Source organism: Quercus suber, unplaced genomic scaffold, assembly GCF_002906115.3.
Source record: "Quercus suber isolate HL8 unplaced genomic scaffold, Cork oak 2.0 scaffold_195, whole genome shotgun sequence".
NCBI classification, from domain to species: domain Eukaryota; kingdom Viridiplantae; phylum Streptophyta; class Magnoliopsida; order Fagales; family Fagaceae; genus Quercus; species Quercus suber.
In genome coordinates this window covers 228,157-295,553 of record NW_027069653.1, presented here as the reverse complement: position 1 = coordinate 295,553, position 67,397 = coordinate 228,157, and the positions used below count along the sequence as shown (strand labels likewise).

Below are 67,397 nucleotides of genomic sequence, written 5' to 3'. Positions count from 1 at the left end.
ACAGAAATAACAGACTCTGACACGTGTGGCACGTGTGTACACTAAACTTTGTTTACAACTATACTAAAAACTACATGTCGTTTTGTCAAATACAAACTACAACACTATCGTTTTTCTTTTCTGTTTCTTTTTCCTTCATTTTGTGCATTCTACATTATCCTCTTGCTTATCTTGAATCACCGCTTAACTTGCGTGTCTTGTGGCAGATTTCTGACTGTGACCTTGATAAAATACATTAATATGTATATGTTGTTTGATAAGGAACAAAACAACTGGAACATTTATATTTTAGATCAGCTGTGAAGATTAAGAACTGATTAATTTGCCCCAATCTAGGTCTAGTCTTTGGTTGGATCCCAGTCATTGCGCTAAATAGAAGTTGCCTAGTTTTGTTACCCCATCTCATAGTGATTTTTCTAATTTTCTAAAAAAAAAAAAAAAAAAAAAAAAAGCTACAAACTAGATTTTTGGTAGTGTTATTGTTATTGTTATTGCTATCGTTATCGTTATTGTTATTATATTTCTTCTTATAGCTGTTATTATTATTATTTATTTATTTNATAATCTCTCTTGTCTAGAAGGTTGTTTGCAAAAATAGTGGATTGGAATGTCAAACATGTAAAAAAGACAAATTTTTGAGAATTTTTTCTGATCTTAGGGGGAAAAAAAAAACTATCAAATTTCACTTGTTGTTTCAACTTTCAACAAGTCTTTCTTGGCTATCAATTTTATCAATTTCATATAAATGGTATCTTCTTCTTCTTCTGCTTTTTTTTTTTTTTTTTTTTTTTTTTTTTTTTGTATTAGGACTATTTTCAGGTTCAAATTTTATTTTTAATAAAACTTATATTACTAATAATTTATCAATACATGCATGTGCAATGGCTAATGAAATGTCCTATTTTGTTAATAACTACAAGAGGCACATCGGCGGTTAATTTTTTGCAATCAAATCGTTAGATGTTTATCAACGATAACCCCCACTATCAACCACAGTCCTAAATTTGTGATAATTGTATTTGTATACACTATATATAATAGAGGATTCTCAAGTCCAAATTAAAGGGATGCTTGTAAGCTTGATGATATTTTATTAATTATGGATTTTTCATTTTGTATCTTGTGTTATACAAATTGATTGTTACTTATGACTACCTTATTGAAAGGGAAATCCTATCTTAATATGTCATATGACTAACTCATTCTTTTTGCTACTAAGAACCATTAAAAATTTATGTAGAAATAATGTCATATATTACTTTTTTTTTTTTTGAGAAACAATGTCATATATTACATTTTTTTTTTTTTTTTTTTTTGAGAATCATGTGATATATTACTTAGTTGTGCCACAACACTTGTTTTTAATTCATTGGAGGGTAATAGAGAGAGAGAGAGAGAGAGAGAGAGAGAGAGAGAGAGAGATATTTATAACTACACAACAATTGTTCCATCTCCTCTAGTGGTTGGCATTGAGTCTTAAACAGCCATAGCTAAATTACAATTATACCAATAAAGGAGAACAAAATGTATAAGAGAAAATTACTCGACGAACCCAATGCCTCAATAAAGGAAAAACAAATTCATATTTATCTTTAAGTTGGTAATCTAATTGGTGGTTGCTCCTAATCTAAAGCATCTATGCCTCAAACCTCATTCTATAATTTTATCCTAATTTATAAATTAGCATAAATCTAGTTATTGTTATTGTTATTGTTATTGTTATTGTTATAGACAATCTATGTCTCACTGGTACATTGATTGCTCTCTTCTATACACAACCAAACCATCTCAAACAATCATTTTTCATCTTTTCATCAATAGGATCCACTCCTATCATTAAGCAATTCTTCATTTTGAATCCTATATTTTCTTATATTTTCATTTATCCATCATAAGAGTTACAATGAACCAAAATTTGATACAACATAACCTTGTTTAATTCCAAAATAGAAATTTAAAGAATACAGTGTTTTAATATAAATACTTTTTTTTATCTTTAATTAACTTTTTTATATAAGGTCATGAGAAGTTTTATGTAGAGCTCAAAGCAACCATATATAGTGGTCATCATAAGCTGAAAAAACACTCTGATAGTTTTAGCTGAAATCGTCACTGCCGCAAACAAAGGGGGGGGGGGGGGGTGCCTTAGAGGGGGTCATGGTCCCTCCTGGATTTTCCAAAAATGCCCCCTCCCTCTCTATTTAATGTTAAAAAAATTTTAAATATTAATTAAATTTTAAGTGATGGCCCCTTTTTATTTTATAAAAAAAGTATAGGTGTTCTTTAATTTATTGTTGTCTCCTTTATTTTACTTTTAATATGGACTTTTTTGTCATATAAAAGTAATTAATTTTAGGAGCATTTAAAGTATCAGTTAATAAAAATATATAAGTAAATCTCTTTAGCAAAATATTTTTCTTGTTTTCCAAAAATAAAGTCACGTATTTATATAGAGAGTCAAAGCTACCGGAATACAATGATACATTTGGCTTGGCCCCCCTTGAGTAATTTTTTTGGCTCCGCCATTGACCGCATGGTTGGGTCTAAGCCAACTATTTTGAAAACTGCCGCTAAAGGCTTACCCTAGAGCCTGCAGGAAAGTTTTATATAAATGTGATCAATATATATGCACTATAATTAATAAAATAAATTTTCTATTATCAATAAATAAATAAATAAACAATCTTTATTAGGAACTCAAAAGGTGCCAATAGCCTTGTAGTTAGCTGCTTCATTTGATTGTATTACTAAACTCTCTCCATTATTCATGTGTAAGCTTTCTAAGAGCATGTTGTGGAATAATTTGGTGCTCTATCTTTTATCAAAAATAGAAATTTTACCTCCTTTAGCAGAAGAATGCAACATATTAGTATGAAATTCTTTGACATATTAGTACTAATATCGTTATTAAGAGGGGGAACTTGTTCTTCAGATTTTTTGTGGTCACAATACCATCTTCATTTAAAATAATACATATACAGATATTCAAATTTTTATTTGTTGTAATCATGTCGCCTTTGCCTAGTATTGTTTACAAACTGTTCATCCTCTATATGTCTTAAATGGCCTAAAGAGATAGCATATATAAGTAAATTCACTTATATTAGATAATTAAAAATTACTTAGAATAAAAGATTCAAATAGCATAAACAAAGCTTCATGTTGTTTAAGTTATTTCGTAAGAAATTACTTCTATATGCCCAATAACTCATTTTCATATGCCTATCCAACACTACTTCTATTAAATTGCAAGTAAGGAGGTAATAAAGATTATGACTTAAGATATATTAGAATGATGAAAAATAATACATGGGGCTGACTTGATTAGTTTATTAAGGATCCATGGTCAACCCCAAAATTTTAGGATTAAGATTTGGTTGTTGTTGTTGTCCAAGTTGAACTCAAAATGAAATCCTGAAGATCTAAACTTACACAACATTCACCTCAAAGGTTTAAACTTTCTTTATGACTCTGACAAGTTGCCAGATCTCAAAATATCTCCATTTTCACATGAAATTTATAAATTTGGAACAATTTTAGTAAGAATCTACATGCATGCATGCATACATATGTACACATAAATAGATAACTTATGCATACGAAGATAGGAGCCTCAAACATAAGTAACTTGTGCATATCTCCCTTTACAAACTCAAAAGCAGTTGAAGATGTTTATTTATTTGGATTATTTTATGTTCAAGAGCAACTTCTCTTTATATCTCTCAGTCACACATTAGTTTGGTCATTTCTTCATGTTGTAGGTGCCTCTCTTTTTAAATAGCCATGTGCTTTTGTTTGGTTGATTTCACAATATTCATAGCTAATGGCAGAAGATTATATGTCCCTTCTATATAGCATCTAGTTTAGGTGTCATAGAACAACTCTTTTAGTTAATATGCCTCTTTTCTACTTCAGGTGTCATTGCTATGTTTCTTTTTTTCTAGAAGAGTTGATGAGTAGGAGCATTGTTGTTACAAATACCGACTACTGAAAATTGAAAAACATTGTAGCAAAATAATTTTTAAATATGTAAATAATACTGTGAGACCTATTTTTAATAATAAAAAAAGTTGTTAAAAAGTGAAGTTTGTGGGTCCCGTAATTGAAAAGTTGCTGAAAAGTGGCTAAACAGTTGCTGCAAAAGTTACTGTGGGAGCACTGTTCACACCCCAAAGTCAACAATCATGGCTTTTGAAAAAAAAAAAAATGAAAACGCAAAACGTGGACATGGGAAGCGCGTTCCCACATAAAACGCGCTTCCCAAATGCACACTAACGTTTCATTTACTTTCAGATATTAATCCGAAAAGGATTGTGGAGGAAGGGGGTTTAGATGCCTTGCTTATGCTCTTTTGATCATCGGAAAATACAACTATTCTTAGAGGGGCTTCGGGAGCTATTGCCGATTTGGCAATGAATGGTAACTTTGCAGCCTTTTTTGGGTTTCTTGTGAATGACACTAGTTAATCTAATGTTTGGGCTTTGAGAATAAGTATTACTGTATTCGTAATTGTGAATTTACAAAATATGTTTGTTGTTGTTACTCTGCAATAAATTTATTTTTGGAGACATCTTTTTAAGAAATCTAGGAGCAACCAGAATTTCTTGCTGTACATGCTACAATTATCATTCAATAATCTGATTGTTGGAGAAATTCTAGAATATTACATATAATTTCTTATCCTAGAAAGATCCCAATTGTTGGAATTAGGGAAAAAAATTGGCCTTTGCCCTTTTTAAAAAAACAATCCAGCATTTTGCCCTCTTTCTCAAATTAATTAGGAAAATACCCCTCTTTTGAAAATCAATTTTCTCAAAATCAAGTTAAACCCTATAGCGGCGTTTTTAAGGAGCCTATAATGACGTTTTAAGGACCTATAGTGGCATTTTGTAACTCAATCTCCATGAAGTCGAGTTATAGGTAAAAAAAATGAAAAAAATTTGCATGTAACTCGATTTCATGGAAATCGAGTTACAAAACGCCACTATAGGTCCTTAAAATGTCACTATACGCTCTTTAAAAACGCCGCTATAGGGTTTCAAAAGATGGGTATTTCCCTAATTAGTTTGGAAAATAGGGCAAAATGCTGTATTTTTTTTTTTTTGAAAGGCGCATTTGCCCATTTTCTCCTTGGAATTAGTAACTATTTTTTTGTAATGTGTATTATTGTCCTAAGAGTTTCAAGGAGTCCTTAATGCTTCTAGAAGTTATCTATGTATATATATATATATATATATCTAAAATCTAAAGCTTGTTGAGCCACATTAGCGACCCCATCATCCTTTTTTTTTCTAACATTTTTTCTCTCATTTTTTATTATTTTTCTCCTTATTAATCTATCACCTTACAATTACTCTTCCTCCAACATTTTTCCTACTTTTACCTTTTTATCTCCCCACTACTCTATACCTTAACATTACAATTCTTCCATCCCTTTATATTCCTTTTTATTTTGACTCTTCTTCTCTCCATTTTTTAACTATAAATAATTGCTTTTCTCTCTTCCATTCTCTCTATATTTTGCCCACACAAACATGTGAATATTCTCTCTCTCTCTCTCTCTCTCTGAATATTTAATTCTTTGTTGCACATCTAATTTAGGTTGATGAATGTTTTTGTTGAACTCTACTTTGGGTTGATGCATTTGGTTATATTTTAATTTGTTATATTTTTTATTTGATTTGATTTGATTGTTAAATGTTATCCAATGATTTTATATAATCATGTAATATTATTCTATTATGAAGCATAATTTGGATAATTTGTTATTTACAATTATACATTTTCTTTTGAATATTCTTCTACTCATCTTATTATATATAATTTTTCCATTTCTCTCACATTCTCTCCTAGAATATGTGATTATTCTCTCTCTCTCTCTCTCTCTCTCTCTCTCACGCGCATTAATTCTTAGATATGTTGAAGCGAGAATTTGGCAATTTTATTTACTTGAATTTAAGTAAAATATTATATGTTTAATTTTTAAAAATAAAAAATGAGAGAAAATCTAAATAACTAAATGATATGGAAGATGTGACTGAATTTAAATGGTAAATAAAATAAGATGAGAAGGAAAAAAAGAAAAGAAAAAAATGAAAGATATAATAATAAACACCAAATTATCCAAATCATGTTATGTAATATAATAATATTATTTTCTTATATATTATTTTTAATTCTTTATAATAGAATAGGATAACATTTAACAATAAATGAGAACCAAAAAAAAAAAAAAATTTCTCATATACTATTTTTAATTCTTTATAATGCAATAGGATATCATTTAACAATCAAAGAGAACAATTGTAATATTTGAATGTCCCTATCAATTATTTGAGTAATATCAATGTGGGGGGTGGAAACCCAAACTTATGTATTGGGCCCAAGACCCTATTTGAAGGTTACCGTGTGTCCGAAGGGGCGAAAGTTGTTGAGAGGGAGTCCACATGAAAGAAAGATACCTGGAAGTAAAGGGGATCAGTTCGAAGAGAGCACGAGTGGTCCGAAGATATCATTCTCCTCGGATGTAAAGATTCTTAGTCAAGCAAATATCTAGAGGGTTCGAATGATCTTACTAATGACTTCAGCGATCTGGATAAGTTTTGGGCATGCCTGGAGATAAGAAGAATGGAGAAATATCTAAAAGAAAAAGCTGACACTACCACATTAAATGCACTGCATCTACTTTTCTGGCCGCATTAATATGGAGAAGACCCCTGAACAATGTCATCCCAGATACTACCACTCACAGAAAGCTAAAGAAGAGATTTGACGTGACACATACTCAAGTGGACACTTAGATGAAGAACAAGTGGACGATAAAGATGGTGAGGAAGGATGCTATATAAAGAAAAAGCCTCTGGAGGAGAGAGGGGGATTGTTTGGGGAGTTGTATTGATTTTTTATTCAATAATATTCCTCTTCGGACATCAAATTGAAAAGCCTTGAAGTGCGTTTTTTATATCAGTTCCTTCTTGAACACCATAGTTAGCTATTGTTTAGTTCACAATCAGCCTAGCTCTTTCACCCATTCTCTACAAATTCATTGTTTTGGGTTGAGTGGGCTCATAATCCAAACCTTTTGGGCTTGAGCTACAAAAATAGACCCTACAATTGGCGCTGTCTGTGGGAAGAGCTTGAGCAAAAGTGGAAGCAACAGTTGATAATGGCTGAACTAGGGCAACAACCAGCAGAATCTAAGGCGTCCCAACACGTAGAACCTTTTCTCAATTTGGAGCATAGACAAGATCGTGAAGGCAGTGTGCGTACTATGCACCCTGAGAGAAGCCAACCACATGGAGGAAGTCACGTGTCTCATGTGGAGAAGAACCACAATATGCAACTGGAAATTGAGAGGCTAAAGAGGGAGTTGCGCCGTACAAAGAGGAAACAGATTTCTTTACATTCTGATGAAGATTTGGGTGACGAGCAGGATGTCACTTACGAGCAGAGATCTTAGACACCAATTAGTGAATCCTTTTCCTATGAAGAGGAGCACTATCGCAAGAGGCAATCTCGAAGCCCATCACGTGGAGGTGTAGGGAACGATGCTATGAGCAAAGTCTTGAATCAAATCTCTAGGTCACCCTTCACACACAGGATTGAAGGAGCGAGACTTCCTCTATGTTTTAACCAGCCAACCTTCACCATTTATAATGGTAAAACAGACCCTATGGAACATGTGAGTCACTTTAATCAGAGGATGGCTGTCTATTCCAAAGATGAGGCTCTGATGTGCAAAGTTTTCCCCTCCAGTCTTGGACCGGTTGCAATGAGATGGTTTAACAGCCTAGAAGCAGACTCTATCGACTCCTTCAGAGAGCTTATTCAAGCATTTGGTTCCCATTTTGTCACATGTAGAAGAGTGGCCAGTCCCATGTCTTCACTGCTATCCTTGAGCATGTAAGAGGGTGAGACCTTGAAAACGTATTCGGATAGGTACTGGGAGATGTTTAATGATACGGAGGGCAATTTTGATGGAATGGGCCTTAGCACGTTTAAGCTCGACCTCCCCACTGACCATGGTTTGAGGAAGTCCTTAACTGGCAAACCAGTAACTAACATGCGTCAGCTCATGGACCGTATCGAAAAGTATAAAAGAGTTGAAGAAGATCAACAGTAAGGGAAGGGAAAGGATAAGGTTATCCCCAAGAGAGGAGGGATTTCAGGTCAGACCATTACAATAACAACAAACACAGAGAGATTTCACTGGGCAGTCAGGATCAACAAACCGTCAAGCAGTTAACACTGTATTCAAAGAGCTAATACACCATGTTTTGGAAAAAGTTAAGAGTGAATCATTCTTCAAGTGGCCGAACAAGATGGTGGGGAACCCTGAAAGGCGTAACCATAATCTCTATTGCCAATACCACCAAGATCATGGGCATACTACAGAGGATTACAGGAGTCTGTGGGATCATGTGGACCAACTGGTCTGCGAAGGTAAATTGAGACACCTCTTGCATCACTCTAATGGCCAAGGAAGTCAAATGAATTCTAAACCCTAAAGGGATGACCCTTTAAAGCCTCCATTGGGAACTATCAACATCATCTTCGCCGCACTAGGGAGAACAGGATCCTAGCCGTCCAAGGTTATGTCGGTAGTCCGATTACCGACAGGGGACTTTGGCCAAGATCCGAAGAGAGCTAGACCGGATATTCAACTAGTTTTAGGCTTCTCGGACGAAGACAAGATTGGAACCATCCAACCCCATGATGACCGTTAGGGGCTGTTTCCTCTACATTGCATCAAAAAGTTAAATATCTATCCGAATGGCAAGTTTGTGAAATCCGGGAAGATCAATCCTCAGCCAGATAATGCTTAGTGGCTGCCATCCAGCACAAGCCTGAAACAGATTCCTCGGCCAAGGCCGAAAGGGATTTATAGCAGTTAACAAGGTCATAGTTAATGGATTAAAAAAGAGACTAGATGATGCAAAGGGCAAATGGGTGGAAGAACTGTCACATGTACTGTGGGCATACAGAACTACACCTTGCAGGTCTACTGGAGAAACCCCTTTTTCAATGACCTACAGAGCTGAGGCTATCATACCTCTGGAAACTGGGTTCCCAACTATGAAGACTAGTTCGTTCAGTCCGACCAGCAACAATGAGCAGCTAGAAGATCTGATTGAAGAACGGAGAGAAAATGCAATGGTCCGATTAGCACATTACCAACAAAAGCTCAGGCAGGGCTATGATGCCAACGTAAAGTTATGGCCTCTAGAACCTGGCGATTTGGTACTCAGGAAAGTTGTGGGCACTGCAAAGAACCCAGCTTAGGGAAAGTTAGGACCTAACTAGGAGGGACCATATCGTATTACTTTAGGAGCTGGCATTGGAGCGTATTTTTTGGAAGATTTGGATAGTCATGTAATACCACGCCTTTGGAATGTAAACAACCTTAAAATGTATTATTATTAATCAAGTCTTTACTTTAATCATTGTGCCAATTTATTATGTAAAATCTTTGGACCTCTCCTAAGTGTTTAAACTTAAATCCAATCATGCCTAAAGTCCTCGGACCAGATGATTTAGGTTACTTAATACTCGTTTGCAAGTCTCTTAAGTGTTTAAATTTAAATCTAATCATGCCTGAAGTCCTCGGACCAGATGATTTGGGTTAGTTAACACTCATTTGCAAGTCTCCTAAGTGTTTAAACTTAAATCCAATCATACCTGAAGTCCTCGGACCAGATAATTTGGGTTAGTTAGCACTCATTTGCAAGTCTCATAAGTGTTTAAACTTAAATCCAATCATGCCTGAAGTCCTCAGACCAGATGATTTGGGTTAGTTAACACTCGTTTGAAAGTCTCCTAAGTGTTTAAACTTAAGTCTAATCATGCCTAAAGTCCTCGGATCAAATGATATGGGTTAGTTAACATTGTCTTATAATCATTATCAAAGTTCAAATTTAACAAATCATGCTTAAATAACTTCGTCTTGTAGTCTTAAATATTGAAATAATCTGAAAATCCAAGAAAATCTGTAATATCTTCACATCATTCATTGCATTTTATGTTCGTTAATAACTCTTGTATGACCTACTTCTTCCAGTATTTGAATAAGATGTTTACATCACTGGTCTGATATTGTTGTTAAGTCTGTCTGTATTACAATAGTAAATTTCATAACATGTACGACGAAAATAGAAAATAGAAGAATAATTTCATTAATTAAAAAGAAAGTACATTGCAATCCCTTACATCAAAAAAAAAAAAAAAAACTTATACAAGTACGAAATAGAAATTCCTAGGTATCTAAGTCTTCGTTTGAGAAGCCAAAGGGTCAGCAGCATGGCTGGGCTGGTTGGCAGCATCCGTAATCTAATGCTCAGCCTGCTTGCTCTGGCCTCCAATCTGACCAGACTCTTGGGGTGCTTCAGTAGGATCAGGAAGGGTTTGGTCGACTAAAGACTGCTCCGGAGCTTCTGTCAGTTCGCTGATGTATGGGTGGTAGAAAATGCTCTTAGGCTGCCTCAAGTCAGCCTCTGGAAGGACTCCAGCAGCTTCAAGGGTTTTATCCCAAGTTACATCACAATATTCCCTGCAAACCTTCGCGAACTCCTTAGCAAGTCTGAGTTGGGTCTCATCCACCCCAAGAGTATATGTTGCCTGTCTCTCAGCCTCCACTACCTCTTTGGCCAGCTGAACAGCTTTCTCAGCCAACTGAGCAGCTTCCCTAGCTTTCTTTTGTTCAGCACGAAGACCTTTGACTGACTCTCTCTCTATCTCCAGATTGATCTCAGTCATACACAACTATTTGCATTGGTCTTCGGCCTGCTTTTCAGCGATCCTTAAGCTAGCATCAAAATTGTCCCTTTGGCTTATCATATCTCTTAGCTGCACGGACAGCCGAGAGTAATCTTCCTTTAGACTACCCAGGGATTTTTCAACCTTAGACCGAGTGTTAGCCTCGGCCTGGGCTTCATTAAAGGTTCTTTTATTCCACTCTTCGGCCACGTAAACCTGCTGGGTAACTTGTATAGTAGAAGAAAGAATTTCAATAAAAAAAAAATTATATAAAAAAAAAAACTAATTAAATTAACAATCAACATTTTAATAAAAAAAAATGGACTAGTTCACTTACCATGGCCAAATCCCTTTTGAGGGATAAGAAGAGTTCATACTGGCTGAAGCGCCTGTAAGACTCCATATCCTTCGGAAGGAGGAGTGGCTGCTCCAGGGCTTCAGCAACCAAACTTGCCTTCCCCCTGTGGTAATTCCTGAGGGAGGTATCCCAAGGGATGGGAGCACCGTCCAACTCCAGCTTAGGGGACCAGGTGCGCGGCCCTCGGCGCACCTCAGCGGTAAGAGCTTCGTCTCGGCTCTCGGTGGACAAAGCCTTTTTGTTCCGCTGGCCCTTATCTACTTTCTGTTGCTCTACCCCTTTTGTAGGCACCACCTCCCTCTCTTCGTCGATCGTAATGGGCCTCTTCTTCTTCATATCTGGCAATGGTTTTAGACCAAAATCAGAGGGAATTTGAGGAGGTGGTGGAGGAAAACTAACAACTGGCTGAGACGTCCCAGTCTCCTTGGGCTCTGCCTTCTTGTTCCTATTCTTCATCAAATCTTTCAAGCTTACCATGTCGTCTTCTTCATCCAAAGAGACTTCTAGAAGAGCTGTTATCAAGACTGGAGGGCGGACACTAGATTGCCTGTCAACTTCCTCCTCAGCGTCCGAAACGTGTATCACTCGATCCTCTTCTGAGGCCTCTCCGAAAGTAAATTTATCAATTTTCTTTTCGAGTGATGAAGTTGAGGAAGCAACACCCTTGCCATCTGCTGCTGGTTCGAGAGGAATTTGCTGAACTGGCTAGGTGAGCAGCGGTACACCCTACAGGTTTGGATGTGGCACAGGGGGAAGATTGAACGAAGCCAAAAAATCTTTCCGAGCAATGTCGATGTGGTTGATGTGATAGTCTCCTTGTCTTATTGTGTTGCCGACCGGCTGAAAATTGGACGGTTTGGGCGTGTAACCAAGAATGAGGGGAACCGACCAGAGTTGCCCATCTTCACTTACAAAGATTTTCGATCATAGTAGATAGTTAAGTGCGGCAGTGTTTGTGAGGCTCAGCCGAGGAGAAATGTGGTTTTTATCTATCAACATTACAACAGAACTTAGTCAGAAACTTGAAAACAATAAGACAGAGAGGACAAAATTGTTAAGAAACGTCGATCCTAAATCTACTGTTAGCAAACCTAAATCTAGGATGCCTCCACCTGGCTTTCCTGGTCAGGTTGGGCAGTGAAGACCGTCATACCACGTGCTTGAGATGATTAGATAGTCGTCTTTCATCCCTTTGTTAGATTTGGGAAGGCAAGAGACAAGCCTAACAGCGTCAAATCGGGATTTCAGATAATATCCCGCTCCTTTCTGACTGTGGTACTCATACATGTGTACCACGTCCGGCCAGGTGAGTCTCAATCCTAGATGACGGTTCAAATCGTCAATGGCTTTTAAGACTCTAAAGACGTTAGGCGCACATTGGTCAGGGCTAAACCTATGGTTTCGAAGGTAATTAGTGGTGATGGGGCCCATAGGGATAGTCATTCCTCCTTCCAGGAAGGCGATGATGGGGATTATTACTTCACCCGACTTCTGATCTGTTAGTATTTTTTCTGGAGGGCAATATCTCAAACCCACATCTTCAGGTATACGGTATGTGGCCCTAAACTCCTCCATCTGAGCGGGGCTATCCACCAGATACGGAAATCTACCCATCTTAGATAAACAAGAAAGAGGAGACTCTAAACGCAGTGACTAGGGAGCGACTACTCGAAGGCTAAGGAAGGTGTCCGAGGAGAAGATGAAAGATTTGAGTATATGAGAACTTACACGAACTAGATCGGAGAATGATCTTTAAACTCGTAGAGATTCTTGCAGATTCTGGATTTGATGATTGAAGAGCTCGGTGGATTTGAATGCTTTAGTTCGCTGGAAAGTCTGAGAATCTGTAAAGTAAAAGAGGAAAAGCCTCTTCTGGGGCTTTATATAGAGACAAACGAAGGGGTAGGAGTCATCTCGCCCAAATTACGAGGAAAAACCACGTCTGTTGGATCAGTAGTCCACCGTTGGATAACAGAGACAAAACACCGCCTGGAGTAATTAATAGCGCTTTGGGAATATTGAAACGGCAGAAGCAGTTATAAAGCGCCTAAATCATGCTCCTACACATTGAACTCAGATATTTTTTACTTTTATTTCGTAACAAATCAAAATCCTATTTTTTCTCCTCGGATGCGAAGGAAAAATTAAAATTTTAAGGGGCTATTGTAGGGAGTGGAAACCCAAACTTATGTATTGGGCCCAAGGCCCTATTTGAAGGTTATTGTGTGTCCGAAGAGGCAAAAGTTGTTGAGAGGGAGTCCGCATGAAAGAAAGATACCTGGAAGTGAAGGGAATCAGTCTGAAGAGAGCACGAGTGGTCCGAAGATATCATTCTCCTCGGATGTAAAGATTCTTGGTCAAGCAAATATCTGGAGGGTTCGAATGATCTTACTAATGACTTCAGCGATCTGGATAAGTTTTTGGCATGCCTGGAGATAAGAAGAATGGAAAAATATCTAAAAAGAAAAGCTGTCACAACCACATTAAATGCACTGCATCTGCTTTTCTGACCACATTAATGTGGAGAATACCCCTGAACAGTGTCATCCCAACTACTACCACTCACAGAAAGCTAAAGAAAAGATCTGACGTGACACATACTCAAGTGGACACTTAGATGAAGAACAAGTGGACGATGAAGATGGTGAGGAAGGATGCTATATAAAGAAAAAGCCTCTGGAGGAGAGAGGGGGATTGTTTGGGGAGTTGTATTGATTTTTCATTCAATAATATTCTTCTTTGGACATCAAATTGAAAAGCCTTGAAGTGTGTTTTTTATATCAGTTCCTTCTTGAACACCATAGTTAACTATTGTTTAGTTCACAATCAGCCTAGCTCTTTTACCCATTCTCTACAAATTCATTGTTTTTAGTTGAGTGGGCTCATAATCCAAACCTTTTGGGCTTGGGCTACAAAAATAGACCCTACAATCAATTTTAAATTTGTGATGAGATTTGATTAACATGACAATTTCCTTAAGAGAATGAGAAATCTAAATAATTAATTTGAAACTTAAAAATATTTAGTTGTAAAAATAAAAAAGGAAAACATAACACACTATAATAAAAGTTTGAAGAATATAGATCACTTGAAAAAAGAATAATAGCTCTTCTCAATAAATTAAAAAAAAAAAAAGAAAAAAAGAAAAGAAAAAAAGAATGATATATGTGTATAGTAGAGATAGAGAGATTGAAAATAGTTGTAAAAATAGTTCAATTTTTATGGAGAACAAATTATCTTCAATAAATTTTAGAAAATTAATCATACATTATACCACATTACAAAGTAATTATATATTTCCAAGCATGACGTGGGTCTGTGACTAGTTACGGTAAAAACCATGTCATTCTCATGCCTAAATTGACATTGAGATACATATAGGAAAAAAAATATTGAGATTCCTTCATGTTCTTCCATGTAGATACAAAAGTGTTTCTAGAATTTCAGTTTATGAAATCATAGAGGTACTCAAAAGGCCTTTGAACCCAAAAACTCTGTACAGGATCCCCCTTTGTCCTTGTTTCTTGAACTTAGAATGTAACGATGAATTCAGGCTATTTGGCGAGTTTAAGAAGGATTTCAAGATAAATTTAAAACATTATTGGCTCAAAAAAGTCACACTCAAAATTAATGTAGAGTTTCTTAACTATTTTTTATTTTTATAGGTAATCAAAGTTTTAGTGAATAAAAAGTACATTGTGTTATTGACTGATGGAATCAGTTGCCTTGACTTACACTCTATTAATGTAACGCTCTTGTATCTTATTAACGGGTTGCAATCGACTTTGTGGCAAGTAGCTTCTTGGTTCTCAGGATGATGCTCCACGAACAGCTCCTTCATCACAATTGGAGTATGCTGTTCTCACTTTAAATATAACTAGTAAAGGACCTGTGCGATTCGTTGATATCGTGGTAAGCTACCATATGAAAATGCTAAGTAGAATGTTAAACATATGTTAAAAGTAATAACATTAAGTAACACCATTTTATCAATTCATAAAAATATTGCAGTTAAATTTTCAATAAAAATTTCTCAATATACCATAGACATATCGTAATAAGCTGTGTTAAATCAATTCAATTTTTCATTAACATAACATTTATTCTTGGGGTGAGCGAATGGCTGAGCTAACCACGGGGCTGAGCTGGAAAAGGTTCATGGCTTTCTGGGATTAGAGTCTATGTGGGTTGTGGTGAATAATGCAAGAGAACATGAGAAAATGAGAGACATAAAGAGAAAGAATAGAGAAGTATCGGAGGATGGGTTTTGAAAATAAAGGTTAAAAACTTAATTAAAAAATAAAAGCATTTAGTACATATTGAACTTTTTTATGCACTTACCAATTACCAGCATCACCATGGAGTGTCTATGGATGGAACTATTTTGAGGCAAAACTTCTCTTCTTCTTTATAGCCTATTTCATTTTGCTTACCACCTACAAACTCCTTGATAAATTTCAACTTAACCATTTTTTTTTTTTTTTTTTTTTTGGCCAAGATTTTGTTGAAGCCTTTGACATAAGGAAAATGAGATGTATTAAAATTCCAATTTCTCAAGAGAAAAATACAATATATATACAAAATAAAACAATGAGGGGAAACAAAATGATTTCACTAAAATAAAAGTCAAAGGAGAAAAGCTCTCGTCTTCCCTCTCAATCTAAAGCAACAACACATTTTTTAACCCATAGATTTTAGGAATATCTGGCATAGAGCTTCCAAATTGTTAATTTTCCTTGAACATAAATAAAGGGAAATCTTAAATGTTTGGTTTTGCTAAATATCTGGAAGTAATATAGACTTCTTAATATATTGCAAATGGAGCAACATTTATATCATGTCAACTGGGCAAAGCAGGGTGTATTCATCTCTTGAAAACATTTTTAACAAACAATATAAGCATTAACATACTAAAAATCTAATGAATCTCACTCTAATATAGAACAACATAACATTAAGCAAGTTAGCAAGTAACTAACAATACCTGACCGGACTCTTATATGCATCCATATCATAATTCTCATGTAGAACCAAATCGAGCCTATCAATTTGCACAACTATTGGATCTACTTATACATTATTCACCAATGGCAACCACAAAAGCACCGCAAATCAAAACCAATTTAAAAAAAGAAAAAAAATAACCACCATTAAAAAAATTTAAATAAAATCAAAATTGTTGGGTTTTTTTTTGAAGAGTGAAAATTCAAGTGGATCAAACCTTATGCTCTAATGATATTCAAATACTATCAATCTTCATGATAATGCACAGTGAACAATGAGAAATGTCTTGTAATGGAAGACTATTAACAGGATGAAGGTTTACATTAATTATTTACCAACTTCAAGTTTATAAATCAAAGACCAACAAAAGCATAGTATTCCCACTATTAAATTAACAAAAAAAAAAAGAAGCCAAAAATCAATATTTATAATCTCTCTTCGTAACCAATTGCTAACTATACAATGAATTAATTAAAAAGATGAACCTTACCTTAAACACTGGTTAAATTAAGAAAACAATAAAAACCCACTGCTTTCCTGATTGCTCCTAAGAGTTGATTCTTAGATATGACATATGAGGACTACCATAAAGAAGAATTGTACTAATAGACAAAAGTTGATGCTAGTAATGTATAGATCATTTCGTTCATGTGTCCTTGATTGGTTTAGAAAACTGAAGGTTAGCTGTGAAAATTCCAAGGGACAACTGAAGATTAAGAAGAGAATAAAGTGGGGAAGATAGTAGTTGTAGGGTTACAATTTGTAGCCCAAGCCCAAAAGATGTGGTATTTGAGCCCAATGAGCCCAATACAATGAATTTGTAGAGAGTGGGTGAAAGAGTTAAGCTATTTGTGAATTAAACAACAGCTAATAAGGATTTAAAAGATGAATAAGCACAAAAACACACTTAAAACTTGATTAAACTGGTGTCCAAGGAGATGAACTATGAACTAAACTACTATTCCAGAAAGCTAATCAATCTTTAGTGCTATAGTAAATCTTTTTCTCTCTTCCTTTCCTATTTCTTCCGATCTCCCTCTTATAGGAGATTTTTTACATTATATAGTTTCCCTTTAGACCATATTGATCGTACACTTGTTAATCACCTAAGTTTTCACTTGAGTACATGTCTCATCGAACATCTTCTCTGGTTCTCTATGAGTGGTGGTAACTGAGACTGCACTGTTCAGGGGTCTTCTTCCAATAAATGCAGCCAAAAAAGTTGCTGCATTGCATTTAATGCGGTGGTGGCAGCTTTTACTTGTAGATATTTCTGTATTCTTATCACTTTTGTATGTGCCTAAAGTTCATCCTTAATGTTGGAACTTCCTAAAAGATCACCTAAATTGCCCAAGTACATGCTTGATCAATATTCATCGTATCTGAGAAGGATACACTCCTCGGACTATGTTCCTCCATCTTTCCTTACGTGATTCTCCACTCTGGGGCCTCCCCCAATCATTTACTCCTTCTCGGACATACTCACATCCTCAAATAGGCCCAAGGCCCAATATACGAACTTGGGCTTTTATCCCCACAGTAGTAAATTCAATAATAGTGAAATGAATTAACTTGGAAAGTTCAAAGCATTGAGAAGAAGCATTGAACGTGAGTAATTGGTTATTAACTCTAAGCAAGTGACAATTTAATGTTAGCCAATTGGATTTGATGGGGGAGATGAAAAGTTGGGAGAAGGTGGGAGGAAAGTCAATAGAAAGACTATTGCAAAGGATGTGCCACTTGGTAGAACTTCATGTACTGTCGCATGAGGTCTCTACTTTTATATATACTAGTTATAGGCTCATGCGTTGCACGGTTTTATGAAAAAGCTTATAAAATAAATATATAAATAATTATATATTTTAATATATTCAATAAAGATAAAAGAAAAAATTATCAAGTGTAAATAATTATCTCACTAAAATAAGGGGTAAGATTTCTTCCTAAAACTAAATTAAATTGATAATTCCAAATTGAATTTTAAATTGATAATTATTTTAAAAAATATATATACTAAACAATTGAAAATCTAAAATTAATATAATCTTGATAATATTATAAATTAAAATTAAAGTCGATAATTCAAGAATACACGTGTAGAACATCTTGATAATTTGATGTAACATAAAAAACAAATAAGAAAATTGTTAAAATTAATCTATTAATTCTAACCATATTTAATCATTAATTCTAAGACCCTAACCCTAAGCATATAAATTAGGTCAAAGCTAAGAAAGTTAGTTTAAACAAATGGCAACCAATACGCAAAACCTAATCAATTTAATAAAAACAAAATACAAAAACAAAGGAGGAGCATTTAGAAACTTAACAATGTTTTTGAATGTTTTGAATTCATTAATTAAAATCACATGAAGACAAAAAAAAAAAAAAAAAAAAAAAAAAAAAAAAAAAAAAAAAAAAAAAAAAAAAAAACCAATATAACACCAAGAAAATAAACAAAATGAAAATAATAATAATAATGATAATAATAAAAGAAGAAATAATGTATACCTACATTGTCATGAGATTTAGGCATTCACATATTGAAATAAGCTTCAATCTAAAAATGATATATAGGGTTATATATATTGGTAGAGTTCCATTTGAAATATAATTCATTTAAATCTTATTGAAATTAAGAATGTCTAATCAATATGTTTGTTTTTATCCCATAAAAATTGGAATTAAAAAAATGTCATATGAAAAAAAAAAAATTGATTCAACTTAACGTAACATATAAAAAATTAAAAATTTAAAAAAAAAAAAAAAGAGAGAAAGAAAATGTGGTTGATAGCTATAAAGAATTTTGATATATATATATATATATATATATTTTTAAATGTCATCAACATAGAAATTATTAAATTAATGGAGATATATATTGTTTTTTGGAATAAATAGAGATTATCAGATTATTGGAGATATATATTGTTTCTTGGGATAGATTTTGTAAGGGCACGATTTACAGCCTAAACCCAATACGTATGAGATTATGGATTAATGAGCCCAATACAATAAGTTTGTAAAGAGTGGGTCAAAGAACTGAGTCCTAGTGAATCTAACAACGGCTAGGATGGATTTGAAGGACAATCATACAAGAACAAAACATGTAAGGTTGGATGAATGTATTGTCTGAGGAGGCAAATATTTGCATAGATTAATGGAACTGATTACAAGTGCAATTCTAGTTGCTACAGTGTTCTTTCTTTATTTTTTCCAATCCCCCTTCTCATAAAGGTTCTATTACATTATATAGCCCCCTCCGGACTATCTTGATCTTACACTTGTCGATCATCTAAGTCTTCACTTGATTGTCTGTCCCATCAGACACCTCTTTTGCCCCTCTGTGAGTTGTGGTAGCCAAGGCAGCACTGTTCAGGAGTCTTCTTCACATAAATGCGGTAAGAAAAGTAGTTGCAGTGCATTTAATACTGTGGTAACAGCTTTTCATTAGATATTTTGGAGTTCCCATCAATCTTATACTTGTATGATGAACATTCTTATCGTTGGAGGCTCATGAAAGATCACCTAGATTATCAGAATACAGATTTGAAGTGTCTTCATCACATCCGAGGGAGATTTTCCTCCTTGGATTGCCCTTCGTTCGTTCGTTCCTTGTGAAACTTTAATTAGAACCCCTCACAATCATCTGCTCCTCCTCAGACACAACCATGTCTCCGGATTAGGCCCAATGTCTAATTCCAAGCCCTTATCCCTATAGATTTATATTAATTACCTCTTGAAGAATTTGGATTGTGTTTATCCCTTAATAATCAAGTTTGTAGCTTGATATTCTGGTAAAATAATATTAATTTAATAATATTAAAATTTTGAAAATTTAAATGATAAATATTATCTAAATTAAATTTTTGTATGTTAAATATTATCCCCTAATTTAAGAAATATATCCTAACAAATAAAAAAATAATATTAATTAAATGATAAATATTATCTAAATTAAATTTTTTTTATGTTAAATATTATTCCTTAATTTAAGAAATATATCCTAACAAATAAAATAATAATGTTAATCTAATTTTATTTAATGATAAGAATGAATTAGAGTCGTAGTAGTATACTATTTATTTTTAGTTCTTTAAAAATCGAAAATTTTAATAAAATTTCTGCAATTTGGTGAAGTCACATGGCGTCTAAGCCCAACTTTTATTATATATAATATAATAATATGATATCGATTGATTGATGGGAAATGATTGCATCCTCATTGTTCCTCAATTGTAGACTCAAACTGAATCTTGTAATAGCAAATGTTTTTCTAACCGTGATCTCACTGCAAACCTTGTAAGAAAATGCTTACTTACTGGATAGTTGTTTTCAAATCAATTTGGTTTTGAATCTCCTCAAACCCAGTTGTGTGAAGATACATAATACCATCCATCTTAATATATTTGAAGCCAAATTTTATTTTATTTTTCCAAAGTATCATCAAACTCCAATCATCAATTATTTGATATTGTTAATCATCTGTCAAAGAACCAAATTAATTTTTCCATGAACAAAATTATGAATTGCATTTCTTTCTTAGTTTCCTGCAATTCCTGCCTGTAGCTCTCTCAAAAAAAAAAAAAAAAAAAAAAATTCCTGCCTGTAGCCCAATCCTTAGAAATTAGTGAGCACTTAGTCTAGGATTTTATTATGATAGGGCTCAAGCTAGAATTATGAAAGACAATGGAAATCCGACACAACTGAGTTTTAGGATCAAATGAACGACCATTTTCACATTGTTCTTTTAGAAACAACTTATTTTGCTGAAAGCACGGTAGATAAAGATAAAAGCTAGTTGAAATAGTACAGTGAAAGCCATAAATAGTATCAAAAAGTGCAATAGAACTCATAAATAATAGTAAAAATAAGCTGGCTTTATAGTCTGTTCCCAAACGCAACCATAGTAAACGAGAAGCTATTTCTTTTTTAGCAGCCTGCCATTTTCCACCTTTAAACCACATAATTCTCCCGTCAGTTAAGCCACCCATTTGAATGGAACATAGAATTTATATTTATATTTTGCTATTTATTACCTGAATAATAGAACATGAGTTTGGCCCAAAAAACGCACAAAGAAAATTATGAAACCAATACCACCACCAAAAAATAAACATACAACTGCGGTTTTGGAATTATCCACAATCAAGATCACAAGCAGTAGAATAGCAGGTAAAAACCTGCCAGAAATAATAAAGTAAGAATTATCTTCCAGGGAAAGAAAGGAGTTTTAAGTCTTGAGAGAGTGTAAGTTTTTGTGAAAATTTATACTTGAATGATTTACAAATAATAAACATCGGAAATATACATGGGATTTTCTTTTTGTTCTCAAGATTTGCTAAACCGAAGCTTCATAAAGCCCAAAGGAAAACACAAGCGCCAAAATTGATACTACACAAGAAAGAATTATAATAAGAAATGCAACAAAATCACCCTCACCAGAATAATGTCACAAACTAAACCACGGTATGACTCGTGCTAAGTGGTGACTTCCTAAGAAGTTGCGTCTTCATCCAATCCAGCATCCACCTTCTCTTGAGAAAAAAAAAAAAAAAATCAAATCTCTTGCATGACAATGACACGCCACACCTAGAACAGAGAACTCTTACAACTAGATACAAAACAATTAGATCAATGTCCAGAACTAGGAAAGCTAATGGGATAAAATCTCTGATATGCGATCTTGTGCATCTGCAGGAATCTCTCGTCCTGGAACCTGGACCTTTAGAAGATAAGCATACCTGTCAAAGACAACAAGATATGTTATTCACCAACTTCACACGGTACTCCAACTAAGAGAAAACAGTTAGACAGTCCTATCAACTCACTCTGCAGCTGTAAACAGGTGTTCGTGCTCCATGATGAAGGCTAGCAATGCCTATAAACAAGAACAGAGACACTAATTACTGGTGCCTAGTGGCAACACAATAACTTATAGCAAGAAAATGCAAGGTAAGATAACTTGCCTCAAATGGCATGTTTAGAAGTTCATAGTAAGTACGGACATGATCCAGCCTCTGCTGTACAGCTTCACTGTTAATTGATGGGATAGCTGCCAGGGCCTGTAGTGCCATAAAAATGGAAAATAAATAAATGAAAAAGTGAAGAAGCTAGTATTGTATCATAAAATAAAAGCAAAAGCAGCAGTCTTATTTACACGAATTGGGTTTGGCTTTATGGTTTTAAGGGTTAGTAATATATAATCACCCTAGTTCTAAAGTTAGTGTACCATCAGCGCTCTGCCTAATGTCAACTTATATCAAATGGAAAATGTTTACCTCCAAACCAGTTTGGAGAAAATCTCCAACCCACTGGCAATTGAGAAAATTACTCACGTGAACTATACTTTGTCATATGACCAATTTAATGAGTCATGTGACTTGTTAAAAAAATACACATGGATGGTATTATGAAGCAACATGTAATGGGTTGGAGGAGATTCCTCCACAAAACTTTGTCCAATGGAAAATATATATTTTCTCCCAGATATAATTTCATTTCATTCAAATCAGTTTTCAAGAACAGAAGACAATTTACATGGAACAAAAGTTACCTGTTCTAGTGCAATTGAATTTCGGCATATCTGCTGGACCCCAAAAAGGTTGATGGATTTCATATCAGCCAATGCCTAATGAGACATTGCCTTTTCTCATTAGCAGTGAACAAGAAACTGAAATTTTTCTTGGAACTACAATTTGAAACAAACATTTTGAAGCCCAAAAACAAAATTCTAAAACCCAAAATAAGAGTGTAGGCGAACCTTGACAGATGCATTCGCGGCAATGCTACAAATTCCACCAAATATGTAATTGCGCTTTAGACTTGCAACAAAAGGTGCCATTTCCTCATCCCTGCGTGTTATCTATGAGCACAAAACAGGAAAGACTTGTAAGATTTGCTTCCAAGAGGATATTCTCAGTAAAAAAATGTAACAGTATTCAAGAATGCATATTTCACCAATATTCATTATAGATTATATTTTCTTTTAATGCTATCTTTTCTCATGAAGAAAGAAGAAAATTATATAAACTCAGACGCAATTTAATCAAACCCCAATCAGATAGGATTAAGGCTTAGTTCATTCTATGCAATTAAATCCACTAGGGAAGAGAAAATATGGGACCTTAGATATGGGACATTAGGGAAGAGAAAATATGGGACGTTAGATATATTGACCATGCTTTCTTTTCCACGTTAGAACTTAAATTTAAATAATAATAATAATAATTATAAAATAAAATAAAATAAAATAAAAAGAGGGGGTCAAATGTATTAGGGTTCTTGTCAACTTTTCTCCTTAAAAAATAGTTAACAATGACATAGCATATTATACCAAGTACGGTTCTGTGCCTGAAAAGCTAAAATCATATTTTTCCACCTGAAGTAGCAATATTTATTCTTTTACTTTTGGGCAGAACTTCATGTCTCTACAATCAAAAGCACTTGATCGTTAGCAAAAGTATTGCCATGCTTGTGGCCCTCAGATGCCATTATTTTATGTACCTAAATCCTCTATAATATTTCCCTTCCTATTTTACTTGATCGTTGTAATTTTGGTTCCTGATTTGTGCCCCCATTCGCCCCCAACGAACTCGGGTTAGCTTTATTTTTAATAAAATTTTTACGTTACCTATCCAAAAAAAAAAAAAAAATCCTCTATAATATTCTTATAAAAAATATATAAAAAGTTCTCTAATATTGATTTTTTTTTTTTTTAATGAAATACAGTTGTAAGTAAAAACACAGAAAAGATTTATGACCACGTATTTCCTACTAAAGAATTATTGATGCTTCCAGGGTTATATATATAAGCAGGAACCTTAGCAAATATGGTCTAAGGTTCAGCCAAGTGGCGCATTCCTTGAGAATGAATGGGAATATTCTCTTCATTTAGCCTTATGCCTCAGCAAAATCAAAAAAAATTATTTATGTCGATGTATTAATTAATCAATTGCCATGTGCTAATGGGGTAAACGCATTGGTTTTTATGTATTAATTATCTCTAGATGGTACACTAGTTATTTATATAAAATGAATTTATATAGTTATTTCTATAAAATTAATTTTATAATAATTACTATAAATAATAAATAATAATAATTAATTAATTAATTTGGAATATGACATTCTTCCTCATGTTTAGTTGTTTTGGCAACAATTGAAACAAAAACCATGAAAAAGAAAAAGAAAATTTAATAACACGTGCAATAAAAAATATATATAATAATAAAAAAATTGTATGCTTCCACTTAGTTGAAATAATTAAAAATTAGTGAATTCACTAAAGTAATATGTTCATATTTTTAATTATATTAATTTTAACAATTTACACTTACTAAATCCTTTTAATGACATGTACTATATATATATATATACACACACTCATACATGGAACCAACATTGTAGTAATTTAAATTTGTGCTATGTAATCTAACTTTTTTTTTTTGAAAGGTCTATGTAATCTAACTCAGTATCAATAGTGTAAATGCATTTGTTTTGATGTATTAATTATTAATAAGTGTTTACTAATTATTTATGTAAACTGAATTTTTATGATTTTTTTTTTTTTTTTTTGGATAGATAACGAAAAATTTTATTAAGAAAAAAATAGCCAACCCGAGTGCATTGGAGATTTACTGTGGGGCAACTGAATTTTTATGATTATTTTTATAATATTTATATAAAAATTAAAATATTACATTCTTGCTCAAATTGAGTTGCTTTGGCAACTGTTGAAACAAAGTACAGAAAAATATAAAAGAAAATTTATTTGCTTACAATCAAAATTATAAAAGATAGTTGTACGCTTAAATTAGTGGAAATATTCAAATATTTGTCAATTCACTCAAGCAATTGATTCATATTCTTGATTATCTTTTCTTTCCAATGACGTAATATAATTGCAGTTGATTCCCCAAATATTATATCATATAATTTTTTTTTTTTTTTTGAGAAGATATTATATCATATAATAAGTATTATACATGAGACATAGTATAATTTCTTACAAAATGTTTCAAAATTCCCGTGTTGCAGGACATCGGCCTAGTTATTATAATTGACAACTATTGGAAAAAATTATCAGTTCAAGATTGTGTAGACATGAAATATAATGGGGGTGTTCTTCAGATTGTAATCTTAAACAGTATTTTGTTCTGCCTCCTGAGGTTGAACCTCTGCTAGCGCATGATGTGGCTGACTTGCATTATTATCGTTCTGTTGTTGGTTAAATCTTATCCATTTATTTACCAAAAAATAAATTCAGTTCAATAAAAAGTTGTAAACATATATTTACTTAAATGTACCCCTATTGGATTTTATCCTAGAATATAAAAATTTAGGTATTGGCATGTGCACATGGTATCTCTTTTGAAGGTCATTTTCCCCCTCCGATAGATGAGGTCAAAAACTTTTAAATAAACATCTTTCCAGAAGGCCAACGGCATTATTACTGTACACATACAAAAAAGCAAGAGATGAAAATACCAACCTGAGCAGTGAGTGAAATAATGAAGTCATCAGGCTCCTCAGCATCTTGGTCCTCCAAATATTCCCGATTTGTCATTTCCTGTTTAAAAAATAATTCTTAGTGCGCAGAGGATAATTTCAATCATTCTATGTCTCACTTATAACACCTTCATAGTCCCTATTCCAATTGAGACAAAGTATATATATATTACAAGATTTTTACTAACCTGCATATGGAAAATTGTCTCCAACTGCATCTCTACCCGTAAAACCTTAAGACAATCAATTGCCAGTTTCCTGTACTCATCAGCAAATGATGCCAGATCCCTAGTAGGAGCACTGCTTGTTCGAGTATGACGGTGCTTTGGATTTTCCTCTGCTTGAGATGCTCTTGAGGTTGTTTGCCCAAGCCTGTATATAGCATGAGAATTGTTATTCATTCAAGCTATTGAAAAACCAAAAATAAAAAAAAAAAATAAAAAAATAAAACTCCTGGAAGTTTCAGAAAGCAACGTATGTTAAGTATATGCATAGTTACTTATCACCTATGTGTATATATGTACATAATTACATAAAATTAAATCCACCAAGAATATTATTAGCAAAATGCAGACCCTTTGTGACTAAGTGACCAGTATGATGGCATAAAATATGCCAGAGTGTAATTTGATAAAGACACAACAGGGAACAGTCATAGTTCTCTCAGTGATGCTTATAACTGTAGTCCTTATTTTTGTCCTTCCCAATACATTCTCTCTTTCCCCATCACAAAGAGAAAAATTATGACTATGATTATCATGGAGACATTTCTTAAAATAATAGGATGTATATCTTCTGCACACTTTGCAGAAGAGAGATTCTTAAAGACATAAATCAAAGATGTGTGTGTGACACTTCCAGACAGACTTTCAAGAGAAACATTGGTAGAAGTAATACTTTATTTTCCCAATTTTATTAAAACCAGTTGACCGCCAGTCACCTCTCCCAAACGCTACAGAAGTGGGAGCTTTGTAAAATGGGTACAACCTTTTATTAAAACCAGCTGTCTGGAAGGTAATCATCTAATAAAAACTTAGAAAGAAGAAGTAATAATCTAATAAAAGCACGATGCCACATTGATTCTCATAATGTATGGCATGACATGAATTCACATATCAGGACAAGATGCTTCTCTGCTCAAAATAAATATAAGTCACAGCAGTGCAGTAAAAGTGATCATGGGTAGAATATGTCTGAGGCGGAGATACAGTATATACAAACATGTGCAAAGCATATCACACAATTAATAAGCAAAATAGGACAGGAACATATCACATTTGAGGTGGTTGTACTAAGCAAAAGCTGAGGAAATGGAATCACCCCAAAGCTTTACAATGAATTAGCACTCATTTTGGATTGTATATACTCTAGATATCAAAGTGATGATAAGATGGGCAGGTAACTTAAAACCTGGATCATTAGATTGCTAAGAAGAGGGTAGAGATACCTTCACTGGATTCTTGTATCAAATATAAAGAGCATTTCCGCTCATATACAAACTAATACCATGGGATGAAAGCAATACTAAAACTTTCCAACTTTAGAGGAAAGAAATTTAAATCACACACAAATAGATAAGGTAAATATTTTGGGGTATTGCAAACATATAAAAATCAGGCAAATCTTAGAAAGGAAAACGCTGTGTAGTTTTTGAAACCTGGTATATCCATCAAAAGAAATATCATATGCACAGCTCATTAGCATGAAGCTTTCATAACCCACATGTGCCAAAAGCAGAACATTTGCATTCATGAAAGCAACTTATCATATCAGTTTTTGTTTTCTCAGGTAAGAGTCAAAGTCTCAAACAACTGCATTAGCACAAATTGGAAATAATGTCTGCCCTATGTTTCATGATTGCTTTTGTAATCACTATGATTAGGATATTAAAAGATGAATCGAAACCATAATGGAAAAGACAAAAAAATTTGGCGCTTGCAAAATTTAATCAACAGACAAGAAGTAAAAAGTAATTTGATGCTGCATGGAGATAAACATAAGGACACATTCTGGGTGTGGGAATCAACACCTTCAAGTTTCTGTTCACACTAGCATGACTTCCCTGTTTTCCCAAACATAATCATTTTTATCTCACCTCCCAACCAGATAAGAGAACTTGCCTTTCAATCGAGTCCGCAACATACTCCAATGAATCACTAAGGGATGCCAGCAAAATGAGTTTGTTATCATCACGAATTAGATTCTCCTGCACAAGAGAAAAGAAAAGAAAGAGTGTCAACACATAATCCTCAAATCTATGTTGTATGTTCATTAGCACTTCAACACAGTGAGGACTAATTTCAGCAAGATTTTACATACTAAAATATAGAAGTTGAAATCTAACAGCCCTTTATTAGAGGAAAATTAACAGCCCCTAAAACAAGAACAAAAATTAAGTTCAGGAAGAATAAAAAACGGAATTACAAATGGCAAAAGAAGGACCTGCTTAATGGGCCGCAGAGCCAACAATAAATTGCTCAGTTCTAGTTCAACATCAACACTTTCAGCATTAGAGGCATTATCATCCATGTTTGACTGACCAAGTGGACTTGGTAAATAAGAACTTGCTGGATCAACTCGCATCAATTTCTCAATATCATTCCTCCCAATTAGCATATAACTCTGCTTCTCAAGCACTGCCTGAAACATTATGAGAAAATAATTTGTTTGGTAATATAAGTTCTATGTAAATGTTGATAAAAAGTACACAGTGGATTTACTTAGTATCCTCTTAGAAGTTAAAAAGTAAATGATTGGTAAAGTGACTCCAAGACAAGTATTCATGACCAACATATGCTGTGCACTAGTTATGGGGTAATTTTTTTTTTTTTTTTTTGGATAAGTAACATAAGAAATTTTATTAGAAAAAACCAACCAAGTACATTGGAAGTGTACTAGAGTGGCACAAATCAAGAGCCCAGATTACAATGATCAATAAGATCGGAGAGAGAAAAACAAGTATAAAAAGGCAAAACTACACTCCAATCAAGGAGAGTACAAAAAAAGAAAGATTTAATGTCAAGAATAGACTGTTCACAATCCTCAAAGCATCTAGCATTCCGCTCTTGCCATAAGCACCAAAACAAACAATGCGGCACAAACCTCCATAAATTTGTATTTCGATGCCCACCAAACTTGCCCTGCCAAGAAGCCAGCAACTTGCTAACTTTATATGGCATAACCCAATGAATACCAAACAAACAAAAAACCATGGACCACAACTCATAAGATATAGGACAAAAAATTGGTTGTGATTATTTTTGGCAGGAATAGAACCTCTCGCTTGAGAAGGTTAAGTCAAGTATCAACCACTTGGCTACGCTAAGCTTTGTTTGAGCTAACTTTTTTTAACAGGTTTACTAATTTTAGATCAAGGATTATTTCAACTTCTACCATAATATAGCATAAGGATTGAAGTTGAGCATTGTTTATGGTTGCTTCCCTATAATAGAGGCAATAGAATGTGTATTATTTTCTTGAGTGATATTGTAGATGCATCACCAGTGAGTAGTCCAGCTTTTTCTTATTACACCAATTTACAAATGCAATTATATCCACTTACTTAAATGTGCACCAGATGTCAAAGCATTAATCTAGGAGTGATCATACAGAAAAAAAAAATTTCACAGTGTCATAACTTCAATAGAATTTTGATCGATCTTATCCTATACCAATTTACCATCAATATCTTCAAAATTATCATACATTCACAACATTTTTTTTCTCTTTGATAATTTGTAATGTACTGAGAAAATCATGAATACATCTACTAGTATCAATGACTGAAGATACTGAAAAATATTGAAGAGATTTAAAAGAAAATATGTGAAGATTTAGGCAAAGGAAAAATACTCCAAAGCAATATGGAATATATCCAAGAACCAAGAGTATAATTAATAATACTAGAAGGAAATTAGAGGATTTATAGTATCAATGGGCCGTGGAATTCAAAATACACATGTAGCTCGGTTTCTTTCAGGATTGCCTACAACTTTCAATGGAGTGAAGTCACAGATTTTGGGAAGTAAGGATCTCCTCTCTACGAGTAAAGTCTTTGGTCGACTTAGGTAGTCATCCTTATCTGATTCTGGTACGGTTACATCAACTCATAATGATAAATCTGCCTTCATCAAGTCCAAGGGGGTGGTAGATTTTTTGGAGGTTGAGGTCATGGAGATTGTGATCAAGGCGCAGGTCAGTGTAGAGGGCGTGATCCTTGGAAATGGAATTATTGTCAAGTGAGAATCATACAGTAAGACTTCTGTTGGGATGCTTCACAGTCTCTTATGCCAACTCCTGCTACCAAAGCAGTTTCTATCCCTACGGAAGAGTATCGTCACCTTTTGTCCCTGCAGCCTCAGTTTTCTGCCTCTTCTTCCACTGCTACTCTGGCTTAGATAGGTACTCCCACTGCATATCTTGCCACTCTAGCACCTTGGGTCATTGACTCAGGCACACTTTAATACCATGTTAAGTTTGGGAAGTGTGTAGGGTTCAAAATTAATTACCCTAACAAAACACGTATTTATATAATGTTTTGTAATACATTATGACTAATTTGCCCATCACATAAATATTACTCTTAACAAGGACCTTTGAAGGGCTAGAGACGAATATTCAGAGGTTGAAATCCCAATTTGCGTGGCTTCTTTTTTATTGGATGTCCTCAGATAGGAGTCAACCTTTGAATACTTTTTTTCAAGTATTAAAGAATTTCATTAAAAAAATGAAGACTCAATAGCAAGAGCTTCCTAAAGATTACAAATGAAGATTTATGTGGTCCATGAAATCAACTATGGAATTACAAGAAACCCCCATGACATTTGGGAAAAAAAATGTAAGAAGATAGATTTGAGTTCAAGGATAGATCTCTCCACAACTTCAAAAGTATGGGTGTTCCACTCCCTCCAAACTACCCACATAAGACAATGAAGAGTTACAGACCATACAACCTGGAAAGCACAGGTGCGCTGATTGAATCGGCGCACCCGAGTCCGACACGCATGGATGTGCTGTGCGGCCGTTGACGTGGCTGCAAACGCGTCCATGATGTTTTTTTTTCCTGTTTCCCGATTCAGCCCAATTTGGGCCAATACGGTCCAATTTGGTTTGAAACAGGCCCTGAATCGGTCTGATTCAGGCCGAAATAAGTGTTAAAAAAAAAAAAAAAAAAAAAGTAAAAGGGTAAAAAATTTTGTCAAAACAAACCGTTTTGACATCTAGTTTAAAGAAGAAGAAGAAAAAAAAAAAACACCCTAAAATCTCTCTCTCTCTCTCTCTCTCTCTCTCTAATTGTCTTGAACACTCAACTTTTATTTAGTTTTAGTTTCAAACTTTCGATCTTGTATTCTAATTTCTGAACATCATGGAATGGTTATATATTCAATATTCACTTTATTATCTACTATTGCTCTTAAATTGGTATTTGTTTACCATTACATGAAAAAATATGCTTAGCTATATATAGAAAATATATTTATTAATTTATTAATAAACATATCCCCGCACCCTACTTTTTCAAAAATTGCCAAGTCGCCACACTGCACCTGCACCCGAACCCGAATCCGCACCCGTACTTCCTAGCATACAACATTATGTCACCCGTACATCCCTTTCCAACAAGAGTATACATCCATCACCCTACTTGGCATCAGCCAATGCACCCATGAAAGCAAAAAATATGAAAGACCACAATTTATGAGCAACTGAGTAAAGAAGCAAAAGATGGTCCACAGATTCACTAGTAGCCTTAGACAAACAGCACCAGTTAACCAGTACCACATTTATCATTCTCTTAATAAGATTTCTATTGTCCATATTTTATCCAAAGCTGATGTACACACAAAGAAGGCCACTTTCTAAGGCACCTGGCTACTCCAAACACTCTTCCACAGGAAAGAACACCTATTTGTAACCCAAAGCCCTCATAGTATGAGTAAATACTAAACTTACCTCTATTAAGGCTCCACCTCATACAATCCATGCCTCTAACAATAGTAACAATCCACCCACTCCAACTCCCAATCTTGAAAATTATGAATAAATCTCAAGTTCCAATCATGAGGCCCACCCTCCTCACTAGAGCTGAGCAAAGAGCTTAGGCATCCTTCACTTTGACAATTGAATACAGAACCAGGAACATCTCTCAATCTCAAGAACCACACCACAAATCATGCCCAAATCTAATCCTCCCACCAAGTAGAGAGCATAAAGGGGGAAATTTTGAGAGTATTGAAAAAGGATGGTGAAATTACGGAAATGAAATAATCTTTCAGCTAACAATTTAATAATCTTTCTACCCTTACGGATTTTCTTTCATCTATTAGAATGTTTAGGGGCTGCTTCTTTCTTTTTGTTCCTTATTTTCCTTTGTTCACTACTGTGAACTCTATGTATTTTTTTTGCTATCCTTTTATTAATAATATTCTCTTCTTACTTATATAAAAAAAAAAAAAAAAATACATGAACTCCTAAGAGGAAAAGAAATGTAGGTAAGCTCAAGAAAAATTGTTGAAGGAGCAGATATCTTGGACATAATGCTTCTAAGGCATGAAAATAAATGTTTGGTGATGTGAAACAAAGACTGCAATAAGACAAAAACTAAGGAAGTTCCACATGAATGTACAGAAACATTTTGCGAGCTTAAGTAATTACAAAAGGATTAAATGCCCCATCAACTATAATTTTTTCAAACTGATTCATCATACAATTTTTTATATAAGTTCATGCAAGATTAAGAGTATTATTCTGGTTAAGATCATGCAGAATAAGAGTAATGAACAAAAATTACAAAGCACAAACCATTCAACTAGCTATGAGCAAAAAGCAAAATACAAAGATGCACCAGGAAACAGAAAATAACAAGGGGGTGGGGAAGATAACTGAAAATAATAATCACAATGATAAGCTGAGTGAAATGCAGAGAAAATAGAGAAAAATGTAGGGGTGGGGAAGATAGTTGAAAATAATAACTGCAATGATGTGCTAAGTGCAATGTAGAGAAAATAGAGAAAACCATACCTCCATGTATGAAGTACGACATCTTTCATATGTGCGCTCAAGGAAAGTCTGCACATACTTTGCAAGGTCCCCAGCAAATTTAGGCATTGAATGAGCCCAACCAAGTACCTAGATTATGTAATAATTTTAAATTAGATAGTCAAATACCATATATCCATACACTAAAATAATTAATAAAAGTGTTAAACATATATTCAAAATAAATACAGAAATTTTAGCAGCTACACTGCACAAATCTAGTTAATCCCACCAACTTGTGCAGAGTATTAGGGAGGAAAGGTCCTTTCTCTTAAGATGAGAAACGTAAGTTAACTTGCCTCCTTTGCTAAGAAATCTATAGCCAGAAGCCCCTGTAAGACTGGTCTTCCCTTCTCAACCAATGGAGTATACGTAGCAGCAGTATGTGCCCTTGGCCGAAATGCAGCAGGACCTATAAGATAATTACAGAAATAAGATTTTTTTTTTTTTTTTTTTTTTGGTGCAAGGGGAAAAACAAAAGAGAGAGAGATGACCACATGACGAATACAAACATGGCTCACAGGGACACAGGCATCATTCAACATTCTCTCAGTGAGCCATCCAACTAGGATATACAGAGTCCTAATTCTTCATGCAGCGAGTTTTAAAACTAAGGAAATATATTATCTTCTCTGTATGGTTAAATAGTGTAAAGGAGTTTAATTCTTTCCGCAACTTCTGTAGCCTCAAATGTCAAAAATAAAATGAACATGCTGGGTCGCACTATGTCCTTTTCCTATCATAGACTAGTATTACTAGATGCTGATGATGCAAAAATGACATCCCAAATTTTGACTTTTCTTCTGGTTTGATGACATTGGTTTCATAAAATATATCAGTTTTCAACATTCCTCAGAAGAGTATTTGACAGGCAAGTGTGCTTTCTAAAGTGGTTAAATTTGGTTAGAAATTATATTCAGGGAGAATATTAACAGTGCAAAATTAGATGAGGAGTCTATAGATCACTTGAGTCGGATAAATTAGAGAGCAGTGGCAGGGAAAGGTCAGAGAGGGTAGCTTGGACAGTAGGGAAGTGCGTACAGAATTATGAAGCACAATGGTAGAGCTTTGCAGAGTGTTCAGATCACTCAACATAAGCACGATGTGGGGCCTATTCAATTAGTTTGTTTTTGACATTTGGTTCAAACTAGACTAGTTCCATTTTTGAAATAATTTTTTAAAACGTCATTTATTCCTTAGATGCTAGAAGCAGATTTATTATATCTGGGTTACTGCTTTTGCATACTTATCAAAAATAATTGTTTAGGGGGGTAAAAGTGCCAGATATCTATGACTCTATTAGGCACTTGCACAGTAGTGCAGGTCAGACAAGAGTTAACAGAAATTAGATGAGCCACGAGAATCAATCCCTTAACCACTTAAAGCATTTTGAATTGATAAAGTTAGTGTCATGATATACATTGAGTTAAACAGTTTGAAGCATAGTTTCTGGCTACTCAAGTTGACCCCTAAAAAAGAAGAAGGCCTAATGCAAGTTATCTGTTCTCATCAAAATTGCTAATTAAAGAACAAGTTTAAATAATTTAGAGAACTTGCTTGATATAGCTTGCTGAACACTTTTTCGGTAGTCTACAAACATAGTTGGCAAAAAGTGGTCCTTCACGAAGTTTTCCACAAAAGTAAGCAATCCATCATTCCTGCAGTTTTAGAGGTGAAGAATTCAAATGGACATCAGTATGGAATCAGAAAACAAAGGGAGATTGCAACAATGAATTTACAACTTTTCCTTGGCATTTTTAATCGATTAAAACATAACTAATACACTACAATGACAGATCGAAAATTTCGCCCCAAAAAAAAAAAAAAAAAAAAAGTAAATTGTCAAGACACATTCTACCACCTCACTACAATGACAGATCGAAAATTTCGCCCCAAAAAAAAAAAAAAAAAAAAAGTAAATTGTCAAGACACATTCTACCACCTCCACATTCAATTCTAATGCATAGCAATATTTCAATTAAGCGAAAAATGAGAGAAGCATGCGGAAGATACAAAGAATAAGAAGATAGGTTATAGGCTTCATAATTACTCTTAACTGTCCACTGTATATTTCATGCAAAGTTGTGATGCTATTATAAGCAGATCACTGAACTAGGAAAGTGAACAAGAGTTTTGAACGTACCCAAGCTGGGCATACTTTTTCGGCAGCATTGAAGCAACCTTATCTGTAAACTGCAGAGAACATCATGTCAGAAAAGGCCAACTACAGAACCTGTTATGCAAAGATATTTCACATCGATAGCATAAATATGACATTCCAAAACCTGAAGCACAGGTCGGTATGTGGATGCTGCTAGATATATGCCTTGCTCAGGCAAGACAGCTGCAGATCCATAACCTTCTTGTGAAACATTTGGACCCCTCCTACTCCATCCTTGCCGAATGAGGTCAACTCCTGGTTAGGAATCAAGGAATAAAACTTTGTATTGTAATTTGAGCATCCCATCAAAATTGATATGATCAACTAAAACTAGAGACTAAATCCAACTTATATTATGAGAATCTAACCAGGAAATTTAAGTAATTAATAGTACAATCTTCAACTTACCCTGGTTAGGAATGGATACAGTAGCATCTGTGAAACGAAAAGCAAAAGTAAGACCATCGTCCGAACCGTCCCTGTAACCCATCAGCACCAACAGTACAGATTGCATAACAATAAAGAGAGAATCAATCAGTCATCTATTTTTTTTTTAAAGCAAGGATTAAATTATATGTAATAACTTTAATTATGTCTAACAAGAAGAATTTAGATGTAGTAAACCACTATGATTCCATGTGTAATATAATACCCCAATATAAACAAATTTCCTTGCCATCTCCAGCAAAAAAAAAAAAAATCAGGAATCGGCTTCAAAATTAATATTACCCAAGGAAAACAATAGAATCTGGTAAATATTTGAAAATGAAGAAATCAGGTTATTTTGATACATTAATTAAAATGAAGATGCCAAGAGCCTTGAAACTCAATGGCATTACCTAGTTCCCCCTATGAGGAGAACCTGTGTTCCAATCGCCCCTCCCCACTTGTAAGCAGACTTCCCAATTATAAGTTTGGAAGTATCCACTTGCACATTATTCAGATCAGCCTTTCTTGCATTCTATTCCATGAAAAGTGCATGACATAAGGTTATTAGTCTTGGTTGCATGGTAAGTCGAACATGCAGGTTTCATGAGTTTCAAGTCTCAAGTTGTTCCTTTTCTTGACTCTGCAGCAATTGAAGATGTTTTGCGGGAAAACTGCACAGAGGTAGAGCTATAAATCCAAGAAGAAAAAAGCAAATGGGACGGGGTCCAATTTCTTTAGAGGATATAGATGACAGCAATGAGTGGTTAACTGGAAGAATAGAAGAAGAAGAACCCAATGAATGTGCTGAAGAAAATAGCGTTTCATGATGATTGCTTGACATGGGATAATGCTACTAGAGTTGCTAGAGCTGAAGAAATATTCAAGATGAGATCAAGAGTAAGGTCACTGCAAGGGCAACAGGTTCAAGTTCTAGTTAACAACATACTCCTAATGAGGGAGAGGCTACTTATTAAGATGGAATAGATGAGTAAGATGATGAGGATTACAAATCTTGTGATTTCAATGATGATGGACTTGTTTTTGATGAAGATGATGATTATATACTTTTGGACTGCATCTCATTGCATTCGTTAAGCATAGAAGTCACAACTTACCAATATAGTGCTTTTTGGTATTTGCCTTTTGGTATATATTTTGATTCAACCATGTACTTCATTTTGATCGTGACTATCAAATACCATAATTGTAGATATTTTGTACAGCATAAGAGAATCATAATATAATGTTATGATTATTTGATCTCTTGATTGTCATATTGTCCATTAATAGTTGTTTTCAAATTATATAAAAAAAATTATAAAATGTGTGCTTTACTTCAATCAAGAGTGCGAAAGTCTCTAGTTCAACTCTTAGCTGAGGCATTTTGCGATTTACCAGATGCCTACTTTGCGAACACCATGACCTGCTCCTCCACCTATGACATGATGCTGCCGCAGTAGCGGCTCCCACTACACACTAGAGCAAATCCTCTCCCTGGCACCTTCACCTCTTCCTCTTAAAACTTTACAGTTTACACCACCCCTAACTCTGACCACAATTTCCATCACGTAACTATCACAACCAGCAGCATTTTGTCTAGTGATGCATACTACCACAGTGTTACTCTCCTTCCATAGGTCTCATAATTGATGAAGTCTAACACTTAGCAACTCATTCCAGCAAGCAGAGAACTATCACCTCCATCATCATATCTGTATTGTAGGCATCACATCAATCACTAAGTCAACTCATTCAAATCTAACTGTCACCATCACCATTTACAGCTCCATCCTCGCCTCAAAAACCGTGCCAATGCCATAACCAGGCCTAAGTCTCGTGTACCTTGAACTATATATCATGTCTTATTGAACTTGTAACTCTTGGTTCCTCCCAGCCATCTCTTCAACCAATATAAGCATGAATACTAGATACATTTTGGTTTTTTCAGAAACTTTGTGACACATCTTCGGTACGACAAAAACATTTTCCAGAATTTAAATACAAATATTAGAATAAAGGTTAGGTGATTGAATTTGTCATCTCCTATCAACTTAAGCTTCTGGGACAAGTTGTAATTTATCAATAAAATTCTTAAACTTGGAACATATTTGATACTTAGTGGATGGCTCCTAGATACATAATCAATTGCACCTTGAACACAGGGATTTGAGCTCTCCTTTATACCATTAGTTCTAAGTTATCATAATAAGCAAGAATATAAGGAAAAAAATTAATATGAAGGGGCAACTGGTGCCAACAAATTAACTCCAAAGAAGGTTGAAAAAGTGATTTGAGGAACATCACATAGCAGAGATTTGAATATGAAATTAAAGGCACTTGCCTCTTTTCCTTGGAAGGGGCCTTGCTTGCAAGTCTAGCCGTTTGTACGGCAGCATCTGCAGATGCAGCTTCAGGAGTTGCTCGCAGAATCTCACAAATGAGTTGTTGGCATTCACTCTATGGTACATATTGAAGAAATAGGAGTTAAAAGAAAAGATTGGGAAGGGAGCAAACTTGTCCATTAATACATTTTTTTTTTTTAAAGAAAATGTTAAATTTACCATCAGGCATTAAGATTGCCAATAAATTAATGCAGATAGTTAACCTGAAAAACTGTCAAGGAAAAGCCAATGTTATATCCCCCAGTAACTTGAGATGCTTCAGAATCAGGGTTCCAATCTGTTGGCAATGACCTTGAAGTGTTCATTTCACTTTGATGAGTGGATTTTGATTCCAGAATCTCTCCAACAACAACATGATTCTCTGAAATGTAAAATTGAGAAATTTAGTTTTAACATTGAAAGAGAGAGTAAAACATAGAAAATAGGTACCGCACCAAATATGCGAACAATTGTGTCCAAAATTGAATCAAGCAGCTCCATTGCGGCAGACTGTGCTTTTCCTGTGGGACCCATCACAGACGAGACAGGGCTCACCGCCGAAAGAGTCCCAACCAGAGATATCCCATTCTGATGCTTCTGTTTCTGCAACTGGAAGCTTTGAAACTGTCCTTTCAACAAATGAAGACCAGCAGTAACAGTTCGGTCACCCTGACCAATGCCAGACCTTGAACAGTTAAGAAGTTCAGCATGAGCTTTTATCTTGGATGTGATAATCTCATGAATTGTTGGTCTCAATCTTTGGCTGTTACAAAACAAAATCAGCAAAGTTTAATGTCATTATAAAGTACGTATTGAACAAAAAACAAGCAAATGATAATGAACTGCCATAAGTTCAAAAAGACAAAAACAAATTTCAACGGAACTCAGTCTTGAATTTGATCACAAACTAGATGAGGTTGGCTACTTGGAAAAGATACATATTAGAAACTGTATACACTACACAATCAATTCATGAAATGAGATGCAGTTCAACAGGACTATGATTGTAAGCCAATTTAATCACTATACAAATTCAATTCACATCAACCACGAGAGTGTTTTGGCATCACTAAATCCAATTTCCAGACATGAAAAGAAGTAATAGGTTTGTCTACTTTTCTATTAGACTGTGCAGAAAAAGGCCACCTTATAATTATGAACCAGAGGATCTAAAAGTGTTTCCATGCACATTGGTCTAAAGACTACAATTTGCAACAGCTTTTTCCACATTTTAGGCTTTTTAATTAGAGTCTTTACCCCTTCTTTGGCTTTAGGGCATCAATCAATATTAGGAAATATCTTTAAATTTCCACAACATAGAGGAGACTGAATTCCACACCAATCAACTAGATGGTTTGAATTCCTTGCCCACCCCTAATAACTCTTTCTGAAGCTACTCTAAACAATGTGTGACTATAATCAGAATGTAATTGACATAAAGTTGGAAGGCTAGATAGGAACTGTCCATTGATGTCCATCCCACCACTCTTCTGCAAGGAATCCATTACTTGTTTTCAATGAATCCAGGACAAGTAGGAATTTGAAATTTCTTACCATCATTAAATGAATCTGATCCTACATACGACAGATATTAATAAGAAGGGGGTCACAAAGACATGGGTATTGACATTATTAACATGGCAACCACTATATTCATAAGATTACTCAGATGGCAATTGAGGGTGATTTACGGATTCAAATGTATTAAAGATTTATACAACAGAATAAAAAATTCCAAAATAACAATATAGTCTAAGTGTGGATAGAATATGAGATATAAATATAATGAACATGAAATATTTTGGCCAGGACCGGATCCAGTATTAATAGAAGAGGAAAAAAAAAAAAAAAGGGATGCCAAACGCAAGCCAGGAAAATCCAATATTCTAGAAGTGAGAAGTGAACTATAACAAAATTAATTAGGTCTATTATGTTCAAGACATCTCTGGAAGTAAATAAATTTCTTCAAAACCATGCTTCAAACAGAATGAAAAAGTATGTCAGCCAGCCAGACAACAAACCATATTATAGCACCAGCAGCTGCAACTTTGCCAAGCATGCAGAGGCACTCAACCATGGTTTGCAAATACTTCACGTGAAGTGGAGCATCGCTCTTTTTTATTGCTTCCTACATCCAATTATAACACCCAAAACTTCAGCCTAAAAGATGAGAATTCAAACACATAAGATAACAGGAGATGCAATTCTGAGATAATTCTTACAAGAAATTCATCTGGAGTGGAATTTGAAAGCCATATTGGCATTTGACGAGAAACAATTTTGACATCCTTCGGAATGCCATCACCACCATTGACTCTTATTGATGCCATATGCCCATCTGAGGTAGCATCATCAGGTAGTTCCAGAGCACCCTCCTCATCACGGCCATCATAAGATGAACTGAAAGCATATTCTGATTTATATTTAGAGGGGGGAAAGGGAGCAGTTCAAATAAAGGGGAAAAAAGGCAGTTCTAAAAAAGGAAGTTGCACAAGCACCGTTAAAATAAAAATCTCGAATCTTACCCTCCATCAACAGAACCTGGCCTATATGATCCATCCACATGGATGCCAATCTGGCTGTCACCTTTCATTAACCTGGTTCTTCTAGATAGAGGTTGTGAATTATTCACAAAAAATGCAACAGCTGTGGTTGTTGGCACTTCATCATCCCTTTCATGCACACTTGAGGCAGCTGAGCTGCAGAATATAGTCAGCTTAAGGGCAATAAACTTCATTAAAGCAATAGCTTTTAAGAAATAGCTTAAATTGTAACTCGTAAAATCTGTGGTCCTAGTGATAAATATTCACAATACAAAACCTGCAATCTCCTTCCCAAGAACAAGCCCCCAACCCAACTACCAACAAGTAAAAAAGGACAAGAAAATATTAAATAACTAGAGCTTAGGTAAAATCTTCATACTAAAAAGTATGCCAGAAAGTAGCATGCCAACACAACAGGGAAAACTGTGTAGCTTATATCAACATCAAATATAGTGTACATAAGGACTTTCCTTTTTCTATTATTATCTCCACCCCACCCCCACCCCGCCAAAAAAAAACCCTAACATCATCATCAATTAGACTAACTTCAGAAAACTGTAAAAGCTAATGCTAAGAAGGAAAGTAAATACCTGTATTCACCTTTATTGTATAGGTGCGCATGCAAATCCTCCAAAACTTTATAAAAAAGAACCCCGCGCAACTTTGTCAGCTCTGACCGAACATCTTGAAGGGCACCAACCTAAAGGGCACATAAAAAAGAACAATTATAATGCAGTCATGAGACTTAAAAAGCCCAACCCTTATATTTTCTTCACTCAGTACTAGATTAGCTTCAGCATAATCAAAAAAGAAGTATTTGGAAGAAAGAAATTTCTAAAGAGTCCCTATATGATTCTCTAAATGATTGTCTATAATGACATCGGACTAAGGCAATACTTTCCAGTAGATGTGTGTGTCAATGAGAGACAATGCAATCATTCAAGATAGTCTGGCCAGATCTAGTAAACATCAAAGCAGCTTACACACCCAAATAATAATAATCCTAAAGGTAGAGTGTGATATAACAGATTATTGGAGTACTGGATGATAAATACAGTATTGTGCTTACTATAAAATATAAATAAATAAAATAAAGGGTATTGTGCTTTAACTCCATTAGTGAATTGATTGCCTAAGGTTTTTATGAAAGTTGGTAAATACAATGGATTATAAAGTTTTACTTATCAAAAAAACAGAAAACAGAAAACAAAACAATAGATTATAAAGTTTTAGACCACCAATCATGAATGAGGGATTTGGATATAACTTGACTAAAATATAAGTTTCACAAAACCAAAAAAAAAAAAAAAATCAGAAATAAGAAGAGAAATACAAAAATCTTCTTGTAACATTACAGACGTGGAATGATAGCAGAAGTTTAGTAAACCTACGGTTTGAAGTCCCTCTCGCTCAAGCATCAGTGTTGATTGAACATGCACCTGAACTGCAGCATAAAACTGCTTCTCGGCAATGAGCTTCTCAATACGAGATGGAACCTAGGCCAAATTTCAAATACACAAAATGAAAATTTTCAGCTTTGCCAGAACCATGGCATGCAGATGATTCAAACGGAATAAGTGTAGTGCAGGTTTATATGCGGCAAGGTCAGGATACAAGTTCTTTTATCTTTTCTTTTCTTTTTTTATGTAATGATCAGAACAAGTCATTAAGGACATATCATAGCATGCATAAATGTGTGCATATTAATGCATGCACTTATGCATCCACGCTCACATGCATATAACTTACTTTAAAAAAGTCTGCATGTTTGTGTGGATAGATATGCAACTGCAACTCTAGTACAAAAAGATCCATGCATAGCGGCATAGATGTAGCATTAAAGGGTGGGGCAGGAATCAGGTAATTGAAATGTAACATTGACCAAAAGTATGCAATACTATTGGATCTGATACTATCTTAAAGCTGGAAATAGGTGGACAAACCTTAGCTATGCCCTCAATTTGATCTAACAGGGAAATTATGTGACGCAGCGTTACTGACCGATACCACAACTGATGCAATTGTTTATTGCGGGCACTAAGACGCTTCTTTGCATCAGCCAAATCAACCTTTAAGACAGCTATACTTTCAGTGGATTCGCTGAATAACCGCAAGATCTGAATGAAGTAAATAAATAAACAAACAAACAATTAACAACTTAGAATGTAACTACAACTCTAACTTCATCGCCCAAGGGTGCCAGGAGGGTTTTAGAGGTGGGGGACCAATATATGAAAGGAGCTTGGCAAAACAGCGGGCAGCCAAGATTACAAATAAATATATAAAAATTGTAATGCTCCAGTATTCTATTTGTTTGTAGAATATAGTCCATCATATGAACAGCAACTTCCCCCCCCCCCCCACCCCCCCCCCCCCCACCCCCCGCGGGCGGACACCCCACACACATAGGCGCACACATGCGCGCATATGAAGAAGAAACTTCAGAAAAACAAGTGTAATTATAACAATCAAGGAGAAAATCTTCAGAAACCTGGGAATAATTTTGAATTGCTTTGTTAAAGCCACTGTGATAAGCATGCACTACTTCATCAACGACCTCCTCAATAATATCACTTTGCTCCTTCAAAAATTGAACTTCACCTTCACGATCTTTTGATGTCAAAATATGGACAACATGAGGTAACGAATCAAAGCGTGCTGCGGCCCAACTCTCATCTATTCTTGAAATCTCTTCCCTCAGATACTGCATTTACCATAAGAGCAACACTTATACATATATGGTTGAAAAAAACAGTGACCAGCGAATTGACCCACAGGTTAAAAGAGGATTACCATGCCAGTTGCAAAATTACTACAGCTGGTGAAACAGGACTACTGCTACTACTATACACCAGAACATTGGACACGCTGCTTAAGTTCAATAATCATTGAAATTATTGTCGATGAAACATTTCACACTATAATAGTTTTCCCTAAAAATTTTACAGGATTAATTCCTTGCTAAGTAAAAGCATAGTTCATTGAGCACTAGCTCAAGTAACACTTCCTCCTTAAATAATGGGATGGAGAGTGAAGTTGTGGATTCAAAACCCACAGGGGTGCGTGTGTAACTTACTAATCAAAAAAGATAACTAAAAAAGTATTAATAATTTATGTTTCCAACAAAAGCATTAAACAATGTAAATTGAACTTAACAAAAGCATTAAACAATGTAAATTGAACTTACTGCTTTATCAGAAGACACAGGTAAACCATCAAAAATCCCCATATTGAGCCTTACACCTCACTAGATGCTGTAGAAAACGGAAGTTCAACTCAATTCATCCCAACATAAGAATGCTCGACTTAGAAACCTTTAAAACAACAACCACGCGATTAGTCCCAACAGGTACGTAGAATATTCATATCGGCAAGGAACACGATCAGCATTGTACTAGTAAAAACTATAAATATTTTACTTCCGAACCACGTTGTAATACAAATAGGACCATGAAAGAACAACATAATCATCAAATTTAATCCGCAATCTTCACTATTCACAGATAAACACACATTTTCCGAGCCAATAAATGTTCATTAAAGCTACAATTGCTCGAAAAATGAAATTCCGTGTGTGCGCTTGAATGAGCGAAAATGTGTGCCTCTATAAGTAAAATTTTGCGTCAATTGAGCTTAACGCTACTGTTTGAAAAAAAAAAATTTGGAGTTGAATTTGTCAACAATATAGAAACAAAAAGCTACACAGTACAGAATCAAACAAACAAAAATATTTAGAGAAAAGTACCTTCAGATCCAGTACATAAAGCGCCGAAGATAGACCAATTCCACGCAATCTCGACCGCTAACACTTCAAACAATTTGATAAATGGTTTTCAGAATACGAATAGCTTTGAAATCATCGATAATTAGTGGAAAGTTTTCAGAGAAACTGAATGAGATTAATTTATTAGTTACTTAGATTTTTTACATTGAGTTCGTGTATAAATGAAATGAGAGATTTGAGAATTGAATCATGATTCAGGAAAATCATAGAGATACGAAGCTTGAAAACGGGTCGGGTTTCGGAGTACCTGAATTGAATTCAGAGGTTGAGCTCGAGGGAATGGATCTCTGTGATTGTTGAAGAAGAAGAAGAAAATTGAAATCTTAGCACTGAAGAAAATGAAAAAAAGGCCGTACTTAGACTCGTCGCTCTCGGTTAATGTGTTTTTTTTTTTTTTTTTATAATAATAATATACTAGAATATAATGGTACATTTCAAGGTGGATCATCCGAAATTCTTGAATTTAACGGGTCGGAGCATTCCAAAATTAAAAAAGTAGTATATAAAACAATTAAAATATTATTAAAACCTTTTTTTTTTGTAAGGAACAAAATATTAGTAAAACTATAAAGCTAATTTGCAAATTACTCGGAATCGGTTAACCATATTTTAGTTTTTTAGAAAATATTTTTAAAATCTTTTTATGAAATATTTTTTAATTTTTTTAAGTTTTTTTAGATTTTCTTTGAAAATAATGTCAAAATTTCTTAAAATAGTTTATTAACAATTATATTAAAAACACTACAACAAGATCCTTACATTATATATCCTTCACACACACAAATAAATAAATAAACATATATATATATATAAGTCATGTTAACTAGTGCTCTTAGGATATTAGTTAACAATCTACTTAAAAAAAATTTACGAAAAAAAATAATTAATATTTTGACAGTTTTTTTTTTTATTTTTCATAAAAGTTATATCAAAACTTTCATAAAATGAATTGTTAACCAATTCTCTAAATGCACTTATTAGCATTTTCTTTTTTAGTTATCTTAAAAAAAAAAGATTTCTTAGTTTTTTTTTTTTTTTTTAGAATAAAAAAAAACTTTTATTTTTGATAATTTGATAATTACAATAACAAATTGCTAATTTGAATTTTATACGTCTCCTTAAAAATATCAAGAGCTAGACACGATTTAATTTACAAAACTTTTGACTAGGTAAAATGAATCTAAATACTTGCAAATATCCAAATTTTTAAAGGAGCCCACGTTTATATAAATGTAATTTTTTCCCAAAATCGTGGGTATCATAACTTTGCCTTTAATATGATGGTTTTTTTTTTTTTTTTTTGAAGCCTTTAATACGATAATGTTATCCTCATGTAAGGAAAGAATTTTGCCTTTAATGTGATAGAAAAATACTAAGTAACAAAGTTTTTTTTTATTCTAAAAAAAAAAAAAAAAACTAAGAAATCTTTTTTTTTTAAGATAACTAAAAAAGAAAATGCTAATAAGTGCATTTAGAGAATTGGTTAACAATTCATTTTATGAAAGTTTTGATATAACTTTTATGAAAAATAAAAAAAAAAACTGTCAAAATATTAATTATTTTTTTTCGTAAATTTTTTTTAAGTAAATTGTTAACTAATATCCTAAGAGCACTAGTTAACATGACTTATATATATATATATATATATGTTTATTTATTTATTTGTGTGTGTGAAGGATATATAATGTAAGGATCTTGTTGTAGTGTTTTTAATATAATTGTTAATAAACTATTTTAAGAAATTTTGACATTATTTTCAAAGAAAATCTAAAAAAACTTAAAAAAATTAAAAAATATTTCATAAAAAGATTTTAAAAATATTTTCTAAAAAACTAAAATATGGTTAACCGATTCCGAGTAATTTGCAAATTAGCTTTATAGTTTTACTAATATTTTGTTCCTTACAAAAAAAAAAGGTTTTAATAATATTTTAATTGTTTTATATACTACTTTTTTAATTTTGGAATGCTCCGACCCGTTAAATTCAAGAATTTCGGATGATCCACCTTGAAATGTACCATTATATTCTAGTATATTATTATTATAAAAAAAAAAAAAAAAACACATTAACCGAGAGCGACGAGTCTAAGTACGGCCTTTTTTTCATTTTCTTCAGTGCTAAGATTTCAATTTTCTTCTTCTTCTTCAACAATCACAGAGATCCATTCCCTCGAGCTCAACCTCTGAATTCAATTCAGGTACTCCGAAACCCGACCCGTTTTCAAGCTTCGTATCTCTATGATTTTCCTGAATCATGATTCAATTCTCAAATCTCTCATTTCATTTATACACGAACTCAATGTAAAAAATCTAAGTAACTAATAAATTAATCTCATTCAGTTTCTCTGAAAACTTTCCACTAATTATCGATGATTTCAAAGCTATTCGTATTCTGAAAACCATTTATCAAATTGTTTGAAGTGTTAGCGGTCGAGATTGCGTGGAATTGGTCTATCTTCGGCGCTTTATGTACTGGATCTGAAGGTACTTTTCTCTAAATATTTTTGTTTGTTTGATTCTGTACTGTGTAGCTTTTTGTTTCTATATTGTTGACAAATTCAACTCCAAATTTTTTTTTTNACTGTTGCTGCTGATTAAAATGTGACTGAAGCTGCTGAAATAGTAACTTATTTGAATGTTGTTGATCTTGTTTTGAACCTTCATGACTCTTTTTTCGAGGCTCACTAAATGTCACCCTCAAAATTGCTGATGACTTGGGATCAGCATTCTTCCGAGCAAAAATAACAGAAAAGCTCCCAAATTCTAGATCAGGCTCCCTAAATAAATCTGCAAGAAGGGAAGCACAAGAATGGGCATTCTTCGATGGGCTCCTGTCAACCTTCGTTCTCAAGGCCCGAGCGTTAGAATAGTTAGCCATATTTGCAGCTTCTCTTAATCCGCTAAGAAAAGCCCCATGCATCGTTGCAGGGTATCGCCTAGTGGTGGCCTCCCCTGCAAAAAAGAGTCTTCCATCTCCCACACTTTCTGCTAAAATATCATAATCATCTCCTGATGCCCCAACTGCAACATTAGAATAAGAACCTAGACTGAAGGGATCACCACCCCATCTGGTACAAACTGTTTGGATAGGCTCTGGAACATTGATTCCTTGGGGTTCATAGATACCTGCACGCATTTGTGCCCAATTTTGAACAAAAATTTAAAAAAAATAAAAATTTAGGACAGAAACTGTAACATTTTCAATGGTTTATAGACAAAAGATGAACTTTCTTAAGTTTAGTGACAAAAAATGAAAATTTTAAAGTTTAGGGACAAATAAGATAGTTTAAACACAGAAAAATGAATAGATTACCTTTGAGAATTTGGATAACTCGGGTCACTGCATCCGTTGGGGGCATGCTCTCAAACTTGTGAGCAGCTTCTCCAGCTACCAAAGCAATCAAGAGAGGACCACCAGCAACTGTTCCATAGCTGTAAAAGAGAAAGAACTCCCCTCGACGGCTCGGTTCATCACAAAGATGCCCAAAAGTATCAAGATCTGTGCCCCAGAATACATGAGGAAACAGCATAGCAACCTTATTCAATAACCCAAATCCTAACCTCTTTATGCCATCAAGCTTTCTCTGAGGCAACTCTGGAATAAACTTTATGGATCCACTCTTTAGAACCCCAAGTGGAACTGTGCACAGTGCCATGTCAGCCTCAAAGACCTGACTCCCTGCAATGACCTGCACACCATCACTACCATACCTAATGGTGTGTACAGTTTTCTCGTATGAAATTGGCACATTCTCAGCCAAAGCCTGAACCAGCCTTCCATTCCCTCCAGGCAAGAAGCAATGGTCCCCTCCCATATCATACGGGTCGTCTTGGTCCCAAAATGCAAGAGAAAGCTTTGAAAGCAATTCAGCATTCGCATATTCCAAATTTGCAAGATGCCAATTAAACAAGTTCATCTCCTCCGCATTCACTGCATCCCCATACACCTGCCGGAATGTTTCCAATGCTGCACCAAGAGAGACATCCACTGAGACCTCCCCCATTAACTGCCTAAGCTTACTTGCCTTGTCCAAAAGACGGTTAAAAGCAGTTTCCACCTTCATATCCATATCATGGTCAACCGGACTACCATCCAAACTATAAAGGGGGCACTTATCCCTCACTTTATGAAGCTGATAACCCAATTGTCGGGCCATAATACCAAGTGGATTCCCTAAAGTACCCGTCAGAACACTACCCCCTAAATCCGCTGCTGCACACACCCTATTCCCTCCCTCCATTTTCTTCGTATAGACTCGTCCACCTGCTCGCTTCCTACCTTCCAAAATGGTCACCTTATACCCAAATCTCATTAATTGCCTTGCTGCAGCCAGCCCTGCAAGCCCAGCACCAATCACAATCACATTTGCCTTACTAGGTTCAGCCGGACTCTTCTCCTTGATTGCTGGTGCAACCCCAAAATTAATATACCCGTGTGAAACCAAATAATTATAAGCAGAATCCAAAAGGGTATGGCCATGTTTAGGTATCTCGTCAATAAACATCTCTTTAGTGATCCAATTCGACACATTCTCGCGCCATTTCGCGATAATGTGGTTCCGAATAAGAATGTAGTTGACCTGCTCTATCCCCCCAACTACAGGTACAACCCCGGCATCGATTTCCTCCTCAGTGAGGGAATCGGCAGGAAACCCAGACGAGAGCGCAATCAAGGCCTCGGCTGTGGATTCTTTATTTATCACAATAATCTCATCGGAGATATTGGGTACAGTTCGTGTTGACGAATTAGGGTTTTCTACGATATGTCTAATTGAAGGAACCGAAATTGGAGTAATAGTAGCAGAAGAATATGAAGAAGAGGAAGGGACAAGACCGTTATTACCGTTGAGAATAACGTTGGGGAGTGGAGGAACATGAAACGACGCCGCTTTCCGCTGAGGCCGACCTCGCCTTCGCTTCTTGGGGACTGTGAACGAGAGAAGGTGATTCGTTGAAGTAGGGCTAGGGTTTTGGATTTGGAATTGGGTTTCGATTGGATCATCAGGGCTCGGATTAGAATCAAGATTGGGATTATGATTATAATTGGGGCTAGGGCTAGGGTTAGGGTTTGGTGGAGGTGGAAAAGGAATGAATTGGAGGGGAGGGAATGAAGAGAATTGATCTGGGGATTGGTCTAATGGATTCATGTTTTGGGGTTTTGGAGAGAGGTAAGTAGTACAGGTAGTGATGCAGAAGAAAGAAAGCGACTGTTTGGTTCCCGAGAAAATTTGAACGGCAATGGTTTAAGTACTTGGCAACGTCAACGTTTTGATTGGTTATAGTAACGGCTATGATTATCACCATGTCAGCATCTACTTGGAGTCATGGACTACCTGGAGCTCACCGCTACGGCGGAACTCTTACGTTGAGGAGTTGGGAGCACATAAGGTGTCACACAAAACACTGAAAAAAACAAAGCTCCCACGTCACATGTTTCAAAGTAAGCGTTAGAAATTTCTAATATTGTTGTTTAAGTATTGTGAAAATATGTACAGATTAAAAAACGTGCTTTATGCTATTTGGTTAATCTGTCAAGTTTTTGTTGAGTTTTAACTTTTTAACTTGCCACTCGATCCACTCACATCGGTTGCTAATATCAAAAGACCCACCATCAACTACCTCTTTGCTAGGTTAAGTTGGTTCCAATTCAAGTGGCGTCGAGTCGAACGGTTTTGTCATGTCCTTGCTAGGTTTGGACAACCCTAAAGGTGATTCATCAAGAAACCAAAGTTTAGAGTAGTAAATGAGTCAAGTTTTGTCGAGTATTAAATGTTCGAAATCAGCTTAAAAAAAAAAAGTAAAATGTTTAAATCTTGAACCAAACTTATAAATAAGATCTTTCTCAAAAAAAAAAAAAAAAAAAAAACTTATAAATAAGACAAAAATTCAAAACTAACTCTCTAATTTTCAGCTTTTTTTCATTTCAGTCCTCTAATTTTCAATTTTGTCATTTCAATTCTCTAACTTTCAATTGATATCAATTTGGTACTTTGTTAAATCTTAGTTATTTGCTGCCATTAAGTGAGCAAAAACGACATTGTTTAGGCTTTTTTTTAATAAATTTCAAAATTAAAAGAAAATAAAAAACTGTTATTAAAAAAAAGAAAAAAGAAGAAAACATTTAGGGGAACGACTTCGTTACCCTAAAATCAAAACCAAAGAATATGACACCGAATTTGCAGAGATTGATAGATTGAGACCGAGATTGTTGAGATTGTTGCTGCTGGTATATCACATTTTGCAGCTCTGTGCTTCCAGTGGAACTGGTATGGAAGTATAGAAAAGTGGCACACGCAAAATAAAAGAAAGTATTTTACAAAATGCTCTATCAAACATCAAGAGGATTGATATCCCAGTATCCCTCACCTTGCCTGCTTTAAAGGTGTAAAAAGGATAAGTATGAATGACTGGCTGATCTGACATGTTTTTTGTGTTTGTGTGTGCGCACATCTGTGTGTGTTGATAATGCATAATATTGACAATCCATATAAAATCTTATGCAGAAATGCCCCTAAGAACAGTTTTTGGATCTTAAATTTATGCATATCAGGGTCATATTTCATTTTTCTCATGACATCACTCCTTTAGTTTTTACTCCTCTTCTAGTTGGTGAATGGTTCAAATTTATTTTATTGTTGCTTTAAGTCAATGTGAGAAACTAGTCCTTTTATAAATTTATGTTTGGGTACGATTCTAAACCATTCCTTTGATGCATAAAATGGTCCAAATTGGCTTGCATTTTTAATTTCAGTAAGACATTGCTGGTTTATCATATCCTTTTTACTTCTGAGAAATTTCGTTTAGACCGTCTAGGTTGCTGCAAAACGTGAAATTTTTGTCTTATTTATAAGTTTTTTTTTTTTTTTTTTTTTTGAGAAAGATCTTATTTATAAGTTTGGTTCAAGATTTAAACATTTTACTTTTTTTTTTTAAGCTGATTTCGAACATTTAATACTCGACAAAACTTGACTCATTTACTACTCTAAACTTTGGTTTCTTGATGAATCACCTTTAGGGTTGTCCAAACCTAGCAAGGACATGACAAAACCGTTCGACTCGACGCCACTTGAATTGGAACCAACTTAACCTAGCAAAGAGGTAGTTGATGGTGGGTCTTTTGATATTAGCAACCGATGTGAGTGGATCGAGTGGCAAGTTAAAAAGTTAAAACTCAACAAAAACTTGACAGATTAACCAAATAGCATAAAGCACGTTTTTTAATCTGTACATATTTTCACAATACTTAAACAACAATATTAGAAATTTCTAACGCTTACTTTGAAACATGTGACGTGGGAGCTTTGTTTTTTTCAGTGTTTTGTGTGACACCTTATGTGCTCCCAACTCCTCAACGTAAGAGTTCCGCCGTAGCGGTGAGCTCCAGGTAGTCCATGACTCCAAGTAGATGCTGACATGGTGATAATCATAGCCGTTACTATAACCAATCAAAACGTTGACGTTGCCAAGTACTTAAACCATTGCCGTTCAAATTTTCTCGGGAACCAAACAGTCGCTTTCTTTCTTCTGCATCACTACCTGTACTACTTACCTCTCTCCAAAACCCCAAAACATGAATCCATTAGACCAATCCCCAGATCAATTCTCTTCATTCCCTCCCCTCCAATTCATTCCTTTTCCACCTCCACCAAACCCTAACCCTAGCCCTAGCCCCAATTATAATCATAATCCCAATCTTGATTCTAATCCGAGCCCTGATGATCCAATCGAAACCCAATTCCAAATCCAAAACCCTAGCCCTACTTCAACGAATCACCTTCTCTCGTTCACAGTCCCCAAGAAGCGAAGGCGAGGTCGGCCTCAGCGGAAAGCGGCGTCGTTTCATGTTCCTCCACTCCCCAACGTTATTCTCAACGGTAATAACGGTCTTGTCCCTTCCTCTTCTTCATATTCTTCTGCTACTATTACTCCAATTTCGGTTCCTTCAATTAGACATATCGTAGAAAACCCTAATTCGTCAACACGAACTGTACCCAATATCTCCGATGAGATTATTGTGATAAATAAAGAATCCACAGCCGAGGCCTTGATTGCGCTCTCGTCTGGGTTTCCTGCCGATTCCCTCACTGAGGAGGAAATCGATGCCGGGGTTGTACCTGTAGTTGGGGGGATAGAGCAGGTCAACTACATTCTTATTCGGAACCACATTATCGCGAAATGGCGCGAGAATGTGTCGAATTGGATCACTAAAGAGATGTTTATTGACGAGATACCTAAACATGGCCATACCCTTTTGGATTCTGCTTATAATTATTTGGTTTCACACGGGTATATTAATTTTGGGGTTGCACCAGCAATCAAGGAGAAGAGTCCGGCTGAACCTAGTAAGGCAAATGTGATTGTGATTGGTGCTGGGCTTGCAGGGCTGGCTGCAGCAAGGCAATTAATGAGATTTGGGTATAAGGTGACCATTTTGGAAGGTAGGAAGCGAGCAGGTGGACGAGTCTATACGAAGAAAATGGAGGGAGGGAATAGGGTGTGTGCAGCAGCGGATTTAGGGGGTAGTGTTCTGACGGGTACTTTAGGGAATCCACTTGGTATTATGGCCCGACAATTGGGTTATCAGCTTCATAAAGTGAGGGATAAGTGCCCCCTTTATAGTTTGGATGGTAGTCCGGTTGACCATGATATGGATATGAAGGTGGAAACTGCTTTTAACCGTCTTTTGGACAAGGCAAGTAAGCTTAGGCAGTTAATGGGGGAGGTCTCAGTGGATGTCTCTCTTGGTGCAGCATTGGAAACATTCCGGCAGGTGTATGGGGATGCAGTGAATGCGGAGGAGATGAACTTGTTTAATTGGCATCTTGCAAATTTGGAATATGCGAATGCTGAATTGCTTTCAAAGCTTTCTCTTGCATTTTGGGACCAAGACGACCCGTATGATATGGGAGGGGACCATTGCTTCTTGCCTGGAGGGAATGGAAGGCTGGTTCAGGCTTTGGCTGAGAATGTGCCAATTTCATACGAGAAAACTGTACACACCATTAGGTATGGTAGTGATGGTGTGCAGGTCATTGCAGGGAGTCAGGTCTTTGAGGCTGACATGGCACTGTGCACAGTTCCACTTGGGGTTCTAAAGAGTGGATCCATAAAGTTTATTCCAGAGTTGCCTCAGAGAAAGCTTGATGGCATAAAGAGGTTAGGATTTGGGTTATTGAATAAGGTTGCTATGCTGTTTCCTCATGTATTCTGGGGCACAGATCTTGATACTTTTGGGCATCTTTGTGATGAACCGAGCCGTCGAGGGGAGTTCTTTCTCTTTTACAGCTATGGAACAGTTGCTGGTGGTCCTCTCTTGATTGCTTTGGTAGCTGGAGAAGCTGCTCACAAGTTTGAGAGCATGCCCCCAACGGATGCAGTGACCCGAGTTATCCAAATTCTCAAAGGTAATCTATTCATTTTTCTGTGTTTAAACTATCTTATTTGTCCCTAAACTTTAAAATTTTCATTTTTTGTCACTAAACTTAAGAAAGTTCATCTTTTGTCTATAAACCATTGAAAATGTTACAGTTTCTGTCCTAAATTTTTATTTTTTTTAAATTTTTGTTCAAAATTGGGCACAAATGCGTGCAGGTATCTATGAACCCCAAGGAATCAATGTTCCAGAGCCTATCCAAACAGTTTGTACCAGATGGGGTGGTGATCCCTTCAGTCTAGGTTCTTATTCTAATGTTGCAGTTGGGGCATCAGGAGATGATTATGATATTTTAGCAGAAAGTGTGGGAGATGGAAGACTCTTTTTTGCAGGGGAGGCCACCACTAGGCGATACCCTGCAACGATGCATGGGGCTTTTCTTAGCGGATTAAGAGAAGCTGCAAATATGGCTAACTATTCTAACGCTCGGGCCTTGAGAACGAAGGTTGACAGGAGCCCATCGAAGAATGCCCATTCTTGTGCTTCCCTTCTTGCAGATTTATTTAGGGAGCCTGATCTAGAATTTGGGAGCTTTTCTGTTATTTTTGCTCGGAAGAATGCTGATCCCAAGTCATCAGCAATTTTGAGGGTGACATTTAGTGAGCCTCGAAAAAAGAGTCATGAAGGTTCAAAACAAGATCAACAACATTCAAATAAGTTACTATTTCAGCAGCTTCAGTCACATTTTAATCAGCAGCAACAGTTTCAGGTTTACACTTTATTATCTAGGCAACAGGCACTGGATCTAAGAGAGGTGAGAGGGGGTGATGAAATGAGGTTGAATTACCTCTGTGAAAAGTTGGGAGTGAAGCTGGTGGGAAGAAAAGGTCTGGGGTCTACTGCTGATTCTGTTATTGCTTCCATTAAGGCTGAGAGGGGCAATCGCAAACCTGCTTCAACTGCTTTGGCTCTCAAATCAGGTGTGCAGTTAGATATTAGCTTTTGTAATCTACACTGCTTTATTTAGCTGTTTTAGAACTTAAAGTATTTATTTCATGGTTTTGGAAAAAGGGACATTGAAGCTGAAAACAGGCATTTTGAAGCGAAAAGTGGTGAGGTAGGAGCTGAAGATCTTGCAAACTTTTAATTTCTTGAATATCTCAAATATTTTTATACTAATTGATGTGAAAGTAACATTTTATCCTTATTTATTTCCCAGAAAGGCTAAAATAGTGCGTAATAGCAATGGACTGGCAGCTGCTGCTAATTCAAATGTAGTAAATGGTAAAGTGTCAGAGGAAACTAAGATGTCAGAGGAAATAGGGACCACAGATCAATTACTTCTTGACACACTTGGTTCAGGTAAAAATTGGTGTCTTTTGGTAGTTTTTCTGTTCTAAATATACTTTCATTGCTTTATGAATTGTGGTTCATTGCAATACCCAGTGGAATCAGAATTTTCCCTGTATGTTTTACACCATCATGAAAATAAATCTTAATTTTTCTTTTTCTTTTTAAACCTTAAGAGTATTATCTACTTATAAAAAAAGAGTATTTAGTTCTCTCCCTCTCTTTGTGTGTGTGTTTGTTCATGTAATCTACTATTTCATAACATGTATATCATCCACTGTGGTGGTGACTTCATTTTCATTACATTATAGAGGACACACTGATCAAACTAAGTTTTCACTCTTTATTTTCCCTTTTTCTTAAGCATTTAGTTTCTCTGTCTCTATCTATTTTCCTGTGATTACTGTGTGGTGGTCCCTGCCCTTTTGAAGGGGCCATCCATAAAATTAAAGTATGATAAGTTTTTCTTCCATAGTACATTGTGATTACAAGTGTATGTCATCCATTTTGCCAATGGCTTTATAATCCGTCCATTTCAGAGGAGACACTATTCCAAGTAAAAACCTTGGCAACAAAACAGAATGTGTTTTCTTAAATAATTGAATGTGCCTGTTCAGTAATTTTGTTTTTGGGTAAATAATTAAATAATTAAGATGAAGTTTTCCAATGGAAAATCTAATATGACTTTTCATATTTCATTAGGGCAAAATCAAGGTGACCTGTTGAAGCAATGAGTAGACCTTGAGAGGTGAGATGTCATCAACTATGTTGATTTTTTATGAATGTTAGTCATTATATGTAGTGGTTCAAAATTTTGCTTTGTATTGGTGGAAAATTATTTGTTGCATCCTTAACCTGCTTTTCTTTTCTAGATGTTATCTTTGGAGGGCCTAGGTAGTCAAATATGCATTCTTGCACAGATTGATTTCCATTTTAATCTAACCTGATGCGGCATTGTCTTCTGTTTGAGGATCTGACCAAAGTATGCCATTCCATACTGTTTTTATGAGGGTCAATGTAATTGTGTAATATGTCTTGTATTTCAGTTGAAGACATTTTATTAGTAAAGAAGTTACATTATCAAATACTAGGGACTAGGATCTGAATGGTGGCTATAGCAGTTATTTAGCAGGTTTTTGTGTGGTTGAAAATCAAGTAAGGGACATGTGCATTATGTGAAAATAATCTTTTCAAGATCAATTTAATGGTGTGGGCCTTGTGGTTGGGTGTTCCGCATAATTTTTTTTTCTTTTGCTTACGACACTCCAATACATCATCTTAGCATGGAGGAGCATTATGTATTTCGTTATATGTAGATTTGAGCTCTCTGCGCTTGTATGATTGAGAACTAACCTTTTTTCCTGTGAATGTTTTGTCATTGATGGAAGGATTTGCTCTTCACCTCTGAATCTATCAAAAGGGCTGCTTTGCAAGCTATCAGCAATGACCAAGTTTCTGTTCCCAGCCTTGTAGTAGCTGTATTTACTCATGATCTTTGGCTGGATCACTATGAGTGCTATTGTCAGCTGTTTGAAGATGTCTATGCCACCTGCAGAAGGACACAACTCTGCTGTTGGTTGGCTTCTCTGCTGGTAGGTGACAAATGCAATTTCAAAGTGAACATTGAGCTGGAGCTTGGATTTGGCCAGAGTCTGCGCATCATCAAGATGCCTGAATTGATGGAGTGCTTGTTGATCAATACCACTGTTTGGCTAGGCCACTGGTGAACTCATGAGAACGAGGCTGCCCCAGAACTCTCAACTGGTTAAGCTTGTTTGCTGCCATACTGATTTGTGGGGTGGATAGAAGAGTCCTGACGATCACTGAGCCTCTACTATGAAACTCAATATTTTGTGAATAGCAAATTAAATCTTCAAAATTTTGTCAATATTCTCACCTTACAATTAACAAAAAAAGAAGAAAAAAAAATCTATATAATTTCAAGATCGCAATTGAATATATAATATAGTTTTTTTTTTTTTTCCAATTTCTTTTTCACGGTGAATAATGATTCAAGTCATTTGACTAAATTTGGTTAGCTTTGTCAATTAAGAGCCAGGGTAAAGGTGTGGGTCTCCAATCCAACTGCTCCTGCCATCTACAATGCTTGGCATATTTTGGATGGATTTGTCTTTCGCAGTATCCTGATTTCCTTGATTTGAGGTCTAATAAGTGAATTAGTGTACGCCACATATGCTTTTAATGCTTCATTTGCTTTCAATTTTGGCCATGTCTCTCGACTCTCATCAATTTAAGATTCACAGGAAATCTATAAGCCAAATGTTATAAAAAGAGCTCAATATTGGAATGAGCGTGCATCAGAAACGTGTGTTGATGCAGTAAATCTTTTAGGGATATTAAAAGATGAACATTTCTGGTGTGATAAAAAGTTAGAAGGTTGCAAAATCTTATCAGTCAATAAACATATATCGACTGACTGCTAAGAAGTTTCAAAATTTTGGACACTAGGAATCAAATGGACGCCTAAGCCGAACATCTATCTTCTTTTCTTTTTCCTTTTTGGGTTGGTGAAGCCAACCGAACATCTATTTACTTAAAATAAAAAAGCCATGACCAAAATGTCATATAGTCTGCCAAGCAGATTGTCCAAACTCAACATCTCCAAACAATTGATAGCGCCGAATGCATGTACTATAGCTATTATCTCATCATTCAGCATTACTTCACATAACAAATACAGTGCTGGAAACTTTTTTTTTTGGGTAAAGCAGCACAAGTACTGAAACTAGTTGGTTGGTAGGGGCAGAAGCATCAAATACATGTTAAAATGCACAATTTTGTGTTCATGACAAGAAGATTCCCGATTCAATTTTCCAAGCAGTGATTGCAGATTCCTGGTATTGACAATACACATTGTCTTTCAATAGTACACTTGTGGAGATCACCATTCCAAGGTGTAATAAAACCAGGACGAAAATATGAGAACAAATTTTTATTCTTACCCCAAAAATGAATCTCATAGCACCACAAATATCTTGTATATAATCGTTATCCAGAGATAATTATATAATAAACAACAGTATTTACAGGTAATGCTTTTTCAGAAGCTGAGTATTGTCATGTAAAAGCCCTTTCGGCATCACTTGCGTCTCTATGATTATGCGGGTTGTCAGTCACCCCCAACCATTCCTCCAGTTGAGCTTCTTTATCAGCTTTGAAATCATCAAAGTTTTCTGAAACTATAACTAAATTTTTACTCGGTAAGCTGACATCATTCTGTTCTTCTTGCAGTGGATCATCTTCAATTTGACTTGACAAGGGTAGTTCATCTGCTTCCACATCTGGCAAAGATGAGCCAGTGCTAGCTGATGTTACTGACACTGATGGAGTAGGGAACAAAAGTAGCTTCTCATCCTTGGTTTGTGTCGATTCTTTGGGATCAAGCTGTGGCCACTTGAAATTGCTGGCCTTCTGTTTTGCTGACTTAAGTACGGATGACAAATAATTACCACTTCTTCTGTTCTCCTCTTGGTCAAAAACTGCACTACGACCCCAAGTGGCTGGTCCCCAAGAGCTAGCTCTTCCCATCTGAAAACCTGAAATTGGGTTCCGGATTAACCCTCTTCTTGGTTGTTTTGTAGACATGGTCACTAGAGATTTCTTGATGTCTCTTATCATCTCATCAGCAATGGGGAATCCACATTCTTTCATTGACCTGACCATGTTAATAGAATCCTCTGAATCTTCAGTGTGCAAAGTTGTCTCTCGAGACTTCTCCACAACATTATTCTTGAGAGAAACGACATTGGGCACTGCATTTTGAGTATGATGCTGGACATAGAAAAGTCCTACTGAGGGTTCATTTGCCACATATTTAATCATGTCTGCTAAGCATTCAGTTATCTCCATGAAGCCATCAACAGTGGAGAACCCATGCATCCTTTCAAAGGCAAATGTCAGTTCATCACTGGCTTTGTCAAAAATTACAAAGCAAATGCATCTTAAGGAGAGAAAACAAGAGATTGAAATGAAAAGAACAATAAGAATTGATATTAATTTAGTAGCTTTATCAATCTTTTATCAATCTTACTGATTATTAGGGGAAAAAATTTATATAATATATTATTAATCAGTAATACAACTTTATTAAAATAGAGGAGATACCTCATGTACACAGGATGTACAGAAAGCTCTTGAAAACATTTACAAGATTGAAAAATTATGATCAACAAGAAAGGGAGTCAATGAAGTCTACAACAAAATTAATTAGCCCATGCAAAGCATAAATTTTATTTTTTTGATAAATATGTAAAGTATAAAATTTCCATGCAAAGAACTTGTAATCATATCCAATATGATGAAAGGTGACTGTTTCAGGGTGCTTACATGTTTCACCAAATGTAGGATTCAAATACTTGATCCAAACTTTAAATTATAAAGAAGAAATGTGGCTTCGTTTGAACATTTGAGTTTTACTTTAAAGAAACAATTCTGCATCTGGAAGCATTAACTGGTGTTATTTAGAGGCATTATCATCAATCCAAGTAGCATGACAGTATGACAGGCCCCCATTTTGGATGGGGACTCATTACACTCCTGTCCCTAGGTTTTAAGTAGCCTTATTTCATGGAAAATTATTAGATCCTCCCGGAGTACCATAAATGCGTACTCTCTCCTCTCACATGAATGGTGGGTCCCACCATGAATTTAATTAGTGAGGCCCACCATTTATAAGAGAGAAGGGATTACATATTTATGGTACTTCAGAAGTACACAATAATGTACTTCCTCCTCTCACATGAATGATGGGTCCTACTATGAATTTAATTAGTGGGACCTACTATTTATGAGAGAGAAAGGAGTACGCATTTATAATACTTCAAGAGTACACAATAATTTCCCTTATTTCATATAGAGCTCGTTCACCATCTAATAGCCTAGAGATATGATCATTGTATACACATATATTTTACCACTTTTACATTGAAATTTCAGGAAGAGAGCAAGCCTATACATGATCACTAGAAGAGTGTAAGCTTATACATGATCATTTCAACTATGTAGGCTGAAATATATAGAATATCTATTAACCTCATCAAACTAAGTGGGTCACATGTCCCATCTTATGGGTGCTAACTGCTAAGTAGCCATGCTAGCACTAACTACCAACAAAATAAGATGCTTTAATTAGTTAGTTTTGGCACCATTGAGAATTTGAGGCGGGAACTTCAAGTTTGGAAAATGTCTTTATTTCTTTTTGATAACTGATAAGTAGAAACATCTTCATTTTCTTTGCATTTGGTTTATAGAAAGGTCCTGATTTGGAATCATTGAATGCTTCAAAGTTGATTGGAACTGTAAACATATAATGCATGCTTGTTAAAATTATGATAAACCTATGCTCAAGGGTGGCACATCAATTCAATTTAAGGAAAATTAATTTTTTTCCCCACTATTATGTGTGAAAATTTCAAAAAAATAAAAATCACATAATATGAAAGACCTCCTAATAAGAATAAGACATGCAACTAGACTAGGAAGTAGGAAGACCCTTTTTTCCCCTCTCATACACAATTTAGATCTTAGCATTGTAGGTCTAGTTTTGAATCCCACCAATGATCTAGCTAACATGGCATGATGTCATTTCCTCCTCTTGTAAGAACAAGGTGGAGAATGGGGTTGTGGGTTTAAGACTCACCTTGTGTAACTTACCAACAAAAAAAGAAGAAGAAAGGTCTAGTTCTGTGCAACCACACATTGAATCAATTGGAGAACCTAAGGTACAACACCTAAGAAACTGTACCTTAATTCAATCCTTACAAATTTTCCTTTTTCTTTTTCTTTTGAATTGATCGTTTAAATTTGTGTTTCCCACAACCATCAACACAAATTCAAGACCGGAAATTCTCAAATATCAATAGTGTCAACAATTTGATCCAATGTGGTCATCTACCATGCCAATCTTCTTACCCTTCAAACATCAAACAGCTTGAGTTGCATCTCTTTCCTACAAATACTCCACTCATCCCAAAAAATATATTGCCATAACATTCAAGGAAAATATACTATGCTTATAAGTTAAAAAGTTCAACATAACAAAATCTTTTGCTTGAAGCATTTTCCATTGAAATAAAAAGACAAAACCGCCTATAACTAACCATTAAGATTATGCATTTAAATCAATACCCACATGAAGATTTCACATAATACTAAAAACCCAGCTCTCAAAATTCTTTTTTTTTTTTTTTTTGGTTGATTCATCTAAAAGCTGAGACATTTTAGAGCCAAAAAAGAAATTTTTTTTTTTTGAACGGCAATGCGAAAGAGAGGGAAATATTGACTTACAGGAAACCCTAGAAGGCACTGCAGAAGAATCGTCAAGTATTTGATCGTCTATGACACTTTTTCTTGAGCTTTCCTGAAGGACAAGCAGGCTTGCAATTTGGAGAATCTTCGTTGTTCTTTCTCGTATATATCCAGGTTTCTGTGTCCCTCTGTCTTTCTGACAAGCAATTGCATCAAGCTCAACTACCGTCATATAAAGACAATTTCAAGGTTCCTTTTCAAAAGGATAAGATAAAAAACAGTTTAAATTGCAATCTATCTATTAAAAATTAAATTAAATTATATTACAATATACACTCTTAAAATTTAAAAAATTTTGATTTTGCCCCTTAAAATTTCAAGTTTGGATATGCACCCTTACATGTTTAGGTTTTAAGCCCTTCCATCCATGTGTTGTAATGAGGTGTCCATCAAGTGTTATCTCAATTCAAAACGGTGCAGTTTTATAAATCTAAAAATTTAATAAGTAAATGACAAAAAATTTCCCAAAATTTTAAAGATATAAATTACAAAATTTTCAGAATAATATCTATCAACCTTTTAATAAGGTTCAAAACAACATACTTTTAATGAAAAACATCGTTTTTGAGCTTAGTTAGCACTTAATGGATTCTTCATCATGATGCATTGACGACAAACTTAAATTCAAACGATACGAAATGTTAGGGGTATGAATTCAGTTTTTAAAATTTTAGAAGAAAAAAATTCAAAATTACCTCAAGCTTTAAAGGTATGTTTTATAATACTAAATGGAGATTATGTTAGGAATATTAATATTTATTACTAATAATTAAATATTTTGTAATGAAATAATCATTCATATTTTTAAGTTTGGTTATTACATATGGAAAGTTTGTGAAAAATAATGCATACGAAAAGTTTATATTTCTTAAAAATATTTTAAATTATTAATTTAAAAAGATGTTACATATATTAAGGAATAACTATTATATCAATTTAAGAAATGGGATTAGGATTGGGTACCTAGAGTATTGCACTTGGTGCATTTACCCCCTCCTTGCTCACAATTTTTTTTTTTTTTACTACTTTTACTTTTTAATTTTCATTCTTTTACTTTTTCTCCCTTTATTTATTCAATGGATAACATTGAAAAATATTGTTTTTTTCAACTCTCAATCCCATCTATTAAGAGCTATTGCATTAGGTGCATTATCCTATTGCACCTAATTTCAATCTTATGAAAGGAATAGTTAGCAAGAGCCTTATAGCTCAACTTGTTAGTATCTCCTGATATAATTCATAAGTAACATATAAAGTACAAATCTCTCATTTCATGTTGTAACTATTGAATTAAAAAAAAAAAAGAAAAAAAAAAAGGAAGAGTTATTCCTTAATTTAAGGAATAATTACTCATTATAATAATAATGCAACCAAATAATTTAATAATTATTACACATGAATAACCATTTCATTGCAAGATTTATTACAACATACCAAACATGCTTTAATTTAGTCTTTAGTTCTTTAATTATTAGCTAATGTTTTTTATTTATTTTGAATAAGATGATGTTTAATTTGATTCCTCAATTATTGCTATTAAAATTGCTTTCATTTTCATCTTTATTTAAATTATAATAAAAGGTGTGGTTATTGGTGCACAAGTTAAAAGATTAACAAGAAAAGTGTTAAATTTTTTAAATCAAGTTAATTTCAACTATTGATTTAGTTAAATTTTAAATGGTAAGAATATTTAATAAGCATAACAATAGTGAGATTGATATTATTTTCACAGCAATTCAATTCACATAGGTGCCGCAAAATCAACAATTATAAGGAAATAAACATTTTATAACTTAAGAGAAAATTTGTTCATTTATTAATAAAAAAGATAATAAGGAGGGCAGGTAGTTTGAATATCTACTTGGGTCAGATCATAGTACTTTCTTATCCATTTGGGATTTTTAAAGGAAAACATGCAATTTTAATTAGTAGTGCCCACAAATTAGCGTAGAACTTTGTATTTTTAAGAAAAAAATGCATGTTTTAAAATAAGGCAAAGAAAGTTTTGAAATTGCTGTTCATAAGGTGCTTTGGGGAAAAACAAATTGCTTGGTTTTTAAGCAAAATTGCTTTTTTGCACCTCAATAATACACTTTCACGTATTTTATCTATTGATGACAACAAAGCATGGTAGATTGGGTTGAAAGACTTTTTTTTCATCCTTAATATAGTGGCTATGGTACTAATGACAGAGATAAGTGAGAGAAATGAAAGGGGGGTGTTAGGAACCTACAAATTCCTAATGGGGATGAGTATGAATTGTAGGGAAATTGATGAGAATCGTAAGGAAATTGATTTAATTCGAGGTAGTCACCCTCTATAGAGAAAGAGAGAGATTAAAAGAGATAAAGATGCACTGATGCACTAGGAAATTGGTTTATTCTTCAGTGATAAAAATGTGATTACAAGTAGGTATTTATAGAACCATAAAACTATTCTATTGCCCCACATGGCGTTATCCTAATGGTTCTATTATTCCCCATGTGTATTAATAATTCCAACATATGTTAAATGTTGTTAACATACTTGGAATTATAACTAACTAACCAACTAACTAAATGCAATATCACAACAATTCTTATCTATATACTGATAGGGATTCCTAAAAGGGGGGTTAAGAGTACAGAGAGAGTTGTTTTGGGGAGTAACAATAAAAATAGAGACTTCGTTTTGGAAATGTTAATAGGAAATTTATATATATATAAAATTATCATAATTATAATATGTAAAAAAAAAAGAAAAAAAAGAAGAAGAAGTTAAATTCTATCTACACACTTGTGTGTGGCATAGTAAGTGTGTGTTTGGCAAAAAATTTTTGTACTACCTTATTTTACTATTCAACTTATTTTTGCTACTATTCATGGGGCCCACTGCACTTTTTGGTATTATTCATTAGTCTCATTGTACTATTTCAGCTAATTTTTACCTTTAACTACAATACTTTCAGTAAAAAAATGTTAGTTTTAGCAAAATAAGCGGATTCTAGACAGAGCCTAAGTAGGAAATGTCAAGGCATTTGGTCATCCCTAATTTTTACCAAATGCTCAATTTCATTTTAAAAGTCATGTTTTCAAAACATACTTTTTCAATTGATTAACCTAAATGGACTTTGAGAAATACAATTCATTAGTTTAATCAAGATATTAATTTCCTAAGATAAGGAAATGGTGGAAGGGTTGAGTTGTTATTAGTAAGGCAAAAGCCTTTTAGCAATATTTTCTCTTCCACTTTGGGTTTTCACTTTTCAATAAGAGAAAGGAGAAGACTTATGATAGATTTGTAGAATAATAATATACCATAAATAGAGAAGGCGCATAGATGTCACGTCACCAAATAAGATGGATCGACCAAGTTAAGAGCCCAACCAAGAAATGACTTAAGGAGATCGCCTTTAGCTTATGATCGAGCACAAACGGCCCAAGCATAATGTTTGAAAATTCATTATTCCCATCATATAAATCTATAACTACTTGTGGAAATCTTTATAATATGAAAGTAGTTACTTACTCCTCTCATTATAGACCCATTGCTTCATTAACTTAAGCATTACAATCATTAAGTCGGTGCCACATTAATAACTCTCCTAACTTTTTATTTTTAGTTATTTGACTGATTGATCTACCATTTTAATATATCTACAAGCTAAAGTGTATCGTTTATTACTGCTTTTAGATTTAATTTATAATAATTTTCCCATGCATCGCATAGGTTTGCCACTAGTACATCTAAAAGCTGAAGCGTAACATTTATTATTGCTAAGCTATTGTAGCGCCACCTCATCGCCACATCATTGACCACATAATTATTATTTTTCTTATTTTTTTTTATTCCTATTTTTATTAAAATAATAAATAGATTATTGACTTTACACATTCATCTTGGATAGTTATAACATTATATATAATTTTGTCTTTACATATTCATCTACTTTAATTTAGAATTTATTTTTTATTCTTTTTTTTTTTTTTACAAAAAAATATAAATAGATTTTTGACTTTACATATTCATTTTGGGTGGTGTACGTACAAGTTAGATTTGTAAACTTGTATAAAAAAAGTGTATGAGCTATGTAACAGTACGTTTTGATGAAAAAGCTCGAAAGTGATAAAAATGAAAGCTCTAACACCATAAAGTTGAGAGAAAAAAGAAAAAAAAAAATGCAAGGAAAACAAAGAAAACAGTGGAATGTATGTGTAAAACCCTTAAAAATGGGTGAAAAACCACGGGTGAGCAAGGGTGAATGTCCCTTACTCCTTCAAGCTCTCTATTATGTAAAAAATGGAAGTTTTCCTTATACAATGATGATGTTCTTACTAAAAGAAAGGTTTTTTCTCTACCTCACTTCCTTATAAACTTTCTACTCTTTTCTTTAATGTTCTCTTGTGGTCCTTGCCCTAATGGTCTAGCAACCTGTTCCTCGTATAATCCGAGGAGTGTTGCTAGGTACAAAAGACAGGTGTCAAACCGTGATTCCCCTGTTTGAACCCTAATAGAGCTGTTGTACTATGTAGTGGCTAGAGGAGAGAGAGTAAGCACGCTGAGGTCAGGGTAGCGACATGGAAGGTGACCCTGCCACCATGTGGGGAGCAATCCTTGGACAAGGAAAGGGACATCAAGAGCATTAAGAGTGATGCTCATGTTCTCAACAGTGGTCCAGCACAAGCACAGCCAATAAAAGAGAGAGATTTCATAACCTTTAACCACAGGGGGTCACAATCTCCCTTTTGAGAGTGCTAAGTGTCCATGTCAGGTGCAAATCTCACTCTTCTCCAAGATGGTCATGCCGTTGGCATGGACCAAAGATCTTTTCCCCCGGCCAACGTTTCCTCTCCTTTGCTCACAGTCATTCCACATGTAGGGTCTAAATTCAGTCATGTTAGCATTCTCATATGCCTTAGCTGATGTACTGTACATATGGTTTTAACATTATATATAATTTTGCCTTTATATATTCATCTACTTTAATTTAGATGTTTATAGCTAAATTACGAAATCAATGAAGAATAAAAAACCAAAAACAATATCTATACTATACATGATAATGGAGGTTTTGTAATAAATTTTATAAAGCTCTTTATGCACCACATCTTTAGCATCTTTTCTTCTTCTTCTTCTTCTTCTTCTTATTATTATTATTTGAAATTCTTACTTTGTTCAACTTTTCATCTTCTTCAACTATTGTCTTTTTAGTTCAATCTTTCAACCCTTCCAATAATTTTTTTTTTTTTTAAATTTTCATTTGATTCCCTTTAGATTTAAAAAAAAATTTCCCTTTATAACTTCTTAAATTCTACGATTTTACTTTGTTCAACCTTTCATCTACTTGCACCCTTCCTCTTCCATCTTAATTTTTATATAAATTTCTTCTTACTTCATTTCCACCTCTCGCCCATATTCCTTCCAAGTTGTCCACAATGAAAAGGTCAACACTCTCTCTCTTTCACAAATTTTATTTCTCTTTTGGTAGATTTATTTTTAGTTGTTTCAACCATTTTTTTTTTTACTAATGGTTCTTTTTGTTATTGTTGATTTAATTGTCACATCACATTTGTTTACATTTTTGGTAAATTTGTATCAACTTTTATGCATATTTAAATATTTTGGTATTCTTGTTAGGGTCATATTTTATATGTAATTGGCTAATCCTTTGACAAAACACACTTTAGTTGTAATTGAGTAGCTCTAAGTTGGGTATAATACATCAAGAAATATTTTGTTCAAATATATCAAGTGTTGGTATTAAAGACATGGAGATTAATCTAAGAAATAAGTGAAGAAAAGTTGCTTTATTAAAGCTCGACAGATAGCTGCTATCAAGACTAAATCGGAAGCTTGACACTCGCTCTCTTTAAAAGATTCAACTTCTTGGTTAGCTAAGTTTTGTAACAAATGTAGACATTTTCTAATTTGTCTCTCCCAAGATACAACAACCTAACAAATATTGTATAACTAATCTCTTAATGCATTACTTGTTACCCATTTAGTTATCTTATTAGCACAAACACACCGAATAATGAGATCACTAGAACCAAAAATAAACAAAACCCATATTCATATATAATATCAAATCCTATTCATTACAATACATACCCCAGGAACACTCTTGATGAATGATGACCACAAGAGAACCTAAAAAAAATATAGTTTGGGAAGTGGTACATATTCATTTATTAAAGCAAAGCAAACAAGTTAATGAAGTAGCTAGGAGCCTAGGAAGTGAATACATTTAATGTAATTTACCTTTAGCTAAAGCATTTATTTTTTCAACAAGTGAACTAGGATCTTGGCCACGGTCATGATTAATTTTTTTGCAAGTCTCTGTGGAGGCATTGATACATGCAACAGGATTTTCCGCAGGATTCTGTTGCTCGCACTGAGGCACGCATT

General features: G+C 34.6%; 3 protein-coding genes and 1 pseudogene across 4 annotated transcripts; 1 reads left to right on the top strand and 3 right to left on the bottom strand.

Annotated features, from left to right (window-relative positions):
* Positions 1–21,360: 21,360 nt before the first annotated feature.
* Positions 21,361–44,351, bottom strand: LOC112023691 (exocyst complex component SEC8). The gene is made up of 28 exons (XM_024056311.2): positions 44,208–44,351; positions 43,922–43,984; positions 43,364–43,490; positions 42,668–42,880; positions 42,120–42,293; positions 41,568–41,672; positions 40,767–40,876; positions 40,159–40,332; positions 39,856–40,033; positions 39,655–39,761; positions 38,089–38,396; positions 37,858–38,015; positions 37,594–37,709; positions 35,232–35,302; positions 34,948–35,078; positions 34,806–34,855; positions 34,220–34,320; positions 32,962–33,074; positions 32,645–32,752; positions 28,067–28,264; positions 27,745–27,830; positions 25,813–25,996; positions 25,608–25,685; positions 22,878–22,979; positions 22,671–22,745; positions 22,084–22,179; positions 21,946–21,995; positions 21,361–21,858 (listed from the first exon to the last, which is right to left on the bottom strand). Exons 3-28 carry the CDS (start codon positions 43,403–43,405, stop codon positions 21,771–21,773), a joined length of 3,216 nt encoding a protein of 1,071 aa, XP_023912079.2. The 5' UTR covers positions 43,406–43,490; positions 43,922–43,984; positions 44,208–44,351; the 3' UTR covers positions 21,361–21,770.
* A 2,384-nt stretch (positions 44,352–46,735) lies between these two features.
* On the bottom strand, positions 46,736–49,363 carry LOC136069887 (protein FLOWERING LOCUS D-like; annotated as a pseudogene).
* Positions 49,364–51,280: 1,917 nt separating this feature from the next.
* Positions 51,281–56,664, top strand: LOC112023717 (protein FLOWERING LOCUS D). Of its 2 annotated transcripts, none has more exons than XM_024056343.2 (6): positions 51,281–53,364; positions 53,552–54,313; positions 54,405–54,450; positions 54,553–54,695; positions 55,386–55,431; positions 56,072–56,664. In XM_024056343.2, exons 1-5 carry the CDS (start codon positions 51,531–51,533, stop codon positions 55,415–55,417), a joined length of 2,817 nt encoding a protein of 938 aa, XP_023912111.1. In that variant the 5' UTR covers positions 51,281–51,530; the 3' UTR covers positions 55,418–55,431; positions 56,072–56,664. The 2 variants fall into 2 exon arrangements, with proteins under 2 accessions (XP_023912111.1, XP_065635044.1); XM_065778972.1 differs by lacking the exon at positions 56,072–56,664 and adding an exon at positions 55,556–56,065.
* Positions 56,665–57,621: 957 nt separating this feature from the next.
* Positions 57,622–61,212, bottom strand: LOC112023745 (uncharacterized). The gene is made up of 2 exons (XM_024056373.2): positions 60,990–61,212; positions 57,622–58,584 (listed from the first exon to the last, which is right to left on the bottom strand). Exon 2 carries the CDS (start codon positions 58,581–58,583, stop codon positions 57,762–57,764), a length of 822 nt encoding a protein of 273 aa, XP_023912141.1. The 5' UTR covers position 58,584; positions 60,990–61,212; the 3' UTR covers positions 57,622–57,761.
* Between the last annotated feature and the right edge of the window lie 6,185 nt (positions 61,213–67,397).

Excerpts from the sequence above, each read along its gene's own strand:
- LOC112023691 (XM_024056311.2), bottom strand. The coding sequence starts at position 43,405 with ATGGGGATTTTTGATGGTTTACCTGTGTCTTCTGATAAAGCA. Across the intron at positions 40,877-41,567 it reads AGCGAGAGGGACTTCAAACC|GTTGGTGCCCTTCAAGATGT; the intron begins GTAGGTTTACTA and ends TGTGCCCTTTAG. Across the intron at positions 38,397-39,654 it reads GCTGCTGGTGCTATAATATG|CCAAAGATTGAGACCAACAA; the intron begins GTTTGTTGTCTG and ends GTTTTGTAACAG.
- LOC112023717 (XM_024056343.2), top strand. The coding sequence starts at position 51,531 with ATGAATCCATTAGACCAATCCCCAGATCAATTCTCTTCATTCCCTCCC. Across the intron at positions 54,314-54,404 it reads TGCTTTGGCTCTCAAATCAG|GGACATTGAAGCTGAAAACA; the intron begins GTGTGCAGTTAG and ends TTTTGGAAAAAG. Across the intron at positions 54,451-54,552 it reads TTGAAGCGAAAAGTGGTGAG|AAAGGCTAAAATAGTGCGTA; the intron begins GTAGGAGCTGAA and ends TTTATTTCCCAG.
- LOC112023745 (XM_024056373.2), bottom strand. The coding sequence starts at position 58,583 with ATGCATGGGTTCTCCACTGTTGATGGCTTCATGGAGATAACTGAATGC.